The 68,173-nt window shown below is 41.9% G+C and overlaps 1 protein-coding gene and 1 pseudogene across 4 annotated transcripts; both read right to left on the bottom strand.

The window, feature by feature from the left end:
* Positions 1 to 46,683: 46,683 nt before the first annotated feature.
* LOC125515641 (disease resistance protein RGA5-like) lies at positions 46,684 to 52,565 on the bottom strand (annotated as a pseudogene). The gene is made up of 4 exons (XR_015609150.1): positions 51,632 to 52,565; positions 47,637 to 49,578; positions 47,433 to 47,551; positions 46,684 to 47,044 (listed from the first exon to the last, which is right to left on the bottom strand). The product of XR_015609150.1 is annotated as a disease resistance protein RGA5-like (transcript).
* Positions 52,566 to 55,863: 3,298 nt separating this feature from the next.
* Positions 55,864 to 60,321, bottom strand: LOC125515629 (disease resistance protein RGA5-like). 3 transcript variants are annotated; one of them, XM_087529282.1, is made up of 4 exons: positions 59,905 to 60,321; positions 59,297 to 59,808; positions 56,273 to 58,260; positions 55,864 to 56,124 (listed from the first exon to the last, which is right to left on the bottom strand). In XM_087529282.1, exons 1-3 carry the CDS (start codon positions 60,115 to 60,117, stop codon positions 56,301 to 56,303), a joined length of 2,685 nt encoding a protein of 894 aa, XP_087385408.1. In that variant the 5' UTR covers positions 60,118 to 60,321; the 3' UTR covers positions 55,864 to 56,124; positions 56,273 to 56,300. The 3 variants fall into 3 exon arrangements, with proteins under 3 accessions (XP_087385408.1, XP_087385409.1, XP_048537099.2); XM_087529283.1 differs by having other exon boundaries at positions 59,297 to 59,837; positions 59,905 to 60,043; XM_048681142.2 differs by having other exon boundaries at positions 59,297 to 60,321.
* Positions 60,322 to 68,173: the final 7,852 nt, after the last annotated feature.

The raw sequence follows: 68,173 nt of genomic DNA on the forward strand, positions 1-68,173 counted from the left end.
GGCTTACGACAGGACCAAGGAGCAAACCAATGCCATAGTGCGGGCAGAAGTCGACGCCCATTTTGGACCGAAACCGCCACCGCCGCCAAGGAAGAAAGTGCCTGTGGAAGTACTTGACCACTTCATTCATATGGCTCAACCACCAGCTCCTAAGCCTGTTGACACAGACTATGAGCGCCACATCAGAAAGTTAAATCGAAAACGTCTATAGAAGGAGGCGAGCTCGAGCTCGAGCAAACAACAAGCAGCTGTCAAAAAATGCGGGAAAACCATTGCCCAGCTGGGAGAACAGGCGGCGCAATCGATCGAACCGCTTGTTGTGCCGCCAACAACACGTGACAATACGCGCGCGCAATATTATTGTGGGCAAACAGTTTACGTTCCCGAGGTGGGCGATGTGGTAATAACCCAGGAGCATATAATGCAGGCTGAAACTCTCAACATCACTGTTGGACAACTCCTCGAGATCGAGGACATGCCTGTGCTTATAGAGGAGGAAATAAAACGGAAATATGCCCGGGGCCAACCTTTGGTCAAGCCAGAAGATGTCAAGAAGCTCCCAACGAGAATGTATGAATTGCATCAATGGTACATGGACATTACCAAGAGATCCGATCGAGAGTCCCTCATGGTGTATGTCAAGAAGGATCATTATTACCATGAGAAAGCTGTGGCCGTTGAGTATTCTGAACTGTTTCAGTTATACAATCAAGACGCACTCGACAAATCTATCGTCAGTTGCTATTGTCTGTAAGTGATTTCTTTCTGTAATTTAAGTCTCTCAAGCTAGCTGTAGTGATCCTTTTGATCAATCATTACCTGTAATATTATCCTCACTATATTCTTTTCTGTGGTATTATGCAGGATGAAGATGTATGAAATGAGAAAAGGTGGACGCTATGGCATTGGGTTCATTGACCCAAACACCGTTAATGAATACACATGGAAAATAGATCGATATCATGAAAAGCATGTAGAGGACAGCATGTTAGAGTTCTTGAAGCGCCTCAAATACAATGAAGATATACTACTTCCTTACAACTTCCAGTGAGTCACACTGTCTTGTACTACAAATTCTCTGTTTTTGCCTACTAGCTAGCTACATGTTTTTGCTTACATATGCCTGCTTAATTAAGACATGCAAATGTGTGTGCATGCAGATTTCACTGGATCTTGTGTATCATTAAAGTTGACGACGGAACAGTTGAAATACGTACACGCAAGATCATGGTGATGCATAGCAACGAGAGGGGAGAGTATGATCTACGTACCCTTGTAGATCGCAACGGAAGCGTTGACACAACGTAGAGGAAGTAGTCGTACGTCTTCTTCCCGATCCGACCGATCCAAGCACCGTTACTCCGGCACCTCCGAGTTCTTGGCACACGTACAGCTCGATGACGCTCCCCGGGCTCCGATCCAGCAAAGCTTCGGGGAAGAGTTCCGTCAGCACAACGGCGTGGTGACGATGATGATGTTCTACCAACGCAGGGCTTCGCCTAAGCACTACAACGATATGACCGAGGTGGAATATGGTGGTAGGGGGCACCGCACACGGCTAAGGAACGATCACGAGGATCAACTTGTGTGTATTAGGGTGCCCCCTTGCCTCCGTATATAAAGGAGCCAAGGGGAGGGGTGCGGCCGGCTAGGAGGTGGGCGCAGGAGGAGTCCTACTCCTACCGGGAGTAGGACTCCTCCCCCTTTTCCTTGTCCAAGTAGGAGAGAGGGGGGAGAGAGAAGGAAAGGGGGGGGCGCCGCCCCTCCCTCTTCTCCACATTAGGCCCATAAGGCCCATTAACCCCCCAGGGGGTTCCGGTAACCCCCCGGTGCTCCGGTTTTATCCGAAACTTCCCCGGAACCCTTCCGGTGTCCGAATATAGTCGTCCAATATATCAATCTTTATGTCTCGACCATTTCGAGACTCCTCGTCATGTCCGTGATCATATCCGGGACTCCGAACTAACTTCGGTACATCAAAATGCAGAAACTCATAATAACTGTCATCGTAACGTTAAGCGTGCGGACCCTACGGTTCGAGAACAATGTAGACATGACTGAGACAAATCTCCGGTCAATAACCAATAGTGGGACCTGGAAGCCCATATTGGCTCCTACACATTCTACGAAGATCTTTATCGGTCAGACCGCATAACAATATACGTTGTTCCCTTTGTCATCGGTATGTTACTTGCCCGAGATTCGATCGTCGGTATCCAATACCTAGTTCAATCTCGTTACCGGCAAGTCTCTTTACTCGTTCTGTAATACATCATCTCACAACTAACATATTAGTTGTAATGCTTGCAAGGCTTATGTGATGTGCATTACCGAGAGGGCCCAGAGATACCTCTCCAACAATCGGAGTGACAAATCCTAATCTCGAAATACGCCAACCCAACATCTACCTTTGGAGACACCTGTAGTACTCCTTTATAATCACCCAGTTACGTTGTGACATTTGGTAGCACCCAAAGTGTTCCTCCGGTAAACGGGAGTTGCATAATCTCATAGTTATAGGAACATGTATAAGTCATGAAGAAAGCAATAGCAACATATTAAACGATCGGGTGCTAAGCTAATGGAATGGGTCATGTCAATCAGATCATTCAACTAATGATGTGATCCCATTAATTAATTAACAACTACTTTGTCTATGGTTAGGAAACATAACCATCTTTGATTAATGAGCTAGTCAAGTAGAGGCATACTAGTGACACTCTGTTTGTCTATGTATTCACACATGTATTATGTTTCCGGTTAATACAATTCTAGCATGAATAATAAACATTTATCATGATATAAGGAAATAAATAATAACTTTATTATTGCCTCTAGGGCATATTTCCTGCAGTCTCCCACTTGCACTAGAGTCAATAATCTAGTTCACATCGCCATGTGATTTAACAACAATAGTTCACATCACCATGTGATTATCACCCATAGTTCACATCGATATGTGATCAACACCCAAAGGGTTTACTAGAGTCAGTAATCTAGTTCACATCGCTATGCGATTAACACCCAAAGAGTACTAAGGTGTGATCATGTTTTGCTTGTGAGATAATTTTAGTCAACGGGTCTGTCATATTCAGATCCGTAAGTATTTTGCGAATTTCTATGTCAACAATGCTCTGCACGGAGCTACTCTAGCTTATTGCTCCCTCTTTCAATATGTATCTAGATCGAGACTTAGAGTCATCCAGATCTGTGTCAAAACTTGCATCGACGTAACTTTTTACGACGAACCTTTTTGTCACCTCCATAATTGAGAAATATTTCCTTATTCCACTAAGGATAATTTTGACCGCTGTCCAGTGATCTACTCTTAGATCACTATTGTACTCCCTTGCTTAACACAGTGTAGGGTATACAATAGATTTGGTACACAGCATGGCATACTTTATAGAACCTATGGCTGAGGCATAGGGAATGACTTTTATTCTATTTCTATCTTCTGCCGTGGTCGGGCTTTGAGTCTTACTCAATTTCACACCTTGCAACACAGGCAAGAACTCTTTCTTTGACTGTTCCATTTTGGACTACTTCAAAATCTTGTCAAGGTATGTACTCATTGAAAAACTTATCAAGCGTCTTGATCTATCTCTATAGATCTTGATGCTCAATATGTAAGCAGCTTCACTGAGGTCTTTCTTTGAAAAACTTCTTTAAAAACACTCCTTTATGCTTTGCAGATTAATTCTACATTATTTCTGATCAACAATATGTCATACATATATACTTATCAGAAATGTTGTAGTGCTCCCACTCACTTTCTTGTAAATACAGGCTTCATCGCAAGTTTGTATAAAACTATATTCTTTGATCAACTTATCAAAGCGTATATTCCAACTCCGAGATGCTTGCACCAGTCCATAGATGGATCGCTGGAGCTTGCATATTTTGTTAGCACCTTTAGGATTGACAAAACCTTCTGGTTGTATCATATACAACTCTTCTTTAATAAATCTATTAAGGAATGCAGTTTTGTTTATCCATTTGCCAGATTTCATAAAATGCGGCAATTGCTAACATGATTCGGACAGACTTAAGCATAGATACGAGTGAGAAACTCTCATCGTAGTCAACACTTTGAATTTGTCGAAAACCTTTTGCGACAATTCTAGCTTTGTAGATAGTAACACTACTATCAGCGTCCGTCTTCCTCTTGAAAATCCATTTATTTTCTATGGCTTGCCGATCATCGGGCAAATCCATCAAAGTCCATACTTTGTTCTCATACATGGATCATATCTCAGATTTCCTGGCCTCAAACCATTTCGCGGAATCTGGGCTCATCATCGCTTCCTCATAGCTCGCAAGTTCGTCATGGTCTAGTAACATGACTTCCAGAACAGGATTACCGTACCACTCTGGTGCAGATCTCACTCTGGTTTACCTACGAGATTCGGTAGTAACTTGATCTGAAGTTACATGATCATCATCATTAGCTTCCTCACTAATTGGTGTAGTAGTCACAAGAACAGATTTCTGTGATGAACTACTTTCCAATAAGGGAGAAGGTACAATTACCTTATCAAGTTTTCTACTTTCCTCCCACTCACTTCTTTCGAGAGAAACTCCTTCTCCAGAAAGTTTCCGAACTTAGCAACAAAAGTCTTGCCTTCGGATCTGTGATAGAAGGTGTATACAATAGTTTCCTTTGGAAATCCTATGAAGATTTACTTCTCCGATTTGGGTTCGAGCTTATCATGTTGAAACTTTTTCACATAAGCATCGCAGTCCCAAACTTTAAGAAACGACAGCTTAGGTTTCTTGCCAAACCATAGTTCATATGGTGTCGTCTCAACGGATTTAGATGGTGCCCTATTTAACGTAAATGCAGCTGTCTCTAATGCATAACCCCAAAACGATAGTGGTAGATCGGTAAGAGACATCATAGATTGCACTATATCCAATAAAGTACGGTTATGACGTTCGGACACACCATTATGCTGTGGTGTTCCATGTGGCATGAGTTTGTGAAACTATTCCACATTGTTTTAATTGAAGACCAAACTCGTAACTCAAATATTTGTCTCCGCGATCAGATCGTAGAAACTTTATTTTCTTGTCACGATGATTTTCCACTTCACTCTGAAATTCTTTGAACTTTTCAAATGTTTCAGACTTATGTTTCATCAAGTAGATATACCCATATCTGCTCAAATCATCTGTGAAGTTCAGAAAATAACGATACTTGCCGTGAGCCTTAACACTCATCGGACCGCATACATTAGTATGTATTATTTCCAATAAGTCAGTTGCTCGCTCCGGAGAACGGAGTCTTAGTCATCTTGCCCATGTGGCATGGTTTGCAAGCATCAAGTGATTCATAATCAAGTGATTCCAAAATCCCATCAGCATGGAGTTTCTTCATGCGCTTTACACCAATATGACCTAAACGGCAGTGCCACAAATAAGTTGCACTTATCATTATTAACTTTGCATCTTTTGGTTTCAATATTATGATTATGTGTATCACTACGATCGAGATCCAACGAACTATTTTCATTGGGTGTGTAACCATATAAGGTTTTATTCATGTAAACAGAACAACAATTTATTCTCTTACTTAAATGAATAACCGTATTACAATAAACATGATCAAATCATATTCATGCTCAACGCAAACACCAAATAACACTTATTCAGGTTCAACACTAATCCCGAAAGTATAGGGAGTGTGCGATGATGATCATATCAATCTTGGAACCACTTCCAACACACATCGTCACTTCACCCTTAACTAGTCACTATTTATTCTACAACTCCCGTTTCGAGTTACTAATCTTAGCAACTGAACTAGTATCAAATACTGAGGGGTTGCTATAAACACTAGTAAAGTACACATCAATAACATGTATATCAAATATACATGTGTTCACTTTGCCATCCTTCTTATCTGCCAATCACTTGGGGTAGTTCCGCCTCCAGTGACCAGTCCCTTTGCAGTAGAAACACTTAGTCTCAGGCTTAGGACCAGACTTGGGCTTCTTCACTTGAGCAGCAGCTTGCTTGCTGTTCTTCTTGAAGTTCCCTTTCTTCCCTCTGCCCTTTTCTTGAAACTAGTGGTCTTGTCTACCATCAACACTTGATGTTTTTCTCGATTTCTACCTTCGTCAATTTCCGCATTACGAAGAGCTTGGGAATCGTTTCCGTTATCCCTTGCATATCATAGTTCATCACGAAGTTCTACTAACTTGGTGATGGTGACTAGAGAATTCTGTCAATCACTATCTTATCTGGAAGATTAACTCCCACTTGATTCAAGCGATTGTAGTACTAAGACAATCTGAGCACATGCTCACTAGTTGAGCGATACTCCTCCATCTTTTAGCTATAGAACTTGTTGGAGACTTCATATCTCTCAACTCGGGTATTTGCTTGAAATATTAACTTCAACTCCTGGAACATCTCATATGCTCCATGACGTTCAAAACGTCTTTGAAGTCCCGATTCTAAGCCATTAAGCATGGTGCACTAAACTATCAAGTAGTCATCATATTGAGCTAGCCAAACGTTCATAACGTCTGCATCTGCTCCCGCAATAGGTCTGTCACCTAGCGGTGCATCAAGGACATAATTTTTCTGTGCAGCAATGAGGATAAACCTCAGATCACGGATCCAATCCGCATCATTGCTACTAACATCTTTCAACACAATTTTCTCTAGGAACATATCAAAAATAAACACAGGGAAGCAACAACGCGAGCTATTGATCTACAACATAATTTGCAAAATACTACCAGGACTAAGTTCATGATAAATTTAAGTTCAATTAATCATATTACTTAAGAACTCCGACTTAGATAGACATCCCTCTAATCCTCTAAGTGATCACGTGATCCAAATCAACTAAACCATGTCCGATCATCACGTGAGATGGAGTAGTTTCATTGGTGAACATCACTATGTTGATCATATCTACTATATGATTCACGCTCGACCTTTCGGTCTCCGTGTTCCGAGGCCATATCTGTATATGCTTGGCTCGTCAAGTTTAACCTGAGTATTCCGCGTGTGCAACTGTTTTGCACCCGTTGTATTTGAACGTAGAGCCTATCACACCCGATCATCACGTGGTGTCTCAGCACGAAGAACTTTCGCAACGGTGCATACTCAGGGAGAACACTACTTGATAATTTAGTGAGAGATCATCTTATAATGCTACCGTCAATCAAAGCAAGATAAGATGCATAAAAGATAAACATCACATGCAATCAATATAAGTGATAAGATATGGCCATCATCATCTTGTGCTTGTGATCTCCATCTCCGAAGCACCGTCGTGATCACCATCGTCACCGGCATGACACCTTGATCTCCATCGTAGCGTCGTTGTCGTCTCGCCAAGCTTGTGCTTCCACGACTATCGCTACCGTTTAGTGATAAAGTAAAGCATTACAGCGCGATTGCATTGCATACAATAAAGCGACAACCATATGGCTCCTGCCAGTTGCCGATAACTCAGTTACAAAACATGATCATCTCATACAAAAAAATTTAGCATCATGTCTTGACCATATCACATCACAACATGCCCTGCAAAAACAAGTTAGACGTCCTCTACTTTGTTGTTACAAATTTTACGTGGCTGCTACGGGCTTAAGTAAGAACCAATCTCACCTACGCATCAAAACCACAACGATAGTTTGTCAATTTGACTCCGTTTTAACCTTCGCAAGGACTGGGCGTAGCCACACTCGGTTCAACTAAAGTTGGAGAAATTGTCACCCACAAGCCACCTCTGTGCAAAGCACGTCGGGAGAACCGGTCTCGCGTAAGCGTACGCGTAATGTCGGTCTGGGCCGCTTCATCCAACAATACCGCCGAACCAAAGTATGACATGCTGGTAGGCAGTATGACTTATATCGCCCACAACTCACTTGTGTTCTACTCGTGCATATAACATCAAAGCATAAAACCTAGGCTCGGATGCCACTGTTGGGTAACGTAGTAATTTCAAAATTTTCCTACGCACACGCAAGATCATGGTGATGCATAGCAACGAGAGGGGAGAGTATGATCTACGTACCCTTGTAGATCGCAACGGAAGCGTTGACACAACGTAGAGGAAGTAGTCGTACGTCTTCTTCCCGATCCGACCGATCCAAGCACCGTTACTCCGGCACCTCCGAGTTCTTGGCACACGTACAGCTCGATGACGCTCCCCGGGCTCCGATCCAGCAAAGCTTCGGGGAAGAGTTCCGTCAGCACAACGGTGTGGTGACGATGATGATGTTCTACCGACGCAGGGCTTCGCCTAAGCACTACAACGATATGACCGAGGTGGAATATGGTGGCAGGGGGCACCGCACACGGCTAAGGAATGATCACGAGGATCAACTTGTGTGTATTAGGGTGCCCCCTTGCCTCCGTATATAAACGAGCCAAGGGAAGGGGTGCGGCCGGCCAGGAGGTGGGCGCAGGAGGAGTCCTACTCCTACCGGGAGTAGGACTCCTCCCCCTTTTCCTTGTCCAAGTAGGAGAGAGGGGGGAGAGAAGGAAAGGGGGGGCGCCGCCCCTCCCTCTTCTCCACATTAGGCCCATAAGGCCCATTAACCCCCCGGGGGGTTCCGGTAACCCCCCGGTGCTCCGGTTTTATCCGAAACTTCCCCGGAACCCTTCCGGTGTCCGAATACAGTCGTCCAATATATCAATCTTTATGTCTCGACCATTTCGAGACTCCTCGTCATGTCCGTGATCATATCCGGGACTCCGAACTAACTTCAGTACATCAAAATGCATAAACTCATAATAACTGTCATCGTGACGTTAAGCGTGCGGACCCTACGGTTCGAGAACAATGTAGACATGACTGAGACAAATCTCCGGTCAATAACCAATAGCGGGACCTGGAAGCCCATATTGGCTCCTACATATTCTACGAAGATCTTTATCGGTCAGACCGCATAACAACATACGTTGTTCCCTTTGTCATCGGTATGTTACTTGCCCGAGATTCGATCGTCGGTATCCAATACCTAGTTCAATCTCGTTACCGGCAAGTCTCTTTACTCGTTCTGTAATACATCATCTCACAACTAACATATTAGTTGTAATGCTTGCAAGGCTTATGTGATGTGCATTACCGAGAGGGCCCAGAGATACCTCTCCGACAATCGGAGTGACAAATCCTAATCTCGAAATACGCCAACCCAACATCTACCTTTGGAGACACCTGTAGTACTCCTTTATAATCACCCAGTTACGTTGTGACGTTTGGTAGCACCCAAAGTGTTCCTCCGGTAAACGGGAGTTGCATAATCTCAAAGTTATAGGAACATGTATAAGTCATGAAGAAAGCAATAGCAACATACTAAACGATCGGGTGCTAAGCTAATGGAATGGGTCATGTCAATCAGATCATTCAACTAATGATGTGATCCCATTAATCAAATAACAACTACTTTGTCTATGGTTAGGAAACATAACCATCTTTGATTAATGAGCTAGTCAAGTAGAGGCATACTAGTGACACTCTGTTTGTCTATGTATTCACACATGTATTATGTTTCTGGTTAATACAATTCTAGCATGAATAATAAACATTTATCATGATACAAGGAAATAAATAATAACTTTATTATTGCCTCTAGGGCATATTTCCTTCAAGGATGCCCTCCTAGCCTCCTCAGCTTCCAAAACTACCCAGGTTTTCTATACCTACTAATAAAGTAAGGTGCGTTTCTCCAATATTTTCATCCGTTCACCACCAAATATATTTTTTGTTCTATCCGAGGTGGTACTAAATTTTTATGCCTCCATCTGCTAGAAAAGAAAAACAATTCTGCCCCGAATTTTGTATGTGGGCCGTGCACGCCGCGGCCTAGCAAAGTAAGCCCATTAGTTTCCTGCCCATGCATCTGAGAAATATTATTTACCGCATGGGGCGGCAAATAGTCAGAATGTCACACATGGCGCCAAATATTGGGCCGGCCCGTCTTCATTTTTTTAAAATATTATGTTTCTATATTTTCCTTTTTCCTTTAATCATTTTTATTTTTATTTTCCAAGTTTATTTTTATTTTTCCTTTTTCACAAATACTATTATTCAATTTTTCTAAGATTCCATTTTAAAAAAAATCGCAAAATCGACATAATTTCAAAATTTTGTTCCCATTTTGAAATATGTTTGGAACTTTAAATTTTTTATTCTCATTCCAATTTTTTTCAAAACTAATTTTTTTTTCTCATTTTTAAAAATATGTTTCATTTTCTAAAATTGTTCGAGATTTTCAAAATAAATTGAATTTTGGAAAATGATACAAATTCAAAAAATATTTATGTCTATGGAAATGTTCACAAATTTAAAGTATTGTATGTGTTTAAAAAACGTTTTACAAAAAATTCAATGATGAAAACATGTTTCCATTTTCAAAAATTGTTCACGATTAAAAAAATAGTTTTCTTTAAAAGAGGTTTATGTTTTTAAAAAATGTGTATGAATTTCAAACAAATTGTTTCAAATTTTGTTCATATTTTTCCAAAGTTAATGAAATTTTCCAAACAGAATGCTCGCATTGTTTAGAAAAAGAATCGGGATTTCAAAAATTGTTCACATTTCAAAGAATATTCAGAATTTCATAATTATTACTTTATTTTTTGAATAGCTCAAAAAAGATCGGAAAAATAAAAAATGTTTCGAATGTTACGCTACATTATGTTCTTAGACATCTGTGCTGGCCATTTTTTAGCAGGAGCTGTTTGTTCGAATGGCTAGCAGCACATGGTCGAGATTTTGAGGTCATGAGTCTAATCCTTCAACTGAGCGGTTGTTTTGGATTTTTATTCGTGTCTTACAAACACACATCATTTTGGTAAACTGCCAGTGGCCTGACCCAGACGCGAACTGTTGTGCATCCCACGTGCCATTTGACGATAAAAGAGAACATGTTGGTTAGCTATAATTAAAAGAAATTGCAGGCACATACCAATAAAAGAGGATATGATGGTTTGGCTCTGATTAAAAAATGTAGCCAAATCAGTGCTAAAATAATTAAAGAAAATAAACACTGGTAAAGCAGGGACTACCTGGTTATGCGCTGATTATGGCAATGAAATGGGATTCACTGAATTAGTAATCCATTCGGTTACGTCATGGTAGGAGAGAGTGGTCGAAGCGACTTTGTCCCGAAGGTCACTGTGCAGCCACAAAATGAGGAGGCAACCACAACCTTGGCACGGAGGCGGACCCGGAGGAAAAAAAGGCACAAGTTGAGTGGTGGCCACCACACCGACCAACCCCACCATTATCAAGATCTCGCGGGCCAAACATGACCTGTGAGAACACTGCAACTCCTCACTCTGTCGCCCCACCGCTACGGAAACCGTTTTGATGGACACATCAATTATCTCTTTCGATGCTTCTCGCAAAAAGAAATCTCCCATTGCAACGCACGGGCATATGTGCTAGTTTTAGATAAAACTAATTGGTAGTTTGTTTCCCGTAGTGTGGCCTGACCAGGTAATACGTGAACTTTATTAACACTTTAACATGCAAAGTTCCTGGCCTTCAACCCTTAAGAGCACACTTGGGGAGCACACTTGGGGGAGGGGGGGTTAATTAGCCCTAAATCTACTAGGCATCGCCCCTAATCCACTGGGGGCCATGCTACCCTAGCCCCACCCCGGCGATTCCTATTTGGCGCGTGGGTCGATGGATAGCAACCCAATACCCTCACCACGCGCTATGTCATAATTATGCGCCGGCACATACTGGTTTTTTCCCCACTGTTCCGTGAAAGCTTCTAGAACCTTTCCTAAAACGGTTTTTTCTTTTTATTTTGCATGATTCCTTTTATTTTTATTTTTCTTCATTTCTTTTTCTTCTTTCTTTTTAATTTCAAACACATTATTTGAAATTTCTGAACCTTTTCACCTGCGAACAATTTTTGCAATTCATGATCCATTTTTTAATTCACAAAAAAAATCCAAGTTTGTGAATTTTTTTTGAACACGGACATTTTTTTATTTCGCAAACAACTTCTGAATGTGTGCACATTTTTAAAATTCATGAATGTTTTTTGAATTCATTAACATTTTTTTTCCAATCCAGGAACAATTGTTTAAATATGTGAAGTTTTTTTGCAAACTTGCGAACATTGTTTTGAAAGTCATGAATATTTTTGAATTCATGGATTTTTTTTGAAATCATAAACATGTGTATCTTAGACAAACTCATCTCATTAGCATGCCATCTTATTCATGTGGTATTAAAAAATGACTGGAAGTGGCAATTGACATTGATTGTCGGGATGGATTAAAGAGTGAGGATATGAATTGAAGAAGGCAAGTGCCGTCTATTCGTACATATTAAAGCATTTTTTCTTGAATAACTCTATAATGCTATAACATTTTTGGGGGATACATTTATGCAAATAAGGAAAAAAAAGGATTGCTGAATATTAATCTGATAATCTGATTTGAGATGTTTTTTTATTAGAATATTTAATTTAATTTATTTCAAAAAGTCCACGAACCATTAAGTTCTAACATAAAATAAATAAATGTTAGTATGTAGTAATAATAGTTCATAGCTACTCTCTCGTGCGAACCAATCTGTGGTTGGATGGTTAGAGGGAATGTGGTATCCTCAGCCTACCAGGGTTCAAATCCTGGTGCTCGCATTTATTCCTGGATTTATTTCAGGATTTCCGGCGATGCGCATTCAGTGGGAGGAGACGTTTCCGTCGACGACGAGGCGCCTACGGTGACTTCGTAAATCTCAAGATGATATACTGGCTCAGTCTTTCGGAGGTGCTCATAGGGGTAGGGTCTGCGTGTGTGCGTTTATAGGGATGAGTGTATGCGCGTGTATATGAGCGCTTGTGTCTGTACTGATGTTAAAAAAAAGCTACTCTCTCGTTGTTTCCACAACAACACGCTGGGAATCATATAGCTTCATATAGATTTTATACATATTTAGCATATGTCTTTTTTTTGCAACGAAAGCATGGTACAATTTTATCTTATAATATGGAAAGACGTTTAGAACACCCTTCGTGGATTAGTTTTGACTTCTGTACACCATCCATGCAAAAGTGGTATAGGAGCAACATTTCATTTCACCAACTAGCGGTTAATTTTAAACTACATGTTTCTATACACAAAGTGGATGCTCATGCATGGTTTCTATCAGTAACATATGTGATATCCTTGGGAATATTATCCATATATTATCAGTAACATATGTGGATAGATTTTCGGATTTTAAGTTCTCGTCTTAATTAACTAATTCTTAGAGAACTTATTGTACGATTAATGTGCATTGGACTCTTAATGCACCTTTCGAGTAAGGTCTCTAACTATTTGACGCTTACTATATCAATTCGCGACTCGGCCAGCTCATTTGGCAACCGGGACTGTACCAACTCGAACATAGGAGAACTTTTTGTTCCTGGTTTACTTGTAGTTTTTTCTACTGGTTATCAGTAAGTTTTTCCATTTGGTTCCTAAAAATACAAAAAAATAGTTACTTTAAGAACCAAACATCTTTAAAAATGTGAATTCATTTCAAATTTAAGGTTTCCTTTTTAAATCATTAATTTTCTTTTTAAAACATCAAAAAAAATAATAATGTTTCTTAAAAATGGATACTTTTTGAAAAATTATAAAATTTTCTGTGTTTCTAAAAAACATGAACAGTTTTCAAGAAACATGAACATTTTTCTTAAATGTGGAAAAAATAAAATAGAAAGAGGCGATAAGAAAGGAAAACAAGATATATAGGCTGCCGTCGAGTAGCCACTGGTAGGGTCCATCAGTCAAGGCACTACCAAGTGCCTTCCGTGTGGAAATCGGCAAAGGTTAGACTTTGCCGAGTTTGTTTTTGTCGCTGAGTCCCTTTTTCCTTTGCATCGGGAAAATATTTTTGCCTACCGAGTTGTTTTGCATTATTGAGTTATTTTACATTTACTCGCAAGCTGGTTTCGGTGTCGAGCTCTTGATAAAAGAAACTCTCTTGATAAAAGAAACTCGGCAAACCTCGGGAACTCGGCATGCACGGCAATTCCATTAGTGATACACATGGTTTTGATGATGAAGTCGAATTGTGGTGGTTTTTCGGAACCCTAACACCAATTGTGATAGTTTTACTATGCTATATACTCGCCTACCATCAGAACGCCATCTTCCTCCTATTAGGCGCACAATGAGCAACCAGGTAGAGAAAAGGAACAGAAAAAGGGCGAGCAAGGGACGTTTGAGGAGTTTTTCTGTATCGGGCACTTGGCAAATACCACATTTAAGGAAAGAAAAAATATATAGAAAGTTTTGCCAAGTGTTGCTGGAAGGATCCGGTCCAGATTAATAGTGGTGGATGACTTTACATGCCCGCCACTGGTATGTGATTTACTGGTGGCGGGCGCGCAAATGCAGCCGTCACTGGCTTGTTAGGCCCACCGCTAACCTGAGCCCATTTTACCAATCGCGGGCGCTAGGGGTCATCCATCCCAGTATGTTAGGACCAGTAGCGGCCGATATCCTAAAAAAAAACAGTAGCGATCGATATTTACGCCCGCCACATGGGCCAGATTACCAGTGACGGATGCAAATGTCTGCTCACCACTGATGAGAACCCACGTATACGCAATTTTGATTGTCTCAAAAAAAAAGTATACGCAATTTTGAGGTAATGAGTAAGAGGTTCCCTTTCCCCTCGATCGAGCTACTATGGTTTGCTTGGATGCGTTCATTCGTCTCGAGCTGCAAGCAAAGCAAAGCTTCGCTAGTCCAAGAAAGGAATCGATGGACTCCAACTGCCACACGTACGGTATTATAGTACTCCTACTTTGCTTGCATGCGTTCATAGTCTCCAACTGCAAGCAAAGCAGCGCCAGTCCAATCCAAGCTGCCTATAATATGAGATACTGTAAACTACAGAAGCCATTATCACGTTGCTCTCCGTCTTTCTCTAACCATCCTTCATCTCCCCAACGAACTGCCCTCGGCTAGCTGCACCTGTTCGTCCGTTGGAGCAATATGAGGGTGCTGAGGGATCGGCAAGACTGCATCCGCGCCACGCAGAGCTTCCTACCCACAGCTCAACACGGGTACGATATTCAATATGAGGTTTTTCCCTCAGAGGATATGATGCTTTATATTTTGTTATGGTGCTAAATTTTCAATGTAAAACAATATTGCTTCATGTGTTTACAAACTTTAAAAATATTATCATCTCCGCACTTCTTTGTGCTTCGCTAATCCAGAAATTACTTGCAGTAATATATACATGTTAATGCAAATCCTGGCCGGTTAGTGTTGTGCCTTTCATTCAAAGTCGGGCTATGCTCGAGCCCTATCTCGGGCTAGTGTCGTGCCTTTTCTCTAAAAGAAATATATACATATAATAATTTGTTGAGCGCTTAAACTAAAGATATATACTAGATAGTAATTGAATAAAAAATCGCATCTCTTGGACAATTTGGTACGAGAGAAATTTTGGACTTGTGCGCATGGACACCTCCACTTGGTACTTAGAGGGCACCGTCAATGATTGATGGGATAAGAGAACTGACATGCAAAACCCCAATAGACGAGTTATGGCCTTCCTCACCATGCTTGTCTCATGGACAATTTATAATAAGATAAATTCTCGTGTATTCCGCTACAAGTGAGCACCACCGCCAATTCTTTTAAAAATTGTTTTCAATGAGGCTAAACTATGAGTTACTCCAAATACTAAGAAACAAGGGAATATTGTATTGGGCAAGTAATTGCCATGCCATGATTGTGGGTCACTATAAAACACTATTCTCTCCCAATTTAATAGGGAAGGCAATTCTTATGCCCCTATTTCGAGAGAGAAAATTGCATCTAACCCTGAGCATAGATGGAATAGCATGACCGTCCACTCACCTTGTGATTTAGTCTTCTTTTGTATTTCATCTAGTATGTGCCAGTCATATTATTATCATATATCAAATTGGGACCTACACTTTCAATATTATATCAGATTTAAAATTTAAAATTATCAAACAAACACCAACATGTTAGCCTCAAAATTAACATTAAATGCATTTAATATTTTACATTGCAGTAATTACAATTAACTAGTCATACGGATGCTAATTTTAGAATATACATATGATACACGTTTACTATTAGAAAAATATTCTTTGCTACACTGGCACCACCTATTTCTCAAAACCTTTCCCCGTCTTCTGCTGCCGCCACACGTGTCATCCTTTCCCTCCCGCATTTGAATCCTCTCTCTCTCTCTCTCTCTCTCTCTCTCTCTCTCTCTCTCTCTCTCTCCCGCATGCACCCCGCATCTGCCTTGATCGCCCTTCCCATCCTCCTACTTGATTGACAACCTCTCTTGGCTCTCGGCGATCGTGGGGGCTACGTGTCCATCCCGGTCGGGCGTCAGAGCTTGTCGATGGGCTAGATGCCCCTTCCTCCTCTTGGTCGTAGGTGTGGACCAATGCCTCCATGTGGCCCCACCTCACCAAAAATTGTTCCAACCATGTGGGCCACCATGAGCGCATCGAGGCACATGTTGTGGTGATCCATGGGAGGTAGCCAGCCATCCGTGGCTTGGTAGAAAGGTCCTCATGTAGGCTAGGGATGACGGGCGGAGGCAACCGGTGCACGCCGAGGAGTGGCAACATCCGAAGTAGTTTTTTCTGCACACTCCATATATCTCGATATGTAGGGCATAATTCGTATTTTGAGATTTACTATAAGTCGAGAACCTTCAAGCCCTATAGTCTTGTTAGTGAAGGAAGATCCACATCAAAGCTGTGTATTGGACTATTGCACACCATTAATCATCCAAAGAAACCACACATCATGCATAAAGTATGTAAAAATGACACCTGGTACACAACTGAACCCTGTATAGAATTTGGTCCCCGAGATCAAGTGTTTCCATATGATATTCTCTCATCCCCGTTTATATTATGCATGCTCCTTCGACTTTCTTCTGTATAGTCGTGGGGCTTCTTCTCCACTCCATCTGGAAAGAATAGATTGTGTTGTCGTCTTCCTCACTTCATGCTAACTTGGCCCCCCCATTGATCCGTTGGAGGCGCCATCATCTTGGAATGAGCATGCGATCTCTTGCTTCATGGTAACCTCTGGTAAATGGATCAATGCACCACCATCTTCTATCAAACCAATGGATCCCATCCCATGTTGCACCCTGGCCTTCAAAAGAATGAACCAATGAGTATAGAAGATTCAGCTACCAGCATATCTTAATGTATGATAATATAAATATAAACAATATCTTGTCATGCACATTAAGTAGAATACAAATATTGATATAGAACAACTAAGCTTTTGTTAATTTGTTTTTTCTTTAGTCATGTGTGGAATTATGCAAGATTCTCGTGCATGTACACCACTGTTTCATGAATAGTTCACCAGAGAAGAATGCGTCGAGGAAAATAACCATGCTAACAAATAAAAGCAGGAAATGGTGACCAAAACATAAGATCTCTTTAATATTACACGTTGATATATATTTTCCACGTGTACCGTGTAGATTCAATAACAAAATAGAGTGATGATATAGATAATGTCATCTTGTTCGTGGCATTCACTACAGAAGTGAGGAATATATGAGTAATATGGTTTTTTTATTGTAGCATAGCTACTGAGATAAGTTGTTCTTTGTACAAAGAGTCGGCATTAGTCAAAACATATTAACAAGCTATAATTCAACTGAAATAATCTTGCAGATGAACTACCATTTGGTACTCATAAGTCTCAACAGTTCTATCTAGCAAATGTGAAACTAAACAACTCAACTCCACTGTTAAGCATGAAAATAATGGAATAAAAATTCTGAGTCCAAGCATTAATTGCATCAAATATATATATGAGGCACTGCGTCGATAAATATAGCTACATAGCAATAGTCATACAACCAAAATAATAGTTCATCATATGAAGGGCATCCCAAGCCAGACCATGAAATTAAGATGCTAATAGCATACTATGCATAAGCGCGACGGCCACGCCTCTGGGGAGGCAGGGTGTGGTGCTGGGATAGGCATTCCAGCTTCGTGGATATAGATTGGATTTTCCAGGCTGGTGCCCGGTAACACCACGAGTTCAGTCCATGCCACATCCGGGTCCTCATTGGCGGTCATAACAGAGCGGTAGTCTTCATACTTTTGTCACAGCTAGTAATCCCACCCATGCCCCTCTCTCATACACCATAGGAGGTATTCCATCGCACTGACCGTCATATCACCACCATAGACGACCCTGATCCGTTTCTGCTCATACTATGTGGTAAAAATCAGCACGCCCTTTGCCTTATAATTCAGTTCCTTCAAGGTGCCATACCAGGAAGTGATCTCCTTCATCTCGGTCAGCAATACATCGTCTTCAAACACTTACGCCTTAATGAGCCCGTGGCATCCCCTACTTCCGTTCATCTGTAGAAAATATACAAATTAATTAAGATGTCATTATTTATAAAAACACACATAAAACAACAAACATGTAATATACCATATGATACATAAGACTCCTAGAATCACTTAATTATATCGACATATACAAATTATAAAATGCTATCATATGCATAAAGAAAAAAAGATCCCATCAGACCCATATCATTTTCTTATATTTGCTATAAACTCTAGTATGCACATCCATATTCTCAATCATGGACATCATATTAAACCTATCTAGCTTGCTACATCCATATCATCATTGATCCACATATATCTCATATCCATATCAAAAATATTAATTACATAATCTAGCTAGTTATATATATCATCGGTGCATATCCTAATTAATTTAAACTAGCTATCTATCCACATCTATAACATTCAAACTAACTTAAACTAGAATCCATTGTGAACATCACCATATGCCTATGGAATTTTCATATGTATAAAAATATGAAAAAAAACTTATAAAAGTGATAAATGGAAGAGCTCACCTCTGATCGGTGTGGTTTTCTCGGTCACGGCATCAAAGTGCCGCAGTTTCACGGTCAATTGTCCAAAGTTGGGTTTCGTGGTGGAAGCGCGACGGCTATCATGGTGGTGGAGAGGATGCATCACGGTTGTCGGCTTCTAGATCTGGCGGCGAGATCGTGGGGCAGGCGGCGGTGCTGCAGCGAATGGAGGGAGGTGCAGGAGAGAGAGAGAGAGAGAGAGAGAGAGAGAGGTGCGTTGTGTGTGATATAATTGGCTGGTTGGGCGGTGGGAGGGATATTATCCTGTTAGTGGGAGTGCATTTCGACGGCCACTTGGCTTACAGGAGACGAAGCATTTTCTTTTTTAAAAGAAATTGTATTGTACTCCTCCGTTAAGCAGCACTCGGCTTATTCAGACCACCGTCATTGAGCCATCCAGCGCAACGAGCATAGCCATGTGGCACGACTAATCCAGAACTTACTTGCAGTAATATATACATGTTACTGCAAATCCTGGTGTTGTTGGCTTTCTTAATTCAAAGTCGGGCTATGCTCGAGCCCTATCTCCGGCTCGTGTTGTGCCTATTCTCTAAAAGAAATATATACATATAACAATATGTTAGAGCGTTAAAGTAATTGAAGATATGTACTAGCTAGTAACTAAATAAAAAAATCACATCTCTCGGACAATTTGGTACCAGAGAAATTTTGGACTTGTGCACACCTCCACTTGGCACTTAGCGGGCACCGTCAAGGATTGATGGGATAAGAGAACTGACATGCAAAACCCCAATAGATGAGCTATGGCCTCCCTCACAATGCTTATCTCTTGGACAATTTGAACGAGAGAAATTCTCATGGTTCCGCCACAAGTGTGCACCGCCGCCAATTCTTCTAAAAATTGTTTTGGATGAGGTTATACTTTGAGTTATCGCGAATACTGAGAAATAAGGGGATATTGTATTGCGCCAGTAATTGCCATATACCATGATCATGGGTCACTTGTAAAACTCTATTCTCTCCTTATTTAATAGACGAGGCAAATCTTATGCCCCTTATATCGAGAAAAAAAATCGCATCTGAGCCTAAGCATAGATGGAATATCACGACCGTCCATTCACCTCGTGATCTAGTCTTCTTTTGTATTTCGCGTTTCGTATCCGCCAGTCATATTATCAGCGTATTTCTAATTGGGACCTACGTCTTCAATATTATATTAGATTTGAAATTGAAAATTATCAAACAAACACCAACTGTTAGCCTCAAAATGAACATTAAATGCATTTAATATTTTACATTGCAGTAATTACAATTCACTAGTCATACGGATGCTAACTTTAGAATATACATATGATACACGTTTACTATTAGAAAATATTCTTCGCTAAATTGCCACCACCTATTTCTCAAAACACTCTTTACAAAACTGTCACGACCTATTTTCTCAGAACCTTTCCTGCTTTTCTGCCACCGCCACACGTGTCATCCTTCCCCTCCTACATTTTGAATCCCCCCGCCTCTCTCTCTCCCCCATCTACTGCATTCGTCCCATCTCTCTCTCTCTCTCTCTCTCTCTGCTGCATTTGTCCCAACGAGATGACACACCACACCACTACCTTCTACCCATGCACCACACATTTGCCTTGATCTTCCTTCCCATCCTCATACTCCATTGACAACCTCCCCTGGCTCTCGGCGATGGTGGTGGCTTCGTGGCCATCCCGGCCGGGCGCCGGAGCCCGTCTATGGGCTAGATGCCCCTTCCCCTCTTGGTCGTAGGTGTGGACAAATGCCTCCGTGTGGCCCCACCTCACCGGAAATGGTTCCAAGCATGTGGGCCACCATGAGCGCATCGAGGCAGAGGCTGTGGTGATTCATGGGAGGTAGGCAGCCATCTGTGGCTCACTAGAAAGGTCCTCACATAGGCTAGGGATCATGGACCTAGGACGACACCGGTAAGGAGGAGAATCGACAGCGTCTGGTGCGTGCCGAGGAGCGGCAACATCTGAAGTAGTTTTTTTTCTACACACTCCATATATGTCGATATGTAGAGCCTAATTCTTATTTTGAAATTTATTGTAAGTCGAGAACCTTCATGCGCGATAGTCCTGTTAGTGAAGGAAGACCCACATCAAAGTTGTGTATTGGACTGTTTTACACCATATATCATCCAAAGAAACCAGACATCATGCATAAAGACTGTCAAAATGACACCTAGTACACAACTGAACCCTGAATAGAATTTGGGTCAAGTCATGGAATCTTTGTTTCCATATGATATTCTCCCATCTCCATTTATATTATGCACACGCTCATTCGGCTTTCTTCTATATAGACGTGGGGTTTCTTCTCCAGTTCATCTGGAGAGAATAGATTCTGTTTTCCTCTTCCTCACTTCATGCTACTCGGCTCCCCATCTATCCGCTCGAGGCGCCATCATCTCGGAATGAGCATGAAATCTCTGGCTTCATGACAACCTTTGGGAACTGGATCAATGCACCGCTACCAATGGATCCCATCCAATGTTGCACCCTGGCCTTCAAAAGAATTAACCAATGAGTATAGAATATTCAGCTACCAGCATATCTTAATGTACGATAATATAAATATAAACAATATCTTGTCGTGCACACTAAGTAGAATACAAATCTTGATGTAGAACAACTAAGCTTTTGTTAATTTGTTTTTTCTTGAGAGTCATCTATGGAATTATGCAAGATTCTCGTGCATCTACACCATTGTTTCATGAATAGTTCAACAGAGAAGAATGCATCAAGGAAAACAATAAATACAAAAAGCATAAAAATAACCATGCTGACACATCAAAACAGAAAATGGTGACCAACACATAACATCTCTTTAATATTACATGTCGATATATATTTTCCACGTGTATTGTGTTGGTCCACTAACAAAATAGAGTGATATAAATAATTTCATCTTCTTCGTGGCATTCACTGCAGATATGAGGAATATATGAGTAATATGGTTTTTGTATTGTACCATAGGAAATGAGATAAGTTGTTCTTTGTACAAAGAGTGGGCATTAGTCAAAATATATTAACAAGCTATAATTCAACTGAAACAAACTTGCAGAAACCATCTCGTACTCACAACTCTCAACAGTTCTATCTAGCAAATGTGAAACTAAATAACTCAACTCCACTGTTAAACATGAAAACAATGAATAAAAATTCCGAGTCCAAGCATTAATTGCATCATATATATGAGGCGCATCGATACATATAGCTAGACATCAATAGTCATACAACCAAAAAAATAGTTTATCATACGAAGGGCATCCACGAGCCGGACCCTGAAATTAAGATGCTAATAGCATACTATGCATAAGCGCATCGGCTACCCCTCCGGCAAGGTGGGGTGTGGTGCGGGGATGGGTCTTCCATCTTCACGGATATAGATTGGATTTTCGGTGCCCAGCAACACCACCGGGTTAGTCCATGCCACATACGGTTCCTCATTGGCGGTCATAATAGAGCAGTAGTCTTCATATTTTTGTGACAACTCATGATCCCACCCATGCCCCACACTCATACACCACAAGAGGACCTTCATGCACAGACCGCCATATCACCACCATAGACGACCCTGATCCGGTCCTGCTTGTACTATGTGGTAAAAATCAGCACACCCTCCTCCTTATAATTCAGTTCCTTCAAGGTGCCATACTAGGAAGCGATCTCCTTCATCTCGTTCAGCAGTACAGCGTCGTCAAACGCTAACGCCTTAATGAGCCCGTGCGATCCCCTACTACCGTTCATCTGACCGTTCATCTGTAAAAATTGTACAAACTAATTAAGATGTCAATATTTATAAAAACATGCATAAAACAACAACATGTAATATACATATGAAACATAAGACTCCTAGAATCACTTAATTACATCGATATATGCAAAGTATAAAATGGTATCATATGCATAAAGAAAAAAACATACCATCAGAACCATATCACCTTCTATCAATATTTGCTATAAACTCTATTATACACACCCATATTCTCAATCATCGACATCAAATTAAACCTATCTAGCTAGCTAGATCCATATCCTTGATCCACATATATCTCATATCAATAGAATCCATTGTGAACATCATTATATGCCTATAAAATTTCCATACTTACAAAAATATGACAAAAACTTATAAAAGTGATAAACAGAAGAGCTCACCTCCGACCGATGTGGTTTTCTCGCTCATGGTGTCGATGTGCTGCACTTTGACGGTCGGTCGACCAATTGGATTTCATGGTGGAAGGTCGGCCGACGTTGTGGGGGTTGAGAGGATGCGTCGCAGTTGTCGGCTTCAGGATCTGGTGGCGAGGAGGCGAGGCCAGCTGGACGGCGGCGAGATCGGGGGCAGGCGGCAGTGCTGCGGCGAAGGGAGGGAGCTGCAGAGTGGGGACAGAGAGAGAGGCGTGCTATGCGCGATATAATTGGCTGGTTGGGTGGTGGTAGGGATGTTATCCAATGTTACTGGAGTGCATTTTGATGGCCGCTCAACTTACAGGAGACGATTTTTTTTTGTTTTTTAAAAGAAATTTTATTATACTCCTCCGTTAAGGAACACTTGGCTTATGTAGACCACTGTCACACAGCCATCAAGCGCGGTGAGCATAGCCACGTGGCACGACTCTTCACCTTGTGGTCCGTAAAGCCTTGCGCTTTTGCCATTATACGTTGAGTGTTTTTTATAAGGTGAGTTTACTTCAGGCGTATCATGGCGTATGACATAGTAAGCCAAGGGCCTGTTCTTCGCCATGCGCCTTGACGCCGATACTAGGCTTAGAGTGCCATAAGGTGAGTGGCCGATAACATACTCTCAGCACACCAAAAAATACAAGGAAAAACACGTCGCTCCATTAGTGGTAGTTTATCGTTAGATCTCGTCATCAAATGAAATTTTGAATACATATTTTATGCAGAATATTATACATGTTTTGTCAGTTAAATTAAAGACCTAAAAGTTCATTCCTGGTTTATAAACCCGACCAAAGAGTATGGACATTTGCCTGCATGGACCACTTAACATAGCCATGTTCACAGAGGCACTCCTAGCTCCATGTATACATGAAAAAAAAATTGTACGGATTATCATCAAATACTGATAGGCAGTTTCCAAACGCCAGATTTTTCACGAACCCGTGCCTTGGTACTGCCAAATCGGCATGCCGGCATTAGCACGGTTTCGTAAACCAAATGTTGATGTGACACGATAATCAAATAAGGGAGATGGGATAATTGTATGTTTTAGTGGAGATACGTTTCTTAACTCATTTCCATGTGTACTGTAATTAATTCTTAGATCCAGTGTGACTAGTCTCCTACTCCCTCCGTTCCAAAATAGATGACTCGACTTTGTACTAACTTTAGTAGCTCGTAGTGAGGAGTATCATACACTAATATCATGCATATGATACTACCCTTATATATAGTGCATATTACTATAAGTTGGTATCTTAGGGCATCTCCAAAAGCTGCATATGATAATGTGGCATTACATAATTGAGGAGAGAAAGCAAAGTTATATGTAAATTAACCACAACCTTTGAACAAGCTTCAAGGTGAAAAAGAGAGAATAACATTTGTGCTCTCACTTCCTAATGGACAATCTATAAATACCATCCATTGGAGTAATTGTATGAGTCGGGTTGCAGTGGGTGGTATCATATGAAGCATCATGCATACCAAGTAAGCAGTTTAGATGAGCTTGTATACAATTAAACTGTTTATTTTACAAACATTAATAAACAGTTTGACTTGGGACAAAATTTCTAATAAGCTTTTTCGGAGACGGAAGAAGTAGAGTGTTGTTCTTTGTCTTGTGCTAATTAATCCGTGTCTTTCTCCAACCAAGTCATGAGTGTGGACGACTAAAATACAGTACTGTTGTGTTTGCTTGTTGGTGCTTCAGCTTGGACTCTTCATCACTGGGGAAGCTCTGGGACGAATGGCAGATCCAGTGCCTAATGCTTGTAAGCTTTGGCCTACAAGTGTTTCTCTTCTTGGCAGCAGGCATGCGGAGGCACAGCACGTCACACGTACTCACGTCACTGCTATGGCTGGTCTACTTATCAGCCGACTCCGTGGCCATCTTTGTGCTGGGGCATCTGGCTCTGCATGCCAACGGACCCCAGCATCAACTTCTCTTCTTCTGGGCGCCGTTTGTGCTCCTCCACCTGGGTGGGCAGGATACCGTGACTGCCTTCTCCATGCAGGACAACGATCTATGGAGGCGCCACCTCTTGGGGCTGGTCACCCAAGTTGCTGCAGCTGGCTACGTCGTCTCCAGGACTAGTTGGCCGGATAGGCGCCTCCTGTATGCCATGGTGCTCATCTTTGTCTGTGGGTGCCTTAAGTATGCTGAACGTACCTTGTGCCTTTACAGAGCCAGCCCAACAAGGATCAATCAGTATTCATCGGATCATTTGAGACATTATGCGTATAATACTGAATTGGCGGTCCTTGGTTCTCATGTTCATCGGGATAAGTTGGCCCAAAGATTTAAGGACATGGTTAATCCCGATTCGACAAGATTTGGAGTAAGCGAGTATTCGCTGGTATCAGATACTCCAACCCGTTGACGCTCAAAATTGGCACAGTCATAAAATTAGCATAGGTTATATCAAGACCAATTCAAACTTATGATTGGAAGTCACCTTGGAATGTCTCTCTTCGAGAAGATCAAGATGGATATGAAGATGGTCCAAAACGGAGTTCGGACTCAAAAGTTATGACAAGTTCAGAGATGCTTATGTTGACACCAGAGTAAAGAAATGCATAAAACTCAATCAATATGGCCTCTGATGGAAACTGTTTCAACATGAAAGTTGTGCGTCTCGTCGAAACAATAGATTTTGATATAAAAATCATCTTAATCCGAGTTCGTATGCAACCTGTGGAGATAAAACAAGGTCAGAAACAGAAGCTGCAGAGTCATTTCGGACCAACCGAGTTGATTGACTCGGTGAGACCGAGTTGATCCGAAAAATTACAGAAAGTTACAGAAAGTTTGCAACGTTCACTCGGTGGGACCGAAAAAAACTAATCGGTGAGACCGAGATTGATCCGGAAATTGCCAAAGATTCCTGTCCGAGTTAGGTTAGGGTTTTTGATGTTTTGGACGGAATTTTTAGTCCTTTTCTTGTACGGGAAGTCCAGCCGCCTCTTATATATGTTGGGGGTGACGGCCGATTGAAATAACACACAATCGAACAAATCTATCTACATCTTTTACCTTTACTTTTCCTTCTCCCTTGTTCTTCTTCTTCCTCGTTCTTCGTTCGTTCTTCTTCATTGTAGGGCGGCGAACCTCGAGGCCCTAGGGGCGATCAGGTCGACCTAGGGCAGCCCATAGCCGCTACGCGCCCTGACGGGGTCCCTCCCGGGCGTGTGGGGTTTCGGGTCCTCAAAAGCGCCCGCCGGATTGTCTTGCGTACCGCGCTTCCGGCAGGTCTCCTTTGACGTGAGCTGCGGTGCATCACCCCCGACGTCGAGGGTACACGGTGACGTGTTCGTGTGCGAACACACTTTTTGGCGACTCCGCTGGGGACGAAGTTTTGAACGGTCTCCAGCCCGTTCTTGCTACGAAGAGATCGTCATCAAGTTGCTACAATCTACAAAGGTAATATGAATACCCAATTCCCCTTTGTAGATGCAAATAATCCATATGTTGTTGCTGAATCACCTAATGAGCATAATGTATCGGCTAGCCCTAGTTTTATCAATCATGCATCTAATTATGCGCAAGGGCCGATGCAAAGCAATCTTCATGCTTCAAATTCTTATGATTTTAGCAACGTACAACATATGTATCCAAACTCTCATGCATCGGCAACCCCACAATTCCATATGCCGATGAACAACATGATGGGTTTGGTTAATCAATTTGAAACACCTCATGTTAAAATTTCCAATAGCATACAAGAAAGTGTTTCACCTTTTTATTCATCGGCAACTAATTTGCAATATGTGAATACAACCTTGCCGATGGATGGGAGAATCGGCCATGATACTACTAGCTATTCGGCCAATTACTCTCAACCGTCATATGCTACACCCCATCTCAGTAATTTTTCAGCACCATACACAACTGTAGATGTTCATAATTCGGCTTCACACCTTCCTGGTCATAGCCGAATAAATGTAAATTTTACAGGAGAGGTTGTGCCCAATATTGTAGAAGATGAGGTAGTAGTGGCTGCATTGAAGAGTTTAGCCCAAAATAAGAGGATTAGTGCTCTTTGCCTTGAACAACATGAAAAGGGGCTATTTCCTGATTATGCCGCAATAAAAGCTAGAGTTTTGCAAGAAGATGAATCCTTGCCAATTGATAAGATTGGCGAGCAAAAATATGGTTTTACAACAATGCATATGCCTTCACCTAGTACTACATCATATTATACAGCCCCTACACAATTGCAAAGTTTCGGCAACACCCATGTGCCATTGCCGAAAGAATCTAAAAGCATTGGGGGGCAATCGTATCCGAAGTGGGCTGAAATTGAGAAAAAGATTAAAGCCAATTTTGCCGCTAGCCGCCAGAAACAAAAAGAAACAGAATTGGCTCAAGTGAAAGAAGCATTGCCAATTGGTAGAAGCAATGTAAAGAAAGATGATTCAGAACATGAAAGTGCTCCGATTAAAAGAGCCGAATCAAGAAGTATATATTCCGAATCCATCAAATGCAAAGAGGCAAGCATTATTGAGAAAGGGCATGGCAAGCCTAGCAAAGCGACCATACTTGATTTTTCCAGAGTTAATGGAACCTACTTCCTGCCCTATGAGTTTCGTGCCAGAGAAATTGATGAACTTCAAGGACAAGAACAAGTAGCCGAACAAAGTTTGGCCGACAAAATTTTTCAATGTAATGATGCATGGAATCAAGAAAAAGATGATGAAGAGGCGTTGGGGAGCCATCCAAAGGCGGAGCAAGATATTGTTCAAGTCACATCACCATCGTGCTCTCCCAACATATTTGAAGAGGTATGTTTAGCAAGTAATTTACCTATTTTCAGATTTGGTCAGGACTTTATTGTTGATGCATCTGTTAGAAAAATCCTCATAAGTAATTTTGAAAGACCAATGAAGAAGGGTAATTTACTTGTTAGCAATAAAGTTGTTATTGAGCATATCGGTCAACCCATTACGCCATTTATAAAGACCGGTAGTGACTTATTATTACAGCCAAAGCTTTCCCCGTTGCTTTATCTAAAGTTCATATCTATTTGGGTAGCTTTGCTTATTTCATACTTGGCTTGCACTTGGTCTCAATTGAGACATGTGTGTTCTAACTATTTTCGTTTTAGAAATTTAAAGCCAAGATTAAATTCTGTTGAGAAAATCGATGCTAGTATAATATCTTACCCAAAGACATCGGAGATAGAGTGCAAAACACAATGCATAGCCGAATGGTGTGATGCAAAATCTGAACCATTCGTTTGCTTAATTCCAAAGCCGTTCTCACAGCAAGATCGGCTAGAAAACAAGAAGTATACCTTCAATTCAAGCATGTGTGATCAAATATTTGATTTGTTGCTGAAAAATAATTACATTAAAATTCTTGATCACCATGTTAAGCCATCAATCCAAGGACGAATGTATTGTAAGTTGCATGATTCGTCCAAGCATAATTTTGAGGATTGCAACATGTTTCGTCAAATAGTTAAATCGGCCATTGAAAAAGGACGATTGAAGTTTGTTGAAACACCAAGAGATGACCAGTCTATTCCGATTGGTCCCAATGGCAAAAAGTTTTTGCATCGGCTGCTTCAAGCCGATCCATTTAAAGAGAAGGTAAAAACTGCAGGTGATGGGATCAAGCTTTCAAGTAAAGAAATTGTTGAAGAGCATAATGAACATAATCTTGAGGGTGAGAATTCCATCGAAGCTACAATGGAGACGCCAAGGACTGGGGGGCAGCAAGCAAATCCAACGATCGATGAAAGCAAACCAAAAGAAAACAAAGACCGAAATAAGCGCAAGTGTAAAAGATCAAAAATCACCTTTGCTGAACTATTGGCGAAATATCAAAAGAAGAGTGAAGAGAAGAATGCTTATCGGCCCAATCAGGCAAAGAAACCAAGATCACCCCCAAGGCGCAAATATGAGGATCGGTATTGGCAAAGTGAGAATTTTAATGCAACATATTTATATCCTTATTTTGGGCCGCCAATGCCAATGCTGTGGATGCCTCCCTATGCTCATATAGATCCATATCCATGATGGGACGGGTATGATACAAGGGCACATTCTCCATCTTATTTTAGATCATCTCACCAATATTATGCAGCTCCGAGAAAATCAATATCTGAACAATCACATGTTAAAGACCGTTTCAATCATAAGGAATCGGTCCAGAGCTCAAGGATGAAGAAAGAGGTGGTCAAGCAAGTCTACCGCGTGAAAAGAGATGGTCGTAAGTGTGCTACTGCAGATTTGATCTCAAATAATAAAGAGCCAATTAAAGTGTTGACATTGGCTACAAAAGGCAATGAGACGAAGCAACCAATTATTGAGAGTCAAAGTGCCAATCTGAAGAAAAAAAGTTGAGAGTGCACAAGGTCAAGAAGGAATTGCCATTGGTCAAAACAGAATCACAGCCGAGATGCCCACTGGGCTTATCGTATTGGAAAAAGAGGGAATTATACAAACTTAGTGCACAAGAACTTGAAGAAAGGAACATGGCATGGGTTCCCAAAGGAAGTGCTCAAAATAAGAATTATGTGCAAGCCTCCATTACAAGAAGTGCGGCAAAAGTGAAGAAGGAAAAGAGTAAAAACTATGAAGGACCAAGCCAAAGGTTTCAACATCTTTGGTCTACACATTATCCATATTCTTCAACTATACCGTTAACGCCTATGCCATGGAATTCGTCATCAGGGTATGATTGGTAACCCTCGATGGGCTTATTTTAATCCATGGATGCAATATAATTTCTTACGTCATGAGAGGGTATTACCAAGTCACTATATATTTGATTAGCTACAAGTTTGTTGCTGATCCAAAGGGCCGAAATACTTGATTTGTCATTTCATTTGTTTATTTCGGCTATATGTGCTTTGAATGAAGTTTACATGGTAATGGCCGATATTTATCTATCGTCCTAAGAGTATGTCAATGCATGGCCGGTGTAGTATTCTAACATCGTCCTTAGTTTGATTGGAGAGCGAGACAAGGTATACATTTATTGAGAAACTATGTCGATGCTTATATTATGCTTGCACAAAATTGAGACATTATTTAGTGCGGAGTGCTTGTATAGTAGCTTGTCAAACCGATGTCATTAAATACATGTTGCATAGGCCAATTCTTAGTGGTAGAATTGGCAAGTGGGCTTATGCTTTGATTGAATATGATTTGGCTTATGAATCTCTAAAATCCATGAAAGGCCAAATCATTGCTAAATTTATTGTTGAACATCGGATTGATGACAAGTATGACATTGATATAAACCTTGTCTCATTAGTACCGTGGAGATTATATTTTGATGGTTCAGTTTGTAGCAATGGCCAAGGTGTTGGTATTGTTTACATATCTCCTCATGGTGCTATTTTTGAAGCCTCATGCCGCTTGGAATATTTTTGCACAAACAATCAAGCCGAATATGAAGCATTGTTATTCGGCCTAGAGATGTTACTTGATATAGGTGTTACATATATTGAGGCTTATGGTGATTCGTTACTAGTGGTGCAGCAAATATCCAGAGTCTTTCAGTGTTTGGACGAATCACTTAATGTTTATCTTGATAAATGTCTAGATATAATCTCTACTTTGGATTGTTTTAGCATTGCACATATATCTAGACATGACAACTGGAAAGCAAATGAGTTGGCACAGCAAGCATCTGGATACCATGTTGATCATGGCATGTTTCATATTTCTCAAAGTCCGATGTCTTGTCTTACCAGTATAGAAGAGGCCGAACCAGAACCCACTGATTCGGTCATTAACAAAAAATCTAGTGCAGGTGACAATTCCGACTGGAGGAAGCCCATTGTTGCTTACTTACGTAATCCGAGTGAAAGGGTGGACAGGGCTGTTCGGCGTATGGCTTTTAAATATACTATGAGGGATGATGATCTTTATCGCCGAACAGTTGATGATGTTATCTTAAAGTGCTTGGATGAGGACCAAGCAAGAGTTGCTATGGGAGAGGTACATGAAGGCATTTGTGATATTATAAAGGGTGTGAAGCTTGTCAAAAATTTGGTGATATTCAGTTGGCTCCTGCTGCTATGTTACATCCCATTATCAAGCCGTGGCCTTTCAGAGGATGGGGTTTAGACTTTATCTTCCTCAAAGGGGCATCGGTTCGTATTGGTGGCAACCGATTATTTCACTAAATGGTCTGAAGTAGTACCTCTCAAGAACATGACACATACGGAGGTGATAAAATTCATAACCGAGCACATTATTCATAGATTCGGCATTCCTCAAACATTGACTACAGATCAAGGCTCCTCTTTCATGTCACACCAAGTTAGAGAATTGCCGAATCTTATAACATAAAATTGCTCAATTCATCTCCATATTATGCCCAAGCCAATGGACAAGCTGAGTCTAGCAATAGAATTTTAATCAAGCTCATCAAGAAGAAGGTTGAGGATAATCCAAGGAGAGGGCATGAGTTGTTGTCTGAGGCATTATGGGCACATAGAATCTCAAGGCATGGTGCTACGAAAGTGACTCCATATGAGCTAGTATATGGTCAAGATGCTGTTTTACCAGTGGAAGTAAATTTGAATGCTTTGAGAATAGCCAAACAAAATGATTTATCGGCAATAGACTTCTATAACTTGATGATGGACAACATTAATGAGGTTGCTGATAAATGTTTGGCTGCTTTGAATGCCATAGAGAGAGATAAGTTGAGGGTGGCAAGGGCTTACAATAAGAAAGTCAAGTTGAAGAATTCAAGTTGGTGATCTCGTCTGGAAAGTGATTCTACCGATTGGTTCAAGAGATAGAAAATTCGGGAAGTGGTCTCCAAGTTGGGAAGGTCCTTTTAGGATTACAAGAGTTGTTCCCGGAAATTCATATTTGGTGGAATCAATACAGCGGGCATTGTTACCTCGAGCTCTCAATGGCAAATATTTGAAGAAGTACCACCCGAGTGTGTGGCAGGAAGCCTAAGTAGGCAACGGCCGATATACGATTATCGCCCTTAGCACAAAGATGGCCGATAAATAATTATCGCCCTGAGAAAAATAAATGGCCGATGGAGTGTTGGCATCGTCCTTAGAACCAACATGGTACAAGTTATTTTTCGGCACGCTAGCTATGCGAAAAACAGGGGGGCATGTGTTGACGCTCAAAATTGGCACAGTCATAAAATTAGCATAGGTTATATCAAGACCAATTCAAACTTATGATTGGAAGTCACCTTGGAATGTCTCTCTTCGAGAAGATCAAGATGGATATGAAGATGGTCCAAAACGGAGTTCGAACTCAAAAGTTATGACAAGTTCAGAGATGCTTATGTTGACACCAGAGTAAAGAAATGCATAAAACTCAATCAATATGGCCTCTGATGGAAACTGTTTCAACATGAAAGTTGTGCGTCTCGTCGAAACGATAGATTTTGATATAAAAATCATCTTAATCCAAGTTCGTATGCAACCTGTGGAGACAAAACAAGGTCAGAAACAGAAGCTGCAGAGTCATTTCGGACCAACCGAGTTGATTGACTCGGTGAGACCGAGTTGATCCGAAAAATTACAGAAAGTTACAGAAAGTTTGCAACGTTCACTCGGTGGGACCGAAAAAAACTAATCGGTGAGACCGAGATTGATCCGAAAATTGCCAAAGATTCCTGTCCGAGTTAGGTTAGGGTTTTTGATGTTTTGGACGGAATTTTTAGTCCTTTTCTTGTACGGGAAGTCCAGCCGCCTCTTATATATGTTGGGGGTGGCGGCCGATTGAAATAACACACAATCGAACAAATCTATCTACATCTTTTACCTTTACTTTTCCTTCTCCCTTGTTCTTCTTCTTCCTCGTTCTTCGTTCGTTCTTCTTCATTGTAGGGCGGCGAACCTCGAGGCCCTAGGGGCGATCAGGTCGACCTAGGGCAGCCCATAGCCGCTACGCGCCCTGACGGGGTCCCTCCCGGGCGTGTGGGGTTTCGGGTCCTCAAAAGCGCCCGCCGGTTTGTCTTGCGTACCGCGCTTCCGGCAGGTCTCCTTCGACGTGAGCTGCGGTGCATCACCCCCGGCGTCGAGGGTACACGGTGACGTGTTCGTGTGCGAACACAACCAATGATGAGCTTATTTCTGAAATTGAAGAACAGTATATATTAAGCTTACTCCAAGGGTTGAAATCCAATGAAGACTGCTACAGAGTATATAATTATGTCAGTGCAGAACTCGTTCATAATTATGAACGGCTCTACACCAAGGCACCGATTCGTACTCTTTACATAGAATTTCTATCTGAAAAATTATCGGACGGACCTGACCACGAGAATTGGTCTTCATTCCTGTGTGATATATTTGTCCGTTCTGTTGGTTTTCTACTCTGCACGTTGCTCCTTCTCTTTCCATTACTTTCAGTCTCGACAGCGCTGGTGTTATTCAAGGTTGTTGAAAAGGGCCAACTGCACAGCCGAGCTGATGTCACCGTGTCCTACATATTGCTGATAGGGGCCATAATCTTGGAGGTGGCATCTCTCTTCATGTCTATTCTACCCTGTGTGTCCAGCACGGATATATTTCAGTGTGCAACAAACCAATGGTCCGAAATGCTTGGGCAGTACAACATGACCACAAGTCTCACCAGACATCAAGATACTACATGCATCATGTCGTTTGTGCACCAAAGGATTGGAAAATATCTAGTAGATGACAGTATATCCCACATCCCCATTACCCAAGATCTCAAGAAGTTTGTCCTAGACAAACTGTTGGCCTTTGGAACCAGGGAACAAGACTGGAACTTTGCAAGCACCCACGGTAAATTAGCACTTGGGAAATGGATGGACAGACATCCACAATGGAGGGACAGACATACAGATTCAGTTTCCGCAAGGCTAGAAACACCTCTAAACTCGGTCATCAATGATTTGGATCTCCCAACAAGCGTCCTCATCTTGCACATTGCAACAGACGTATTATACTTTCAAGACAACAAGAGCATCAGTTCTGATCGGCAAACAATGAGGAAGATGAGCACAGAGCTATCAAATTATAGCATGTATCTTGTCTTCAAGTGTCGTGTGATGCTTACACCCAGCACAGAGATCCTGCACGACAAAGCCCACACGGAAATGAAGTTCGTTTTACCAAAGCATCTTCATCTGGGTGAGAAGGAAGCTATCATGGAGGCATTTGAAGCTAACAGAGAAGGCCAGGGTACTCCCAGGGAACAAGCAACTCAGATGCAACTTCTCAAGAACTCGTTGAAAGCTATCACTTCTCAGTTATTGCCTAGTGCATTTGACGTGGCCCAGGAGCTCATTGATATCCACAGAGCCGAAGGTGACTGCTGGGACCTTGTCAGCGCAGTGTGGGTGGAAATGCTTTACTACATCGCGCCTCGTTGTGGAGGTGCTTTCCATTCCCGGCAACTTACCACAGGTGGTGAGTTCATCACACACGTCTTCTGCCTCATGCAACAATTAGGCCCTTGTGTGTGTGTGTGTGTGTGTGTGTAATAAGTTCAAATTCCATCAAGACTCTACGATGGAGAAGATATACAAGAAACATTGTACGACTCTATTAAACTCATTTGAGTTAGGAACCACTTCATGTACAATGATTTTATTTCTAATAGTTGCAAAAGATCTATTTGTGACATGTATATCAGCAGTGGGACCTAAGATATTTCCATGAGAAATTGTTCAGAAATATAGTTTTTAACAGAGTGCATAGAAAAATGAGATTCAGACGGGGTGACCTGATGGCCCAATGGGTGACGGAAGGAGACGGTGGCGACGGGAGTGGCGATGGCGAGGGACTGCCCCAACCACCGGGGCGGCCTAGAGATTCGCCGCCGACGAGGGGCGGGTCTCCAACGCCGGAATCGCAGCCCACGGCGGATCTCAACGGTGGCTTGTGGGCACCGGACTCGCTCGCTCTGGATCTTGATCGTGATGCAAGCTTCCTCCACCCGAAGAGATGGTGGATCCGATATGCCGATCAGCGGAGTGGAGAAATTGTTGGAAATATGAGCAATTTACAAAATAATTTTGCTAATGGAAATACTAGATAAAGCATGACTAATATAGCAAATATAAAGCAAGTCATGCAATCTGACAGAGAGAAGGTAAACAGCGTATGCATATATGAACTTGAGCTAAACACATCTAGAACAGACAGTAGATGAAGTTGCTTAGACGACATAGAACCTAACATATATAGGGCAGAAACTAGAGCCAAGAACTGTAGCAGGACACCTAACAGAAAGGACAAGAACACGTACGGGACAACAGCAGCAGAAGCACTGGACTTGGGGTCGACATCCTCTCCAGCCATGTCGTCGATGAGGTTGTCGGCGTCGAGGAAGTAGTCGTCGGAGTCCGTGATGAAGAAGTCAGTAGTCGCGCGGAGCGCTCCCCAAAAACCTTATCACCCTTCTCCCGTACATGACTCAAAGTGGTGCGGTTTCGGAGGCCTACTGTCCCGACTCGCGGTGCACGCCGCAAGCCGGGATGAGAAAGACTGCAGCAGCTCAGAGAATGGAACCGGTGGCGAGAGGAAGAAGAAGTTCTGGTACGCCTCTCTGAGATGAGCGACCTCCCTTTTATAGGCGCAAGAGAAGGAGGCGAGAGGGCAGCGACGGGAGGCGAAACGAAGAGACGGAGATGAAGCGAACAGCCAGCAGCCGAAGGGCTGCACCGTTCGCATTCGAACTCCACTTTTGCAAAAATCTTTTCAGCTTCTGTTTGACCTTTCGTATACCCGTAGTGCGTGGCAAAAATTTAGACATCGGCTCGGCTCACTCCCGCAACCCGCGGCGCGGCGAGGCGGGCGGCGGAGGAGGAGCGCGCGTGGATGTCCCTCTTGTTCTCATACTCATACAAGTGGGTAAAGAACCTCCCTTATAAAGAGGTCCAACTCCCTCTAAAGTAGCACTGTGGGACTAAACTTTAGTTCCATCTCTTGCCTTGCACGAATGGGCTGCGTGGGCCTCTAGGATTTATTAGGAATTTCTGAAACTGCTACTGGGCTAGGCCCAAAATAGACAAAATTCCAGCAATCCCCCACCAGATCCCAGAGGCACACAAAATTTTCCTTTGGTTCCAAAACACTGTTTTATATACCGGTACTGCAGTGGAGACTGTTAAGTTGAACTTCCACCTAAAACTCTATGCTACACTAGTAAGCAACTTGGACAGTGAACTGGGCATTGAACTGCAAGTTTTATTCGAATCTAGCTTCACATAAAGCCTTGACCGATACGTGGCTACCGTGGGTCTTCCCCGCGGGTGGAGCTTATGCGTCATACTCCGAGACCTTTTATGAGTTTACTAAAAAGAACCCTACTCTCATAGATTGCGACGTTTGACAATCAGACTCATATAGGTGTGTTCTTCAAAAGATGTTCTGCAGGACAACACCTCTGCTTAAATGAGCCACTCAGAACACATTAAGATATACATCAACCTGCCATGCAGTTTTAGGAGAGTACTGCATCTTCATGAAGTGGTATTGTTAATAGTAAGGATACTCTCCTCTCAGTTGATCAACAACTTGTCTTCCACATCTAATTCACGGGATCTCCGATCATAAAGAATAGGTTACCAATATGAACAACTCATATTGTGGGTCTCATACCCATCTCTCTCGATGCATTATCTATCACATTACGTGATAGACCCTTAGTAAAAGGATCTGTCAGATTTTTAGATGTTTGGATATAATCCAATGCAATAACTTCGGAGTTTCTCATTTTCCTGACAGACTTTAACCTTCTCTGAACGTGTCTTGATGACTTCATGTTATCCTTTGAGCTGCTCAATTTCGTGATCATAGTTTGATTGTCGCAGTTCATAAGGATACCGGTACAGGTTTATCAACAACCGGCAAGTCATTCAAGAGCCGGCGAAGCCAATCTGCTTCGACCATAGATGTATCTAGTGTTGTGAGTTCTGCTTCCATTGTTGACCTCGTTAAGATGGTCTGCTTGCAAGACTTCCAAGAAACAGCGCCACCTCCATGAGTGAATACATAACCGCTTGTGGCCTTTATCTCATCAGCATCTGAGATCCAGTTTGAGTCACTATACCCTTCAAGCACCTTTGGGTGCCCAGTGTAGTGAATTCCATAATTCTCAGTGCCTTTCAAATAACGCAAAACTCACTCTAGAGCTTTCCAATGCACATCTCCTGGTTTTGAGACAAACCGACTCAGTTTGCTAACAGCAAAAGAGATGTCAGGTCTTGTAGCATTGGCTAAGTACATAAGCGAGCCAATAATCTGAGAATATTTCAATTGATCTCTAGCAATTCTTTGATTCTTTCGAAGTAACACACTCGCATCATATGGTGTTGGAGAGGGCTTGCAGTCACTATAGCCAAAGCGACTCAAGATCTTTTTCACATAGTGAGATTGAAGCAATGTAATCCCACCATCATTGTCTCTCAACAACTTGATGTTCAGAATGACATCAGCAACTCCTAAATCCTTCATCTCAAAACAACGAGATAGGAAATCCTTGACCTCCTTAATAACATTCAGATTTGTTCCGAAAATCAGTATGTCATCAACTTACAAGCAAAGAATAACTCCTTCGCCCCCACCATGGCGATAGTACACACATTTATCAGCTTCTTTTACAATGAAGCCTGCAGCGGTTAAAGTTCTTTCAAACTTCTCATGCCACTGCTTGGGTGCTTGCTTAAGTCCATACAAAGACTTCAGCAACTTGCACACTTTCCCTTCCTGACCATCTAATACGAACCCATCTGGTTGTTCCATGTAAATTTCCTCATCCAACTCTCCATTTTGAAAAGCAGTCTTAACATCCATTTGATGGACGAGAAGACCATGTGAGGAAGCTAGTGAAAGTAGAACTCGAATAGTGGTCAGTCGAGCCACAGGTGAGTAAGTATCAAAGAAGTCTTCACCTTCTTTTTGGGTATAACCCTTAGCCACGAGCCGAGCCTTGTACTTTTCAATAGTACCATCAGGCCTAAGCTTCTTCTTGAATACCCATTTGCATCCTATAGGTTTGCACCCATAAGGACGACCAGTTATCTCCCAAGTTTCATTCGCCAAGATGGAATCCATCTCGCTACGAACCGCTTCCTTCCAGTAGTCAGCATCTTCAGATGCATAGGCCTCTGAAATAGAACTGGGAGTGTCATCTATGAGATACACAAGAAAATCATCACCAAAGGACTTTGCAGTCCTTTGTCTCTTGCTCCTAGTAGGAACTTCATTGTTCTCCTCCAGAGAATTTTCAAAGTGTTCCATCGAAATGGCAGGTTCGGTAATTGTGACTAGTTTCTGATTCGATGAACTAGGCATCTCCTGATTAGACGAGGTAGCCATATCCTTCATGGGAAAGATATCTTCAAAGAAAGTCGCATCATTCGACTCCATGATCGTACCGACATGCATGTCAGGTACCTCAGATTTTACAACCAAGAATCTATAGCCAATGCTATGAAAAGCATATCCCAGGAAAACACAATCCACAGTCTTTGGTCCAAGCTTCCGCTTCTTTGAAATTGGAACATTAACTTTCGCCAAACAACCCCATGTTCGCAGATAAGAGAGTTTTAACCTTTTCTTCTCCCATTCCTCAAATGGAGTTATCTCTTTGTTCTTTGTGGGGACTCGGTTTAGGACATGACATGCTGTCAATATCCAAACTTCCTTGATGTCTAGTTTGCGGCATTACAAGCTCGCACAAGGAAATAACTAGCCAAGAAGAAAATGGCTTCATCCCGTTTAAGCAACTGCCGGCACCTGACTGGAGGATCAAGCGTGCAACAGACGCCGGGAGAAACAACAACCAGAACAAACATAGATTGTCTGAACGACAACCTGGATGCTGTACAAAGCTCAAGAGATGTCTCCTCCACCAGTATAGTGCTTGTAATTAAACTGAATCTGACAGTGAAACTTTTGTACAAATGCTCCGGTCTCCTCGAGATATAAAATCGCAACCTGGCGCACTGCATTACTTCATCATGTGTACAGAATGATTACTCGCCCTTCACTGATTTAGGGTGGTCCTTGTGAGTTTTGGAGTACAGCTCCTAATGATTGTTAGCTATTTCCAAAACCAGCAGCATCATCTTCACGGAGAGAGAGTGTCTGATTTTTTAACAGTGATATATAGTCATATAGCAAACATATACGTAACTGTAAAAGACCAAGCATAACTTGAGCCAAATCGTTGAGAAAACGAGAAGAGCCCCTGTCTAAATTCATTAATTAGGTAATGTTCCGTTTTTTCCTTAAAAAAATGGGGAAGAATTTTGTGGATTGATAACAGCTGAAGACCTACTGAAGATGCGCACACAGTGCAAACACACGCAGTTCACACATCACACCGAAAGAATGTCTGAGACAAGGGATAAAGCTACAACTCTTGCTGAAGACATATTGTGCAGCATATTGGCGTATGTACGTAAAAGGAGCAGGAGCAGCAACCGGCAACTCTGATGTTCTTGGCTTCTAAGTACTTCCAAATTAATTAGTGTAAAATTGTCTTGGGGAGAGATCTGGCGATGCATTAACTGCCTACTCGTCATTGTCGATCTTCGACGACAGGTTGTGGTGATCTTCAAGGACATCTGGTGGCGGTTTCGATGCCCAAATCCATCGGCGTCATCTTCATCCAGTTCGAACATCACCAGGATCTATCACTGGAAAAATAAGAAGGAAAACAACAACCCAGATGGCATACAAATTGCTACCAGTTGAAAGAGCCATTACAGCTGGCATGTTAAATACAGTAGCTTTCTCGAATGGCAGTAGGGTAGTAGTAGCCGATTTCGAAATAGTAGCAGCAGGTGCTTGCATCTCAGCAACAATAAAGATAGAACTGAGTAAGCACCTGCAGGCACAGTTGACCCCCTCCTCGTGGAAACAAGCAGAATCGGCATGCCTGCTGAAACTTGAAATGTCCACTGCAGAAAATGTACTTGTTGACGCGAATGTAGCTGAAAACTCTGTAAATTGTTTTCAAAATCGGATGAGGAGCAGGAGCCAGGAGCAACTCTCATGTTTGGTGAGGTTACTGCTTTTTGGCTTGGTGACATACTGATGCGAGCAATAGAAGCCCCAGTTATGCAGTGTCCAGCACCATCATGCAGTGCAGCAGCCCCTCTTGAGTCTTGACCCCATTCAACAAGAGAATTTCTTGTGTCCAATATCAGCAGGGGCACCGAAGCATCCAATCTGCTAGTGAAGCATCTGCGGAAATTTGGTACAAATGCCTTATCTCCAAGAGATTGAGTGCTGGCGCTGAACTCACTGGGTTCAGGATGGGTCCGAATCCATCCGCGCCATCTTCATCCAGGAAACAGACAGCGTCCCCTTGCCAACATCACCAAGACGTATCACTGAAAAAAGGAGGAGGAAAATAACATACAAGTGTCACGGTTCGCATCTTAATTAGCTTTTTCGTAACGGCACTAGCCCATTTGGAAACAGTAGAGTAGCAGACACAGGAACAGTTGCACGGTTGAACCTTTGAGCTGCAGAGACAGACAGACAGACAGAGAGACTGATGTGTACATGAGGCCAGGAAACAAAAATTCAAGACAGCCTGATGATGTACATCTCAAAGAGTTTTCCCGTCAAGAAAACTACAGCTTAAGCTAGAAACGCATGGCATTACCCAACCAAGACGAAGGGGGTGCGTGAGATGGAGCAGATCCAGGCAGCAACTCTGTTGGAGACTGCATTGTTTCTAGTCAAATTTGTTGTATAGCTTGCTCCTTTCACATATCTTAAAAGGAACTGAGATTCTAACATGCCTGGACTGCAAAATGGTTGTGGCTAATTAGAGAGACGACATACAGTTTTGAATGACAACCAACCAGGATGATCTAGAACTTGAAATTCACACCATTGCAAACTACATAAATGTGACGGGGCTAGGAGCTAACTTCTTTAAGGGGTAACATATCCCAAAAGCTAAAAGCAGAGGTCTGGCGCCCTGATGCATTTTTTACTTATCGCTGAGTTCAGGATGATCCTCGGCGAGCTTCAACGACAACTTGTAGCGATTCCAAGGCCCAACGACATCATCTTCATATGCGGCTCATTCAGGAAACAGTCTCCTTTCCAACATTAGACAGGAGACGTAAATAATCATCCGGAGAGTAGCACTCCAAGAGTGGGTCACGTAGAATATTTACCAGCGATAAGACTATGAATGACTGTAATCATGTATAACAACATCCCAAATCACTGAAAATACGAGAAGAGCGTATATGTGATATCACACATCTAGTCAGAACTAAAAAATGTAAAATCTGCTGTTGCAAAAACATAACTGCCTGCAGATCACATACTTGTACTAACTAATCTCTAACTGAAGGGTGATGCATCCAGTAGTTATCTAGGGATGCCCGGAGAAACAGCCAACCACAACGATAGATTTGAATAGCTACATATCATTCAGAAAGAAACACACATTTTCTGAATGATAGCTTGGAAGCTGTACAAAGAGTTGCACAGCAAGAAACTGCTGCTTAAGCCAGAAATGCCTTATATTACCCAACAAAGAGAAAGGGAGCACAATCAACACATACAGGAAGAGTTGCAATTACACTACCGTTTGAATCGAAACGTCCATAAAAATCGGCCCAACGCGGCGATCCAAATGGACGAGCGTCTGCTTGTTGTCCGCGCGCGACCCATGTCAAGCCCAAATTTGGGTTAGGTTTTGCGTTGGCGTTGACAGGCAACGCTCTTGTCCTCCCGGCCCGTCAATCGGTGGCACATTGGCCATTCCCCCTTCCTTCCATCAACACTCCCGGCCCTCCCACCCATAGCCACCGCCGCCTAGTTCCGGTGCCCAGGCCGCCTGCCCGCACCCACACCTCTCCCAGCAGCACGCTACCCCTCGATGCCCCCTACTTCGGGGTTTGGTGGACCGTTTTTGACACCGTCTCAGCACCCCGACGTCAATGCCACCACGCCCTCACCTTACCTGTCCGCAGCATGCAAGCACGGCTACCTCGCTCGTCGGACGCCGCCACGTTCGCCTCCACACCTCCAGGCCCGCTACATGGTCTCGTAGAGGCGCGAGGCTCTTTACCGGATGGCTTCTTCAACGACATCCACACGTTGTTCGCTGGTTTGCCCGTAAAGTACAAATGAACTTTGGCAACAAGTACTTTTTCCACAATTTTATTTGTGATTCAGATGATTCTTCATTTGATGATGAGGAGATTGTGGCTGCCGCTTTGGTTGTCCATGACTACATAGTAGGCATTGGCCGATATTGGCTCGATCCCGGGGCATACTCCGGCGTTGAATCGCAACCGAGAGAGCAGCAATTGCCTACTCTGACAGGACTACATCGAGTCCCCTAACCCGCTCTTCAAACACCACCTATTCTGGCGCGCTTTCCATATGGCTAGACATGTGTTCAACCGTATTCGAGAGAGGGTGGTGACGTACGACAACTATTTCGAGTCCAAGGAGGATGCCCTCGGAAAGATTGGTTCTCCTCTTATCAGAAATGCACTACAACTATTGGGATGCTTGCATACGGAGTTCCCGGTGATCTCATTGATGAGTATGTCCGGATAAGCGAATACACGCATAGACTCCATGTACAAGTTCTGCAAGATTGTGATAGCAGTTTTTGGCCCGGAGTATTTGACATCACCAACTATGACAGATACAACCGAGTTGTTAGCGATCAATGCCAGTAGGGGCTTTTTCCGGAGATGCTTGGTAGCATAGATTATATGCACTCAGAGTGGAAGAACTGCCCTTCTGCTTGGCTGGGGCGGTATAGGCTCACCTCGACTATGTCCATCTCATGCTGAAAGGCCTATCAGCCATGCTGATTGGAGCACGCCCACATAGGGTGTATGGAGGCAACCATGTTCGCCCCGACCCTAAAAAAATGTTCAGAATTTCAAAATTTGTTTAAATTCTCAAAAAATGTTCAAAATTTCATTTTGTTTCAATTTACAAAAAAATAGAATTTTTTAAATTTCCAAAAATGTCAGAATTTCTAATTTTGATTAAATTCTAAAAAAGGTTCAGAATTTCAAATTTGTTTAAATTTTCAAAAAATCTTCATAATTTCAAATCTTCTCTAAATTTTAAAAAATACTCAGAATTTCAAAATTTGTTCAGTTTTTCAAATAATGTTCAGAATTTCGATATTTGTTTAAGTTTTAAAATAAATGGAATTCCAAAATGTGTTTAAATTTCCAAAATGTTCAGAATTTCAAATTTTGTTTAAATTTTCAAAAAAATCTTCAGAATTTCAAAATTATTTCAATATTTTTAAAATTCGTATTTTTTAATTTCCAAAATAATCTGAATTCCCAAATCTGTTTATTTTTTTGAAACAATTGGAATCCAAAATGTGTTTAAATTTTTGTTCAGGTTTTCCAAATTTTGTCCACCATTCAAAAAAATTATACAAAATTTGAAATTGTTCTACATGTCTAAACACATGCAAGATGCCAAACAAAGTCTCAATTCAGTATGTCACAGCACATACACCGGTACCAAACAACAGTAAATGCATGTATTCAGCATGTCTAGAGTTAGCATGTCTTAAAGGGGAAGAACAATGCTATGGTGGGAACTGCGAAAAAAACACACCCTGAAAGGGTGCTCACAGGCCAACAACACTTAGTTGCATGAATTCGTGGTCCACTACAGTAAATAGCAAAAGCATGGCCATCCAGCCGCCTCCAGCCCAGACGGCCCAACAGTTGCATGAATTCCACTACACACACACACGGCTGAACATTCTAGCGTGAATTTCATTGCAATTAATTGCTTTTTTTAGAGAAAAAACTGCTGCTAAAAAATCATTGAAACTTGAGCAACACTAGTGTTGGTGACCTAATAGTTCTCATGTTCCTGGTCCTTGGCTCTTTCTTGAAACTTTTGTAAAGTAAAGATGTCTTGTGTCCCTCAAAGTTGGCGCTCCTTTATTTATTTCCTCGCATATACATAAGCTCTATCTTGCGTGTCATCGGCCATGAACACTGAGGCCCTCTTTGATTTGTACGATTCTCAAAACGAGAATTGTGAAAATAAAAGATTGGAGTGGCATGCCCACTTGAATCCCATAGGATTAGCACAGAGTGTTTGATCCACATGCAAAACAAAGAATGTGAAAAATGTGGTTGGAGTGGATGCTAGATTTTCAATGAAATATAGTAGATTCCATAAGAAAAATTCCTACGAACCAAATGACCAATGTAGGAAAAATTCCTAAGGGTTCTAACCCTCCATAAATCCAATAAAATTTCTTTGAATCAAAGAAGCCCTGAAATTAACACACATTTTTTATGAAATTGAAATTAATACACATGTGCTTCATTCATAGGTTCGTGGGCTTCTTGGGTGACAAGAGCCTTGGGGCCAGGGTCATCGATGGCCACACGCGCATGCTCCCGGGCCACCAGAAAGTGCACGCCTTCCTGCATGCACTTTGAGGAGTCCGGCATCACCTGATGCGCAGTAAACTACGCTTAGAGGTGGTAATCCCTATTGGGAGCTCCTCAAAGGTGGTGCTACTTGGGCCGGCCCAGCAAATCTTCGTTCGCTAGCTCGTGGGCAGCGCGATAAAATAACAGAAAATGTAGCGATGTGGAGGATCGAACTCGCACCACTATTAAAACGTAGGACCTTGGCAAACCACCACAACAACTGTATGGTAGCGATCAATTCAGGGAGCGAACTTTTTTAAGAATACGTGGCAGTGCAATTAATTGCACATTTCTATTGTTTACTGTAGCACTTTGATTCGCGAATTATTTCAAAACTATTATGGAAATGTGTTTTTTAATGTAAATGGAAAAAAATTGAAACTTCACATATTTTAAAAAAATTGGTATTAAAATAAAAGGCAAGAATACGAAAAAGTTCATCTGTTCACAAAAGTTCAAAAAGAAAAGGAGTTCATCGATTTTGAAAAGAGTTCATCGAATTGAAAAAATTCATAGGTTTTGAAAAGAGTTCATCGATTTTGAAAAAAAGTTCAACGACTTGGAAATAAGTTCATCGATTTGTAAAAGGAGTTCATCGGTTTTGAAAAAGAGTTCATCGGTTTTGAAAAAAAGTTCATTGATTTGGAAAAAGAGTTCATCAATTTTGAAAAGAGTTCATCGATTTGGAAAAAGAGTTCATCAATTTTGAAAAAGATTTCATCGATTTGGAAAAAGAGTTCATCAATTTGAAAAAAAAAATCATTGATTTCGAAAAAAGAGTTCATCGATTTTGAAAAAAAGATCATCCATTTTGAAAAACAATTCACAAATTTGAAAAGGTTCATCAGATTTTGAAAAAAATCACGCATTTAACAAAGAAAAAGAAAAATAAAAAGAACAAAACCGTTCCAACAAAGGAGAAAAAGGAACAGGATAAAGGAAAAAAGAATGAAGAATGAAGAAAATAGTTGATAATGAACAAAATAGCGAAGAAGACCCAAATAAACATATCTGGTGTGGTTGGCCGGTTGGTTACTGCGTCCTGCATTGAAAGAAGATGTCGAGGGAACGAATCCCTTCCACGCATTTCTATTTTTCTTGCGGGATAAAAGCAGAAGAAAGAACGTAGATGGGCCAAGCCCAGGTCGCTGAGGGGTATGCGCCCGTTAGTGAAAACAGCTAAAACGGGCGCAGCGGGCGCTGTTTAGGATTTGCCTCCCTATTTGAGGCATTCTGTATCAAACTGTCGAGGATTCGCACGGCCGAACGATCGAGAGATGGGCTAGCCCATTTAGCAGCTACATGTTCAACAAAATCTCAGTTGTAAGAAACTTCCAGACGGTTCCACTTTTGTTTTCTTTTTTGGTTTTTCCTTTTATTTTTTAAAACATTCAAAATTGTTTTTCTTTTCCTTTAAAAGTATTGGAAATTTTAAAAATAGTCAGAATTTTTATTTTTTAGAATTTCAATTTTTTCCCATTTTATTTATTTTTGGGATTTTGAAACTTCTTCACAATTAAAAATGTTCACATATTTTTGAATAATTTATGAATTTCAATAAATGTTCACACACTTTTATAAAAATGTTCATAATTCTTATTTAACGTTTAAGAAAATATTAATATACTTTAGAAAGTTCGCGTTAGAAAAACAACTTGTTCACAAACATTTCAAAAATTGTCCACATTTAAGAAAAATGTTCTCAAAATTTCAAAAAATCTCCACTTTATAAAATAATCAATGTTGCTGTGTTTTGTTTTGAAAAAAAAACCGAAAAAACAAACCCGTTAGAACGTTGAACATGAAAAAAAAAGTCGGGCACTCGTTAGCTCGCCCAGTCAATACAGTGTTGCGAGCGCTTAATGGAAGCGTGGCACCACCCATCTCGAACCTGCTAGCTGCTGATGCACAGTCACGTGGAGATGAGGGTGCTGCCCATTGTAGGGTCGACGCAGTGGCGATGATTTAGTATATAAAGTTAGTACAAAGTCGGGTCATCTATTTTGAAACGGAGGAAGTACTGCACAGCATATCGTAGTACTATATGGTGGATGCAGTGACCGTTCCCGTGATAATGCAGACTTCCGTCTTCCAAAAAAGGCACCCATTAACGGCGTCCACAATGACAATGTAACTATCAACCGGCACTAATTAAGCAACCTTTTTTTTTGTTAATCAATCTAGAACAGGACTCTGCATGACCTGCATCAGCTCCAACTTTATCCAAAAATGTAAATAATAACGGTAGAATACTGTGAAACACCAACACGTTCTATGAGTGACAAATTAGTTGTACGATCTAGAGAAAAAGTTCACATTTCAGTACACAATTGTGAGAGGCCGAGAGGGCAAGGAGTTCTCTACATTCAGGAGTAACCAGACTTCTTGCTAAGTTGCCAGGATATACGAAACCTCCTGAAACATGAGGGTACGCAGCCGGATTCAGAAACAACATGAGAAGAGAGGCTCCGTGACATCAACCGGCCAAGCGCTGAAATGTACATGCGCCGGCCCTTCAGTCACCCGGGGAGTAGCAATGCACTGCAAATCATGGGCACCATTAGATTTTAGCAGCGATGGCAAGCGCGGTATATATTGATTATTGAACTCTAACACCATAAGAGTAACAGTATCCATATTGTTGAGAAAATGCAGAAAGGCTTATGAATTGTTCAGTTCAATAAACTTTAACACTAGCAAACTTGTCGAGGAAAATCTCTTTGCCGAATAACTTGTTGAAAAAAATGACTACTAAAAGGGGGGTAAAGAAATGAATAATAACATCGTCCTAAATAAGTTGTAAATGGTCAGTAACTAGTTTAAGTACATGAGGGGTCAGCAAACAAATATATATTCTGAAGTAACGGTTATCTAGGACACAAGTCGTAGTATAGTAATAAGCCAGATTGAGATAAAATTGGCCAAGTACCTCAGTGGTAGTTTGTCCCTGGTAGAAAACCAGTAACTGAAACGACTTGCCAGGCAGAACTTGGATACATTCACCGCAATAGATTGACTGAAGCGATTTCAGCAACGCCTTGATGAGCCCTGCAAAATATAGCAAGTTATAAAGACAGACAACTTGGGGAGATGAGGCAACTGAATTGGGAGAGAGATAAATGTTGAGGCATACCACTGCATCATACTCTCCATCATAGAGTATAGTAGGATGGTTGGGATTCATCCTGGCTGCTCTCTCCATGGCAGCCTTTAAGTCCACATCGGCCCCAATCTCGCTACATGCATTGCACCTGATAGTAATAAGGCGGGGGAGGTTTTCAATCCCGAAATCAAAAGACTCGCCTTTAATCGCGAGAAAAGAAAGATAGAGTTTTTCTAAATTGGACATGGATCCTACTGCAAACATCAGATCCACCCCGAAATTAACACCCGTATCATAAACAAACTGTTTCAAGCATTGGAATCCAACTTCTCCACCAATTCTGACCCTTGTGCCTTCATTCACCCATGTTCGGCACAGATCCAGAATGAGCAGAGCAGGTAAGGCTCCAAGGATGCACAGATCTTCTTGCTCTAGTCTCGTCACCTCAAGTCGTAACTTCCGCAGGTTGACAAGGGAGCCCATCCATTTCGGAACTTGCGGGATACATGACGCATAAGTCAAAAGTTGTTCAAGACTGAGCAGAGTAGAGAAGAATTGTCCCTCTAACAAGTCGCCCGCAAACTCAACTTCAAGAAAACGAAGGTTCTGACTGACTAGGTTATCAAGGCAAGATGCAACGGCTTTCTTGCACTCCTTACTTGCAACTGCATGTTGAGTGTGATGATCAAATTCAAAACAGAGTTTCAACTTCTTCAGATTCTTGAGCTGACCAAGTTCTTGCAGGAGGTTTAATGGCTCCTTGAAGACCCCAACCTCACCCAACCTCTCCAGTGATTGCATCTTCAAAATTCCAGCAGGAAATTTAACCTTGCTGCAAACCATTAGGTTCACCAGCCTTTCTAGATTAACAATACTTGCAGGCAGTTCATGTAGCCCGCACCATCTTAGGTCTAGAATCTCTAAGCACTGTAAATGTCCGATCTGTTCTGGGAGCTCACTTATGTCTGTTTCTCTAAGGTCAAGGTACCTCAACTGAAATAACCCCACTATATTCACAAGATGATGGTTTTCCATTTGACTGCAATCTCTAAGGACCAGAACACGCAAATGCTTGAACTCATTGAGAGAAGGGATTTCCACAAGACCCCGAAATAAACTAAATGATCGGACATGAGACAATACAATGCCGCTTAGAACAAAATAATCTTCTCTGTCTTTCACTTGTATAGCGAGCCGCCGGACTTTGTTTTGTGTCCCAACGGTTAGATTAGGAACACCAACTAATGTAACAAAGTTTTCTTCAATGGACTTGAATATGATGAAATCAAGAATTGTGTCATGTACTCGACAACTCCACACATTGCCATATCTGGTCATTTCCACCGGTTGGATCAAACTTCTATTGATGAGCTCATTGAAATACTTCTCTCCTAACTCATATGTTGTATACCTGCCTTCTTTATGAATGAATCCTTCACCAATCCATCTCCTTATCAGGCCCTTTTTCTCAATAACAGAATCCTCTGGAAATATACTGAGATATAAAAGACAAGTTTTTAGATGAATAGGCAGATCAAAGTAACTAAGTGACAATATCTTTATCATTCTTTGGACACTTGAGTTCCTTTCAAGTGCACATCCAATTGAAGCTTTTACTTGATTCCAATGATGCTCTGTTTGTTCAGTGTTAGCCAGCAAACCAGATATAGCAATGATTGCCAGAGGTAAACCATCACATTTTGCCAAGATCTGGTCAGAAACTTCTTCAAGATATGCAGGGCAGTTTTCTTTGGAGTTGAATAGTCTTCCATAGAATAATTGTCTCGAGTGTACCATATTAAGAGGTTTTATATTATAAATATGGCCTCGGAAAGATGAATGGCACGAATGAGCAACATTGCTGATGCGAGTAGTAGTGATTATTTTACTGCCATAATTGCTTGAAGGGAATGCACACTTCAGAACATCCCATGACTCCTCCTTCCATATATCGTCAACAACAATCAAGTACCTGCTCATAGAATTAAGAGGGATAATAGAAAGCTTAGATATAAAGAGAAAAACATATATTCTTTGACAACGTATCATACTTGGAACAAGAAAGCCAACATAAATGTTAAAATGCTATTACAGACTAACCCCGCAAAAAAAATGCTATCACAGACTTAATTCATTATGTCGGTGGTAGAGCATCTCTAGCAAAGTCACCATATTGGCATCCTCCGTACCACATATGGAGCACACTCCATAGTCACCATGTTTGGTGCCTCCATAATCATGGGACCCAGTTGTTAATGGACATCCCTTTTTCGTGAACGTCCTTGCCATCCCGCATGAGGTAGGAGGCCCAGAGTTTTTTTTCATGCCATGTGCAATCTACATGCAATGTCCATATAGAGTGTGCTCCAAAAGGCAACCCAAGACGGCATATATGGCGACTAGGAAGCCAGATATGGAGGGAGCTCAATAAATTACGTCAATCTCTTATAAGATGCCAAATCTACTAGAGTGCCTTTTTTGCCAAAATCGCCATAGTAGCGGTTATTATGGCCATAGTGCCGATATGATGACTCTGCTAAAGTTTCTCTTAGTCTAGCACATTACGTACTCAGAATGACAATGAGAAACTTAAATAGAATGGATGATGACCAAAAATAATCATATACCCTAGTTATTTTGAGAAGCATGCATCATCAAAACAAGACATAGATCAAGACATGATTTTCAATAAAATATATCAAGAACGCATCTAGCAGTTCGTGGCACACGGTCAAAAAGGGAAAGCCTACCAACCAAGAAGGGATATGCCAAACCAATCACGCCACCTGGTCCCTCTTCATGTGCTATACGTCCACATGATCCCTACAGTAATGCATTTGTTTTCTTGTGCCTTAAATTTGGGTTTTCAAAAATCTGAAAATTCATAGCTTCCAAATCGCGTGGGAGAATTCAGATCCGTTTTCACTTGGAATCCCCAGAACAAGCTCTTCGAAAGTAGGCCCCATTTTTATATGTATCGTTGAGGTTTTTCAATGCCAAATTTGGTGCTACATGGTGCAACGTTAGTACCACAGAATGCAAATTCAGTGTTGCGTGAACCAACTTCATGTGAGGTTGTAATTTAACAATCACGTTAACGAACTTCTTATTACGTGCGACTCAGCGTGCTGCTCCACACAACTGCCTATTAGTTCATGCCTAACTTCCCTCCTACCCATGGATATGCAATTTCATTGTTGGCATCCAACCCCACCAACCCTATCAGTGAGATGTACGACTTAGTCAGCTGCCCCGGCCAACTATCTAGCAGTCAATGTAGGACTCCCCTCCTACTTGTGGACGTGTACTTTTCACTATTTGCACACTGCATCAATTACCCTCTGAGTCAGACGTGTGACTTCGTCTCCTGGCCCGGCCAACTGCCTCGCAGTTGATGTATAGTTTCCGCTGCAGGAACCCCATGTCAACTATCCTACCGGTGAGATGTGCAATTTAGTCTTGCACGGACCAACTTCCTAGCCGTCCGTGTGTAACGTTTCCAACTAACAGGAAGTTAGCAGACAGAGCACTAATTTTGGTTTTCGAAACACTAAAGTTCGTTCCTGGAAAACAATAGTTGTATAGAAAAAAGTTCATCAAAACATACCCATGCCAGATCTAGTTTCAAAGAGCTCATCCTGAGAAACCTACTGGTGAAACATATCTTAATTCAGATGTTGGGTTAAAAAGTTATGACTCCTTGGAAGTTTTGACAATGTAAACAAATGTATAACAGGCATAGGTCGGCAGTGCCTGTGTACATAACGCGTCTTGTTTCATTCATGGGTCGGCCCCTGCGCATGTGCTTCTCCAGACCACATGCCCAAACAGCTGCCCCAAGTCGCGTGTTGCGGTACTGCGCTCTAGGCCAAAAAAGTGCAGCTACACTTTTAATCATTTGGGATATATTAACTATATACATGAAGAACTATATCAAAAACAAGTTTACTAGTATGTTTTCCATGTCAAATAACTTTCTAATTATACATTGAAGGAGGACGACTAGACATGGGTAGAAGTTGTACCTTTTATCTGCTAGGAAATCATTGATCTTGCTGATGACTTGTTGTATACTCCCTCATTTAGTGTCACCATATTTTTGACCAGTAACTTCACTAAGAATAGTCCTCAAGATATACATCATGTCTGGATTGACACGGATAAGAAATTGTGACACTCAAATTGCCCTTTGAGCTCCTGATACACTTGGTTTGCAAGGGTTGTCTTGCCCATACCTCCAGCTCCAACAATAGAGACCATCTTTATTTGGTGTTGGGTTGAAGCAACTCCATCATCTTGTGTCAACATTTTTATTATCTCACACTTCGGTTCATCAATTCCGATGAGTTTTGAGGCATGCTCAAAGATAGCAAGCGCTCTGGGGTCAACAGTTGCATTTTTGGTGCTGGAGAAATCCTCACGGTTCTTGTACCTTGCATTCCTCTGGCCCACCTCAATGATTTGTTTCTTCAAACCTTGAATCTCCTTGCCAATCCGAGGATGAGTCTTCATCTTTCCCAACTTCCCTAGCGAGGACTTGATCTTCTCTATGAAACCATCTGGCTTTGCATCTTTCTGGTCGGCACCTTGCATGAAGTCATCGATAGAGTCCTCCATGTCATATGAGAGCTCCCTCACCGCCGTCATCCACACCTTATCCTGCACATCAGGATCCTCCTCCTCTGACATCTTCACGAGAAAGGCATGCATGGCGGCAAGCTCGTCCGTGAGGAACTTGATCTCGCCATGCACCCCCTTGAGACGCTTGTACTCGTCTCCCAGCAAAGTAGCCAGCTTCTCCAGGACGGGTTTCAGGGCCCCCGTCACTGCACTCACCAGAGCGGCCTCCATGGTTGAGAGCTTGTGAGTGTGGTAGCTAGCTAAGTTAATTTTGTGTGAGGGAGGATGAGTTGTGGCAGCAGCGTAGGTCGAATGGGTGCTCCCCACCTCAGCCTTAATACTTCCGGCCAGTTGCACTGTCACTAGGCTTAGCATCGGTTCATTGTAACTAAATAACGTGCTTTCCATGTAGTACCACCATGTGCATCGCACCGTTGCTCCACCGGAGAGGCTCTGTTAATTAACCTTAGATAGATGCTAACCCCGACGAGGAAGAAACAAAAAAACTGCGTTGCTCAATGTCGAAAAGTGTGTGATGTCTCTGTGCTCGTTAATTTATGTTCAAAATGCATCGGAATGTGCAGGCGTGCGTACAGAGATCTGAAACAATTTGTCGACACGAGGTATATATTAGTACATTTTTGACAATACAGTAGTACTCCTCTTTGATTAGTTTAACTAACAGGTTGTCTGCACTCCATGTTAACTCCTCTAGATCTGCGCATGAGCTGTGCCTCTGACAGTCTAACTAGGTGTATTAGTTTTTTGTTCCCGAGGTATTCGTTTTTGCACTCGCCAGCTACTCCCCCGCCCCGGTTTATCAGGTCCCTTTTATTTTGGAACAAAATTTGACTTATAAATTGAACTACAAAATTTTTAAATTGTATAACACAAAAAGTATATCATGGAAAACTTCTTTCAAATACAAATCCGAGAGTGTACTTTTTGTAGCATGTACTTTATATTTAGTTATTTGTAATATAGATGGTCTAAGTCTGACACAAAATATGTAGGGATCAAATAAATCCAAATGGATGGAGTAGCTTTGTTCTTCAAGATCTACGACGTCGTAGCTTTGTTCAAGATCGACAAATTACTGATGCCGGGGAATAAATACTAGATTTGTTTCATTTCTTTCAGCGAAAACGGAAGGCACTCCTTATTTCGAATGAGATTTCTTTTGAGAGAGTGAAATTTGAGTGAGATATCGGATGACTCGAAAGGGAAATTTCATAATATTTCACTATGCATAATCTTAGGGAAGTTAAACTAAGGGTCCCTTTGATTTTAAGAAATTTGATAGCATTTTGTCAGATTTTGGATGCTTAGAATTTTTTCCTATGGGACCTGAGGATTTTTCCTAAGTATTCCTTCGCACTCTACTTGGAGAAAAAACAATGTAAGCATAAAACTTTTCCTTTGTTTTTATATGTTGTCCAACACTATTTGTTGTAAAATCCTATTGTTTTCTCAATCATGTAGGATTCAAATGGATATGTTAATACATTTTCCCCTTATTCATGAGAACTTTTATTGACTCAAATGTCCCAGCAAATATATACAACAAGACTCCTTCCTAACCCTTCATTCTCTCACACTTGGTCTTGCCTCTTGACAGTCGACTCCTGTCAGCCAACTTTATTGGCGTTGCCGGCTAGAATATGTTTGGGAGAAGAGCGGGCGATCTTGTGCAAATAGTAGGCCTAGATTTAGAGTTCCCTTAAGAAGGTGTGGCACTATGCAGGGCAGAAAAATGCTACGAAAGCAGGCGGGTTGCATCGGTGGCTAGCGGTGGCGGTTCTCCTGCGTGCGTTGCTCCTATGGTCGGAGACCCAGGTGGAGAGGGTGTCATCGCCTGCTCTTGTCTGAATAAGCTCACTTGGATCCAGCATCCGGAGGTTTTCTTCACATTCTTGCTTCCCTTCCATGTGCTCGAGGAGACGTGGTCAAGGCAGCCAAAGATCTCCCGCGAGCTGATGCGACAGTTTGGTCCCGGCGCTCATCCACGACAATGAGTATAGTAAAGCTACGGTGCATGCTAAGTCTCAAGTCCTTATGGGGAGATAGCGGGTTGCCAGGGAGGTTTTTGCTCAATATGGGTGGCAACATAATCTCTGGACCGGTCCACCTCCTCTTTCGACATAGGCATAGTGTCGGTCCTATATGACTTTATTGTAGCTGATATGTTGGTTTTTAATCTTTTTTTGTCAGACTATTGATGTTTGAATGTGTGCATCTGAACTATGCAGAGGGCGGTTGTTACTCATAATGTTCTTTATCCGCTTGATGCTACATTTTTTTGAATAATTAAAATCGCCCTTTATCTATAAAAAAAATTGGATGGCCGATGGTCGTATGGTGTCGGACGAGACTGTATCCGCTCTTTCCTCCTAGCTCGAGTGCCAAATGGAAAACATTTGGGCTTGGCCTTTGCGTCTCCAACTTTAGGTGGCGAGTACATTGCTCCAAGTGGTTCATACCCGGTGACAGTAGACTGAAGCTTTTTTAGGAGACTGGATTGCAATCTATCTTTGTGTTTTAGGGTTCTCTGTGTATTTAGGATTGGGTTGTTATTTTTGTTTTTAATTGGTTCTGTTGTAAGATGTAATGTGTCAGGTTTCATCTAATGCAACATTCTTTTTTTTTGCGAGATATCTAATGCAGCATTCTAGGTCCATCCTTTACTACCTTTCTTCTGTTCAGGAATAAAAATACAACAAAACATGTTATATCCAACTGCATAGCACGATGCACACAATCCACGGAAAGAAATTCAAAAGTCTCAAAAAGTAAATTGACATAGTCTAACACAAGAATAAAACATACTAACTAAAGTGGAAGAGGATGGATCCAAAGTAGATCTGAAAGCGGCCATTTGCCGACATAGAAAGTATGCCCTCGCATTTGCCCAAGTTGATTCCACGTGAACCCCTCTAGATCTGTGTACGTTGCAGTGTTAGTTTTCCTTGCCCAAGTTATTCGTTTTGTAGTACTAGCTTTATCAGTCAGTCGTCTTGAGTTTGTTACTGATGGCCTGCTACTCGGTGTGTGTGTGTGTGCGCGCGCGCGCGCGTGTTTGGAAAACCGACACCAAATCAGAGAGGTGTGTATACTTGAAAGTTGAGAACCATGGTGAGGAGGGGCAACTCTCTCTTGCTGTTGTTGGTGGCTTGTTTCCCTTAAAAACTCTACAAACTGTAAGCATAAAACCATCCGAATTGTAGAGAAAATGAGATGAGCTTATGATTGTCGCAAATCGTTTGCTTGCCATTTTAGTCTTTCTTATATAAAGACCGGCGTTTTCGTTCTTATGTACTCCCTCAACTACAAAAACGTCTTATTAGTGTATAGAGGGAGTATAATTAAAGCATTTGTTATAGCCCATCACTGGATGGATATAGCCTAATTAACTTAATATCTCATTTATCATTGCCATCAAATAATGGTCTCCCTGAAAAGTGGGGAAGACAAAAGCATCAAGACAAGCCAACATAGGAAGGATGTACCATTAGTCCATGACTGCTCTAAATACTATAAGAAGCCTATCACTAGTACGCCATCCAAATCAGACATAATAAACTCTCTAATAATCTGATCGAGCTTCCTATGCAATTTTCAACCAATTAGTGGAGGAGCGTTAAAAATAATGCTTGAGCATTAATTTGAGGAAGCACTGTACTATAGTTTACAACATGAAAATACGTCTGAAGCAAACCGGGTCAAACAGCGAGGCAACACTAAGGCCATTCGGCACATCAGAAGTACAAATATCAGTAAGGTCAAAAGGATGAAAGTTCACATAGATGACACGTCTTCAAATATTCTTCTATGAGGCCTATATCCCCCTCCAGACCATGAGTTCTCTAACCTCCAGCAAGATGCCACGCAAGAAGACTGCCTGAATCAGGGAGTGGTCATGAGGACGGGAATCAGTAACATCATGAGGACATACACAAAATTCTTGTTCCTTTTTAAGAACACAACTACAGGCAGGGTTATACGCTGCAACAATGTAAGACAAACATGAATCTTGGGAATTATTGTACCTGAAGTGCCAGCATGTCCAGGACGTAGTTAGCATCCATTATGCAACTTTGCTGGTAGACCGCGATTCACAAAGAGTAGTTTAGGATGGTTGGGATTTGCCATAGCTGCTCTCTCCATGGCAGCCTTTGCAGCCTCAACACCACCTTGAGCGCTTGCGTTGCCACTCACTCTGCATTCAACATATATGAGGCAGGGGAGATTCTCCAACCCGAAGTCATAGGTGTCACCAATGAGAGACTCTGTTTTGGCTAGATAAATCTTGATCCTTTCAAGCCTGGGCATAGATCCTTGTGCAAACATTAGCATCATATTATAACGCAAGTTCCTGAGGAATCGGAACCCATCTCCTCCACTGACATTGAGCTTGCCTTCTGATGATTTTGTTGTTTTTTCGAGATCCAGAGTGAGAAGAACAGGTAAGGCTCCAAGTATACACAGATCTTGTTGCCCAAGACTCTCCACTTCAAGGCGTAACTTCTGCAGGTTGACGAGGGAACCCACCCACTCTGGAACACAAGGAACTGCTGAACGCCAGGTAATTAGCTTCTCGAGGCTACGCGGGGCAGGGTACCACGGTTCCAGTAAGAAGCCGCTGCCATGCCAGACAGTTACAGAACGGAGGTTCTGCGTGCCCAAGTTGCGGAGAGATTTGTAGGCAATGAAACTCTTGCAGCACTCCTTGGTAACCCCAATTACTGGAACATCAAACAGATCAAGGTATATCTTCCTCAGATTCTTCAGCTGCCCGAGTTCTTGGAGAAAGTTCAAAGACTGACCGAGGGCTTCGACCTGTTTCAATATCTCCAATGCTTGCATTTTCAAAACTCCATCAGGAAATGTGACACCACTGTCAACAAGTAGATGCACCAAGCTACTGAGATTAGCAATTGCTCTCGGCAATTCACGTACATTGGTGTCTCTTAGGTCCAACATCTCAAGGTATTGTAGATGCTTGATTTGTTCTGGAAGCTCACTTACCCCAAGGTGCCTGAGGTTCAAGTACTTTAAATGAAACAACCTCCCTATATTTACTAGATGATGGTTTTCCAATTGACGACATCCACCAAAGTCTAGAACACGCAAATGCATGAACTCATCTAGAGAAGGGATTTCCATGGAATCCCCAAACACATTTAAAGATCGGACATGCGACAATATTACATCCTTTAGTAGGAACAACTTCCTTTGATTGCCAACTTGGAGAGAGAGACGACGGACTTTCCTTTGCGTCCCAACAGGTATTCCGGGAACACCCACAAAAGTGACAAAGTTCTCTTCGACGGACTTGGATATGATGAAATCAAGAATTGTGTCATGAACTCGAAATCTCATCGTCCTATCATATCTATCGGACTCCACGGGTTGGATCAAACTCCTATTGACGAGTTCATTGAAATATCTTTCTCCTAATTCATGTACCGTGTACCTTCCTTCCTTCTGAATGAATCCTTCAGCAATCCATCTCCTTATGACAACTTTCTTCTCAATAATAGAATCCTCCGGAAATATACTCAGATATAAAAGACAGGTTCTTAGATGAGGAGGGAGATCAAAGTAACTGAGTGATAATATGTTCATCATTCTTTCCACACTAGAATTCCTTTCAAGTGCATGGCCAATCGAAATTTCCACTTGATTCCAAAGAAGCTCCGTTGTTTCCGTGTTAGATAATAGACCAGTTATTGCAATGATTGCCAAAGGTAAACCATCACATTTTTTCAATATTTTATCCATAACTACTTTAAGGTGGGCAGGGCAATCTTCTTTAGAGTTGAACAACCTTTCGTGAAATAACTGTTGTGCGTGCATCATATTAAGAGGCCTTATATTGTAAATATGGCCTATAAATGATGAACAACATGACTCAGCGACATCTCTCACGCGTGAAGTGGTGATTATTATACTGCCAAAACTGTCAATGGGGAATGTGGCCTTAATGACATCCCATGTTTTGACGTCCCATATATCATCAACAACAATAAAGTACCTTCACATGGACGAATAAACATCAGCGTGCCTTTAAAATAGAGAGTGTACTGCAACTAAATAATTGAGACCCGCTGACATTGTTAACATATGGATTTGAATTGCGCAAGTTATTGACATACTACGTCTATACACATCCACATGCTTGTTTGGCATATTACAGAGAGCAAGGCGGTACACACAGTTTCAACATGAGCTAGGCGCACTGAAAGAAAATGATCAACATTGATAAATTTATGTTGCTAAGGAAGAGATGGGAAATATGATTATGAATTATCATACATACATAATTGTTTTGGAAGCTAGGGATCCTGATTAGGTGATCATGACAACAAAGCTAAAATCTCGTGCGGACCTAAAGATCTAGTGTCTTAAAATGAATATTGAGTAAATGACATAATATATAGAAAATGTTATCATTTCCTCTTAGGCTACTGATCTGGCTTATTTTTCCTCTCTTAAACCGTTTTGGTCTAGCCTAACCCTCCAAATATAAATTTTCCGGTTTTGGACAGCTACATCATGGTGACGCAAGGCCGCACACGATCGATGAATGTGGCCAACGCATCAGGAGCTTCATCAAAGTTTCTCTTGATAGATTATCATGGGAAAGTGGCATAAACAAGAGTATATGGATGCAAAATGGAGGAAAGAAAATGGTAAGGCACATCGCATCTCAACAATACAAGTGTACAACAATCTAGACTATCTTGAAATGATCGGAGACACGATCACTCGCTAGGCATACACACCTATTCTTATATGTACTCTGTACATTATGTAAATTCACTTCTCTTATGGAAACCTACAAGGACATTACTACAAACATTTGACATTGCATTTCCTAAAAACATGAGAAATAATTTTATGGAATTTCTTTTTATATAAATCATACTAGTAATCTTCTCTTTATAAAGAAAAACAACAATCTGAGACCATACAGTAATTGTACTAGTAGTGTTCCTATGAAATATGTACCAGTATAAATATTTATATATTCAATAAATGTGGAAGGAAAATATATAGATAGTATATACCTTTTATCTAGTAGGCACTCTTTGATGTTGATAATTAGTTGCTGCACGCTTCCTTCTTCTGTTTCAGCATAACGTTGATTCCCGACTTTACTAAGAATAGTTCTTAGGATATTCATCATATCTGGATTTCGTGACATTGATATGAAAGCTCGACAGTCGAATTTTCCTTTTAGCTCTTGATACACTTGGTTTGCAAGAGTTGTCTTGCCCATTCCTCCAGATCCAACGATGGAGACTATCTTTAATAGTGATTTTGTTGGCACATGTCCATCTTCTTCTTTCAAAAGTTTGATTATCTCATTTTTTGGTGCATCCATTCCAACTAGTTTTGATGCATTCTCAAAGATAACAAGAGCTCTAGGGTCAACAGATATACTGAGGGTCTTGGAGAAGGTATCATGAGTCTTGTACCTTGCATTCCTCTCGCCGACCTCAATAATTTGTTTCTTCAAATCTTCAATTTCTTTGCCAATTTGACGCTGGGTCTTCATCTTTCCCAGGAAGAACTTGATCTTCTCCATGAAGTTATCCGGCTTAGTGTCTTCGTCATTGACATATTTCAGAAAGTCGTCTATGAAATCATCTATGTCATAGGACAGCTCCCGTACCTCATTCATCCAAACTTTATCTTGCATATCCGGATCCTCCTCCGCTGACATCTTCATGAGAAAAGCATCCATGGCGGAGAGTTCATGAGTCAGGGACTTGATCTCCTTGCGCACCCCCTTGACACGCTTGTACTCGTCACCCAACAGGGTGGCCAGCTTCCTGATGATGGGTTTCAGGGCCCCCGTCGCGGCACTCACGAGAGCCGCCTCCATGGTTTCATAGGGTGTGGAGAGCTAGCTACGAGCTCGCTAAGGTATGTTTGTGTGGATGAGTTGCTCTAGTACTAGCGGTCTAAGTGGGACAGACACTCCCTGGACAATTGCTTCAATCACAAGTAGTACTAGTTCTTCGGTATACTAGTACTCCATGTTAGTACTTGCTTTCTAACTAACCTGAGAATGTTAATTAACCTCAGATGCTAACCCCTAAGGAAACAAAGGCATGATCATTTATTTGTTAATTATCCATGGTTAGTTGGTTCATTGTGCTAGCTCGCTGTTAGTTAGGTAGAGATTAGCCAGTTAGCTGCTGCTGGATAAAAAATTCAAAGGCAGTGGCAATTATTGGTCACATTAGGTCGAGGTTTTCCTGGTTGACACACTTGTTCCCACTTGAACGTTGTCGTGTCCTTTGTAATACTTAACTAACCCAACCTGTGTGCGCTGTCATCAACTATAGATACTTTCAGATCAGATCAGAACCCTATGCTATAATATACAGTAATGTAGAGTATATTTCTGCATGCCAAAGAATAAAATGATGTCTTCGGATGGTGCATCAACATCAGCTATGTTGAAATTTTCCTCTTGTTTTTCTAGGCAAGCAAGCGCAATTTTCGTGAACCAGGTGCATCTCCACCAACTGACTAGACTCTAGGCTTGGCCGGTTGAGTTAATAAGAAGAAGTTCACAATGAGATCAGAATTTTGCACGTGGTTCTCCAAATTTAATCTTCAAGTCGGATTTATATTTTAGTTGATGAGGTTCCCTTTGATGGATGAAATGTTTTAGCTGGGACAAATTCTCTATCTATGATCAACATATGCAAGTGCCCGAACTGCTAGAGAGATGCCCTACTTGCTCCCAAGGGGGCGTCAGGGCGAAATCCTAGCCGTCGCCTCCTCTCGTCCCCTCCCCAGCCACCCCAACTGGAGGAATTGGGTGGCAAAGCCTGCCTGCCTACCAGCACTGGCGGAGCCTCGTATGGCAGTGATTTGCATCGGAGACTTCTGTTTCCTGATTCACGGGCAGTGACACATCTTTCTTTATCCCTGTATGTTGATGATTTAAGGATTATTTTTGTCCTTGCGATGCGACTCTCTACAAGGAAAAAGGTAGGCGGGTTGTAGACTCCGTATTCCTGGTGGCGCTAGCTCTTGTGATTAGAAGTCTCCCATTCAGTGCAGACGTTTGGTGTGGTTGGCATGGCCGAAGATGCCGTCTGCGACAATAGATTAGGTGAGTCAACTTTGGCTTCATGCGTGCTTTCTGCGCTTGTCTGAGGTGCCTTATATGACTGGCTTAAATTGACTGTGTATGTGGTCTACGCATCTCCCACACTTTTGCGGCAGATTGGCGGTCGAACGCACACGCGCCCACCAAAATGATGGGTTGTCCCTAATGGCGCAGCGAAGCGAGCAAGAGAATTGTACTGTAGGAAACCGGACCGAGTGTTGTAGCGAACCAAACCAAGCAACTGTAGCAAAACCGAACGCGATACCATAGCGCACCGTGCATGGTACTGTAGCGAATATTATTTTGTTTTAAAAAAGGGAATCATTTTTGAAAAAAAATATTACACTCTTCGAAATTCTTGACATATTTTGAAAAGCGTGAACAAATTTTCGAAAAATAGGAACATTCTTTGAAATTCCCAAACATTTTTTGAATCTGCGAATAAAACTTGAAAACCCGGGAAATGTTTTTGAAACCTTGAACATTCTTTTAAAACGTGACGTTTTGAAAATCCTGAATGTTTATTGGAACACACAATATTTTCCTTGTTAACAAGATTTTTTTTCTTGAAATTCCAAACAACTTTTGGATTTTTCTAAAAAAAATACAAATAAAATAAAATAGGAAAATAAACAATGTGCCACAAAGATCATCAAATAGAGAATCAGATCGAATTGCGCCCGTGTCGCCTAAGAAACTGTGCGTAACTGCGCCATGTAGGGCGTGTTTGGTAGCCTGCATGAGGCCCGGCCTGACTCGCGCGGGACGAAAACGGGCCGATTGGTTGCCTGCTTTCACTGTTCGGCCCGCATGGCACGAACCTTAAAGCACTCCTGGGCCTGGCTCTCTAGGAACGCATGAATCGGCAGTTTCTCCAGGGCCAGGCCCGAGCGATGCACGTGGGCGGCGGCGGCTGCACGTGCGCGGCCATGCTCGAGAAGCCGTGTTGCTTCCCGAAGTGCCGACAGTTATTAACCTCACCGCTCCCTCTCCCCACTCACATCGGCGGCGGCGGCGGCGGATCGGAGCAGAGCAAGAAGACCACCGGACTCCACCACCTGCTAGCGGATCATCACTTGGCCCGCGGCAATGGCGGTAAGCACTCCTCTCTGTTCGACATGCACAACTTTTTCCTGTTCGATCTGGCGATAGATTTGATCCACGGCGGAGGGGAATGGCACTAGTAGAAAACAGGGCTATGGTCCAGGCCGGCTTAGCCCATTAGTCCCGGCTCAGTCTAGAACCGGGACTAATGTGAGCATTGGTCTCGGTTCGTGCGGCTAAGGCATTAGTCCCGGTTCATCTAGACCTTTTGGTCCCGGTTGGTGGGATGAACCGGGACCAATGGGCCTCGCTCCTGGCCCACAACCATTGGTCCCGGTTCGTGCCACAAACCGGGACTAAAGATTAGACCTTTAGTCCCGGTTTGAGGCACGAACCGGGACTAATGGGGATGAGACCTTTAGTCCCGGTTCGTGCCACGAACCGGTACTAAAGGTCCCATTTTCAAACTCTACCCCCCCCCCCCCCCCCCCCCGTGGACCGCCTTTTCAGTTTTAAAAAAATTAAAAGAAAATGATGGAAATGTCAAAAAAATAAAAGAAAATAAGTTTCACATGTGATATGTGGTCTAGTTGTTAGGAAAATTTACAAATATGAATTTCGACTTTATTTACAAAATCTCTCTGGAATTTGTAAAATGGGCATAACTTTTGCATACGAACTCGGATGAAAAAGTTTTTTATATGAAAAATCATCTACTCGAAAAGTTACATCCGATGGAGACTGCCTACGGCCTGTTTGCAAATTTCTAGAATCCTCAAATTTCAAAAGGAAAAAAGTTATGCTCAAATTTCAGTTCTTTTAAATTTTTAGTAAATCTGGTCAAACTATGGTCAAACTACTTATTCAAGAAGTATTAGTGTTACCTGATAATTATTCAAGAATATTAGTGTTATTAGATAATTATTTCACCTTTTTTGAATTTTGGTCAAATCTGGTCAAACTATGGTCAAACTGTGGTCAAACAATGGTCAAACTACTTATTCAAAAATATTAGTGTTACTAAAAAATTATTGTTTTTTAGAACAATAGTTTTAAACTCAAACAGTGAAATATGTGACTTCATGCTCAAGCTAAATTCCTGAGGGTTAATAGGATTGACATCTTACTATTGTCAGGAAAACAACAAGTGCAGACTTGGAAACGAGGGAGAATAGAACCCGGAAGTTAAGCGTGCTCAGGCTGGAGTAGTGAGAGGATGGGTGACCGTTCGGGAAGTGAGATGATTTGGAATGATGAGGGGTGATTAGAGATTAAATTGAGCAGTGATGAGGGGTGATTAGAGATTAGAGGTTAAAATAATTCAGAAATTTAAAAATAAAAAAAATTCAAAAAAAAATTCAAAAAAAAATCAGGAAATTTCCTTTTGTTACCAACCGGGACTAAAGGTGGACCGGCCACGTGGAGGGCCTTTAGTCCCGGTTCTGGATTGAACTGGGACTAAAGGGGGGAGGTATTAGTACCGACACTTTAGTCCCGGTTCCTGAACCAGGACTAAAGGCCCTTACGAACCGGGACTATAGGCCCTTTTTCTACCAGTGTGGGGAAGAGAGGTAGATAAGCATGTAGAGGTTGTTCATACTAGATCATACGAGTTCATACGAGTTCATAGTACTTCAAACTGGTTCATGCAAGATCGAAATAGAGGTAGATGCGAATGCAGAAGGGGGATTGGGGGATAGGGGGTACACAACGGACACCGGCTCACCGCGGCGGCCGTCACCAGCGTGCAGAACGGTTGGTCGAGCCGCTGGCCTTCATCTTCTTCTTCATCGCCGCGCGGGGCGGCGGGTCGTCGTCGTCGTCGTCCTCGGCGGAGTCGAGGTCGATCTGCCAGGTACGACGGCCTGGCTCCGGCGCCCTCGCTGACATCTGCACCGCTTCTTCCTCCTCCTTAGGTTCCCCACCGACGACCGTCGGCTGCACGATAGTCGTCTCCCAGCACACTGCGGCACGGCGGTCATTAGGAGCACAGTAGTTCTTGTACTTGCATCACTTATTTCTCTGTTTAGCGTCGTCGGAGGCGGCCTGATTCATGGCCCAACGAATGATGTCAACTGCCATCGTGCCCTTCGCTGGTTCAGGAATCAGCGTCTTGAGCTCTTCTGTAGTGGCCTTCATGAGCACTGCATTAGATTCGTTATGCATGTCAGGCATGGAGCCGAAGTTCGAGCACACCTCCATGGTGTTCTCAAACTTGGTGCGGTCACCAGCCGACCACCCGAGGAAGAAGGCCCTCCAGCCAATACCCCAAGGGAAGGGGTTGGCGTTGGAGCTGGAGATAGAGCTCATGGCGATGGGGAGGAGGAAGGTTGATAGTGAGAGAAGAGAGGGGTGGGTAAGTAGTGGTGGGCAGGGTGAGTAAATATAGGGGGGGTGGAGAGGAGGAGAAGAGTGATAGTATGCGTTTTAATTACATGCTCTTCAATAAGCCATGAACTTTGTGCTATGCTTGACTCCATGAATTGTGTGCAGATCGAGGAGAGCAATGAGATGGACAAGGAGGTGCTCTCGGCCGTTGACAACAAGGGAAAGCAGCCCCTTCACCCAATGCCCGACGAGGTTGTGCTGCCACCCACCGCCGAGAAAGACCAGAAGACGCCTGAGGGTGGCGACGACGAGGGCATGGAGGAGCCCCCAGCAACAAGCGCCGCAACTACGGCCACTACCATCAAGAGGATGGCCCAACTCACTTCTGCAAGGTCATCCTTGCACCGAAGCTTGAGTGCATCCCCATGCCCCTGGACTTCACCAAGCACTTCGTGTCTTCGTCGCGGTGCCGACGGAGTTCAAGCTCGGGAACAACACCGGCTGCTCCTGGAAGGTGACGGTGAAGCTGATAAACGGTAGGGTGACCCTGGATTAGGGTTGGGCCACCTACGTAGTCGTTCATTTGATCAAGATCAGCTACATGGTGACGTTCAAGCTCCTCACTCCTGACACCCTCAAGGTCACCATCTTCGACGACGATGGCATTGAGGTCGTCAACAAGTGCGGGAAGCACGACGAAGTCTTCGCCGCCAAGGAGTAGGGTCGGGGCCTCTCTAAATACTATCAAGTCTGCTTTGAACTGTTTATATTTATGGTTTATGCGTAGAACTGTTATGAAGTGTGGTACTGCTTATCTGAAATATGCTCTTAAGTAGTTGATCCTCTGTTTATACTTTGCTCTGCTTATGATGTGTGCTACATGGTTGTGCCGAAGTGTGCTGGTAACCGCACCAACTAGCCAAAGAGGTTACCATACACCAGGCGTTGCATACAACCAAACACCATGCTTTGAGTTTGTCCACTAACATGCAGGCAACCAAACACCAGGCAGTGTGGTTCTGCCCATATAGGCAAGAGGGCATGCAGGCAACCAAACAACATGCAGATAATGCATTTGAGGTTGCATTTGCATAGCCAAGTCGAGTGGAGAAGTGTATGCAATATGAATACTGTAGCGCACGACAACCAATCACGCCCGTAAGGAGGCCAACCCGGTCAGTACGCGCTCAGGTCTGAAGATGCTTGTGGGGGGTGGGGGGGGGGTGATATATAGCGCAAATGCCAAATGTTATTTATCGTTCATAGCAGGTGACACAATAGAGGTCACCCACGTCAGGTTCGACGTGGGTTGAGGCGTAAGTTTTTTCCGAAAGGTGGCTGAGGCACAGGTAAGCAGCCGACGTTTTTCCGCCAGTTTTTCGTTTCCTTTCCATTTATCGGTATTTCTGTTTCAGTTTCTTTTTTACAGAAAATCACAAATTGCATAAATATTCAAAATCTTCCAAAAATTTCTTTTCAAAAGCAGTTCAGGATTTGAAAAAATGTTCATATTTTTAGAATTCATTTGTGTTTTTTTGAAAACGTTTAGAATTAAAAACAAATCACTAATCGAAAGAATTGTGCGTGTGTCATAAAAAATAATTAAAAATGATTCAGAATTCCATGAAATGTTCAGAAAATTTATAAAAAAAGTCTTCACATTTTTCGTAAATTTCTATGGGATTTAAGTTTTTTTCATGATTTCAAACTTTTGTTAAACAAGATTTTTAGTATTTCGCTGAACATTTTTTAATTCGAGAACATTTTTCCAAATCCATGGAAAATTTTGAATTCCAGAACTTCTTCAACTTTTTTGAAAATTTCACAAATTCGTAAATATTTTGTTAGTTCATGAAAAAACTGAATTCCCAAATACTTCTTGAATTCGTTATTTTTTTACTTTACAAAAAAAATAAAAAATCATGACATCTTCTGAATTAGAAACCGACATAGATAAAAAAAGACATCGGAACAAACAAAGTGTATGTGTAAAAAAAACTAGCTCCTGGGCCGGCTCATTAGTGGAAGGCCGTGAGTAGCGCCCATGGTATATATGGCCTGTTGCAATCCAGATCACTCGCGTCGCTCATGTACCGAGATCACTAAGGAGTACCCTTCCAAAGGTCAGTCGTACCTTCTAGAGTTCACAAAGTGGCGCACTGCTTGCGTGTCATTTGTCGCAATCAGGGAGTGTTTATTTTTTCATAGATTCGTTTATTCAAAATGTTTTACCTCTTGAACCGTGCATCCAATGAAGAACCGTATTCATTGTTGGATTTCTCGCGTCGTGATCTTCGAAACTAGACCCCATGTCCATGTTAGTAGGTTTTGACTAACATTTTTTTACGAATAATCCAGAAGAAAAAACCAAGAGCCGGAAGTACATTTTTCTTTTCACATTTTTTCCTTTCAAGAGGCACAAATGTGCCGCCCCTGGAAGCAAATTTATGCCTTCAAGAGAAGAAAATATGCGCTTCTTGTAAAAGAAAAAATATATTTTCCCCTTTCGAGAGGCAAAACTACGTCTCTCGCAGAAACAAATCTATGGCTCCACAAGAAGCAAATTAGTACTACTCATGAAAGAAAAAAAACTAGTTTTTTTCAAGAGACATAGTTCTGCCTCTCACCAAAGTAAATCCGTGCCTCCATGAGAAGCAAATTTGTACTTCTCATGGAGGAAAAAATATTTTTTTTTTCTTTCCCAAGAGGCATGCGGAAAACAAATTTGTGCCTCCTTGCTTCCCAATGGAAGCAAAGAAAACATTTTTCCACACACAAAAAAAACATTTTTTTGCTTCAAAACCTAGGAAAACCGGGCGAACACCGAAAAGCCAAAAAACCAAAAAAAACATCTTTAAAATTTGTTTAGGTAACACCTGAATGTGTTCTTTAACATATCACATAGAGTTTTTAAGGGAAATAAACATTTTCTTAACCTGCGGGTACATTTGTTTTATATATTTTTTGAATTGCCAGAATTTTTCTTTCAAAGGTCACGTATATTTTTTTAATCGTTCAACATATTTTTTACAATAACCAACCATTCTATTTTTTTATTCATTTAATGATTTTTGGAAATGTCCAATAATTTTTTTATTTGTGATATTTGAATATTCCGAACATTTTTTTGAGATGATTCCGAACATTTTCTTGCCACTGAGTTCAGGATGTTCCTTGGTAAGCTTCAACAACAGCTTGTGGTGGTTGCGAGGCCCAAGCCACCATCTTCAGGCAACCCATTCACGCATGAGAGTCTCCTTTCCAACATTAGACAGGCCAACAAAATAATCATCCCGAGAGTCTGTGAAAAAATTGTCAGTGGTTAGACTGTAAAAGACTGTATGCATGTATAACAACAAGCAAGTCTGTGAAAAGGATGAGAAGAGCATATATGTAAAATCACGCATCTAGTCATAACTGAAAATAGTAAAAATCTGCTATT

This window comes from Triticum urartu, chromosome 6A, assembly GCF_056163025.1.
Source record: "Triticum urartu cultivar PI428250 chromosome 6A, HENAU_Tu73, whole genome shotgun sequence".
Classification (NCBI taxonomy): domain Eukaryota; kingdom Viridiplantae; phylum Streptophyta; class Magnoliopsida; order Poales; family Poaceae; genus Triticum; species Triticum urartu.

What these genes read in the sequence shown, in the direction of transcription:
- LOC125515629 (XM_048681142.2), bottom strand. Translation starts at nt 60,117, where the DNA reads ATGGAGGCGGCTCTCGTGAGTGCCGCGACGGGGGCCCTGAAACCCATC. An exon ending in GAGTGCCTACTAGATAAAAG is followed by an intron (nt 58,261 to 59,296) that starts GTATATACTATC and finishes GTCCATGTGAAG; the next exon opens with GTACTTTATTGTTGTTGATG.